The 72,089-nt window shown below is 43.4% G+C and overlaps 3 protein-coding genes and 1 pseudogene across 4 annotated transcripts; 1 reads left to right on the forward strand and 3 right to left on the reverse strand.

Moving 5' to 3' along the window:
- Window positions 1–15,375: 15,375 nt before the first annotated feature.
- Window positions 15,376–18,589, reverse strand: LOC136500396 (14-3-3-like protein GF14-C). Its single transcript, XM_066495737.1, has 6 exons — window positions 18,531–18,589; window positions 17,017–17,429; window positions 16,834–16,912; window positions 16,569–16,691; window positions 15,794–15,910; window positions 15,376–15,703 (listed from the first exon to the last, which is right to left on the reverse strand). Exons 2-6 carry the CDS (start codon window positions 17,406–17,408, stop codon window positions 15,644–15,646), a joined length of 771 nt encoding a protein of 256 aa, XP_066351834.1. The 5' UTR covers window positions 17,409–17,429; window positions 18,531–18,589; the 3' UTR covers window positions 15,376–15,643.
- Window positions 18,590–20,200: 1,611 nt separating this feature from the next.
- On the reverse strand, window positions 20,201–23,924 carry LOC136501611 (protein CURVATURE THYLAKOID 1A, chloroplastic-like). 2 transcript variants are annotated; one of them, XM_066497128.1, is made up of 5 exons: window positions 23,612–23,924; window positions 21,463–21,566; window positions 21,276–21,383; window positions 21,078–21,149; window positions 20,201–20,663 (listed from the first exon to the last, which is right to left on the reverse strand). In XM_066497128.1, the coding sequence occupies exons 1-5, from the start codon at window positions 23,733–23,735 to the stop codon at window positions 20,595–20,597; spliced, it is 477 nt and encodes a 158-aa protein (XP_066353225.1). In that variant the 5' UTR covers window positions 23,736–23,924; the 3' UTR covers window positions 20,201–20,594. The 2 variants fall into 2 exon arrangements, with proteins under 2 accessions (XP_066353225.1, XP_066353226.1); XM_066497129.1 differs by having other exon boundaries at window positions 21,463–21,563; window positions 23,612–23,922.
- A 13,214-nt stretch (window positions 23,925–37,138) lies between these two features.
- On the reverse strand, window positions 37,139–38,842 carry LOC136499903 (tyrosine N-monooxygenase-like; annotated as a pseudogene).
- Window positions 38,843–61,056: 22,214 nt separating this feature from the next.
- Window positions 61,057–62,563, forward strand: LOC136499904 (uncharacterized). The gene is made up of 2 exons (XM_066495397.1): window positions 61,057–61,083; window positions 62,186–62,563. Exons 1-2 carry the CDS (start codon window positions 61,057–61,059, stop codon window positions 62,561–62,563), a joined length of 405 nt encoding a protein of 134 aa, XP_066351494.1.
- Window positions 62,564–72,089: the final 9,526 nt, after the last annotated feature.

Here is a 72,089-nt window from a genome sequence, read left to right on the forward strand (position 1 = left end):
TCTCGGGACGAGATTCTTTTTAAGGGGGGTTGGTTGTAACACCCCTGGTGTTACGAGTTTATTTAGCACCGCGATTTAGGCCTAAGAAAAATTTTCAAAACAAGTTTTTCGGGTTTTTAATTTAAAACGTACTTACTGCGATAAGTGAATCCCGTGTGACTTAGTTTCGTGAACTCAAATCAACGCTCAAGTTAAATCACGCCGGGCGTATAAATATTTAGGAATGTCGAATGACAATTCTGGCCAATCGATAGCAAACGGCTCGTTCTATTAGATTAAGCATGAAAGACAACTTTTATAAATAAAATAAAATCTATTAATAAATATAATGATATATATATATATATATAGCTTTTGAATTAAATTCGAGCTTGCTAAAATTTTCATGTGCCTAGACGTTGCAGATTGACTAAAGTAGTAAACCGTTATATATATATATATATATATATATATATATATATATATATATATATATATATATATATATATATATATATATATATATATATGTATGTATGTATGTATGTATGTATGCATATATATTGGAATCGAAGCCAATCCAGGCGTGGAGTGCAACCAATACTATGTTATGGATTGAAACATATACATCTATCTAATCAGAATTCGAATACGTACATACATGAACGCACATGCAGTCACGGTCAGTCAGTGCATGCATCTTCCTCCCTGGAAGGCTAGAACGTCCAGCCGATCTTCTCTTGTGCTTGTACTGCTATAGCCCTCTTGTGCAGGTCATGTGCACGGTGAACCACGACTAGGGCCACGGCCCTACTGGCCCCAGGCCTGGGTCCGCCAATGGTCATGTCACCTCTGTAGTTAAGACCTGCCCTTCGGACACTCCACTTCTCAGGCACCCTTTCCTCACGGCAGACTGAAGCAGTGAAGATTTTCCTCACGTCAGAATTGGAGCAGTGAAGATTTTCCATACGTCGACACTGTAGCAGGACAGGAAACAATGTTCGCGTGTGGAAAGCACTGTTCCTGCATGGAAAACACTGTAGCTCGCAGAAAACACTGTTCATCCGCATCATCATGTCGTTCCCGCGGCGTTTTTTTTTACCTTTAAGCAAGCTAGTTTAGCCACTAACCTTACGACGCGTCGCTGTCGCTGTCGCTGTCGCTGTCGCGTCTTTGCTTCTCTATTCCTGCGTCTCCTATCGTTAAAAGGATACGCCGAGCTATTTCGCTCCGCTGCTCACTTGCTTCTCTCAAATCAAGTTTCTCTGTTCTTGTCCGTGAAAGTTGCGTCTATCGATTTCTCCCGAGCTGCAATAATCAGCTGAGGTAGCTAATCTGCAATTGATCTTCTCATTCTCTAATGTTTCCTTGACCTATGTTCTCCTTCCCCATTAATTCCTTGACCTGCATGAATGAATCAGCACCTCACCACCAAGCACGTTTAGCCCAAAGCACACTCTAGTCCTGATGTGCTCGTCAAGTCCAAAGACCACTCAAAGTCTATCATTTGAATTAATGCACTCATGACCAAAGACCCACTCCAAGTTCATCACGTGAAATCCAATTCACATGACTAGCTAGCCAGATGCCAGCTCCACCTCCAGCCCCGCATCTCCTGCCTATAAAGGACACGCCAAGCCTGCCAAGCCATCCCACTCCACCGCTCACCATCTTACTCTCTAAATCGAGTTTCTCTGTTTTTGCCTGGGAAGGCTATGCTCTGTTGATCTTCTTCCTCGAGCTACAATAGACCAAGGTAGATAGTCCCCATACATCCCCTACCTCCCTTCTACCTCCCCATGCCCTTAGATTTGGAAGTCATGGCCAGAATCGCCATCAGGCGAAAGTCCAGCAGCTGTCCATGGTGGTGGACGAGCTGAGGAGCACAAACGCTCGGTGCTCTCTGTATCTCTCTCGAAGAATCCTAGCCGTATACCCACTCTGCTCTTTGTTTAAGTCCACAGCAGCAGCTTGTCCTATGCCATGTGCTAGTAGCAAAGCCGTGAACCAACTCAGCTCCTATACACGTAAAGTCAAGAGTCATGAGCCATTAATCCACTCCACCAATTTCTTTATTCCTTTTCCCTTTCTAATAACCAGCGGCAGCTCGTGGCCACTAATCACGTTTCGTTTTCTCTCCTCGTGATTAATTAGCGGCCACCTTGCACAATTAATATCTCCACTATGCTAACTCCGATTCCATCACTTCTTCTTCCTAAATTCATCAAATCGAACCCCACCTATCCATAAAGTTTCATAATTTTTGGAACGCAGTTGAATTTATGTGAATATTTAATTGTGTCTGTTTACCGAGTACTGCGAGTTCGACGCCGATGGAGGGACGTCGATGGATCGTGGAGTCATCAGGAGTTGCTGGAGAAATGGTACTTTTGGAAGCGTGGTTGGATTTCTAAGAATTTTGGCTGCCATTGATTATTTACAACTATGCATTTGCATCAATACATATCATAATAGGAACGACGGTGGATCGATGACATCAACTGGAGTAGCTGAAAGATGATGCTATGGTGATCATATCATGAAGATGGAATGCTAACTTTTGGTTATATTTTACCAAGGCAAGCCCCGGTGCATAACCCCTACTTTCTGCAGTTTAAATTATATTTGTGCATTAAGTTTCAAGGAGTTGAATGAAACCCACTTGCATATATATCTTTATTCCTATGAGTTTTACTAGTATGATAGGATCATGTAGATTGCTATGCTACAGGACTCCGGTAGAAGTCGAGTGATTGTTTGTCACTCGCGAGAGATAGGAAATATATTACCAAATTATTATCACTTGGAAAATATAAAATGGTGGAAAGGAAAAATGGTGACCGGGCAGGGATATGGTTTGGGTATTGGTGGGTGTAAGAAGTTGTGTCGCCGTGGAGGCGGGTCATAGCTTGGTTACACCATTTTTCCCTGTCTGGTCGGTTAAGGACCGATCGTTGCATATGACTCTAGGCAGGTCACAGACTTATTATCCCGAGCACATACTTGTGTATGGGCGCTTGGAAGACTTGTTGCTCTCTTGTCGCGGATCCGGCTCTTTCCGGACCGACTGTTAGGGTTTTATTTTGGTGGAGGAGGTCCTTGCACCGCACTGCGTCCGGGACTCAGGGGCGGGGGCTTGGAGTCCCAGTTTGGACGGGGACCTGGACACCCGGGATAGGAGAGTGATGGGTTGGTCCTGCTTGTGCCTTGGGTACAAGCGGGGTGTGTGTTTTCGGGGTACCCAGCTGGGGGCATTGATTCGCGAATCGCCGGGCTATCCGGTACGACTTGTCTGCGGTTTAGCATCGTAGTAAGAACTGAAGATGAAAGATGAAAGATGGAAAAGGAAATCTGATTGCTTACCACCTGCTTGAAAATAGCACAGGTACTTACATAGAATGGTTAGTTAATAAACCAATGCGGCTATTAATAAAAATCAAATATAAGGACGCACGCTTAGTAATGCTTCATGCAAATGCAATAAACCCACAAGCCAGATAGCCTTGCATATCCTTGGAGTCTTTTCTTTTTCCCCTGTCGGGTAAGTCTTGCTGAGTACAATTGAGTACTCAGGGTTTATTCCCCCTGTTGCAGGTGACAGGTGGATGTTTGAGCTGACTCTTATGTGTGGATTCCTCCTGGTGGGCTCAGCGAGGATTCCTTTACGCTGCGATAGTAGTCTTTATTTACAACTCTCACCAAATGCTTTTAGAAATGAAAGTTTCATAATATGTTGTCATAGTTTATATATCAATACTTTATCATATCGTGATTAGCTATTTATTTCCGCTGTAATTCTGATCACATGTTTATATTCCGCTGTTATATTAAATTGTTCATAACTCTGATAAGATAATTACATTCCGCTGTTATAATAATAAATGTTATACTTTGATGTACATGTAAAGTGATGTAAGAAATGGTTAAGAATGATGTAAGCTTTATTCTCTCATTTGTGATCCTGGTGGCAAAAAGGTGGATTTTCGGGTTCTCCCTTGAGGTGTATCCGACGGAACCGAGTAATTTGGTGTTCTCCCTTGGGTGCTTAGTGTCTAATGGAAGACGAGCACTCCTGTGAGGCATTAGATTAGGCGGTTCTGCCACAAGGGCAGACCATGGAGGGTCTGGTGAAATTGGAAGCACTCGAGAGAGTAGACAGAAATAGAGCATGGCTGAATTGTTGAGTTGTTCTCGCCAGAGTCAGATGGGCATTTTATGACCGACCTAGGAAGGTAAATCCAAAGGCCCATGAGGCTTCATAAAAGTTTTTGAAGCATGGGATCATGAGCTGACATAGGCGGCGACAGACAGTAGACCCCTGATCAAAGATTCTTTACCCGTGATGGCGGGCCTATTGGAAACACAGGCATGGTAATTTTGGAATAAAATTTCTTTTATCCCAAAATTGGGGAGCATGTGTTTACACTGAAATTTGGAATGAAGGTCGTGGTGATTCAAGTTCCCAAGATCATATCATCAAGAAATCAATTACATGCAGATCAGAACTAGCCGATTCGGATGCAAGAATTATAATCGGCTTTCTTCAAATAGCGCCAGCAGATAAGGACAAAGGCTACAATCAGCGCCAAGACAGAATGTGATGGACTCTAAAAAAAGGGAAATATTAGAGTCCAAGTTATCTTAAATTAGGAATGTTTTCATTATACCAAAGATTGTATTGAGTCGTACTCGGGTAAGGTTCGTTTTAGGCTTTGGGTATAAATACCAAACCCCGGCTATTATAAAGGACAACCAATCAATCAAATATAAGTCAATTACTTTTTTCGGCTTCGACCACCCCTTAGGAGTAGGAGTAGAATAGATCTCGGCGAGTTCTTTGGCAAGTACAGCTGCATCGATCCGGTCGACCTCCACTGCTTGTTGTAAGTACCGTCATGGTTTATACCTCTGTTCGTATGGCTGCATCGATCCGGTTGACCCCCACTGCAGCTCTGGTATAAGCTAGTTATCGACTCTTGCCTAATTCAAGTATGGCCTATGTGATTCTACCTCACACCCCACTGCTTGAATTAGATCAAGGTCAAGTTATCAGACAATATAACTCCTAGTCAACGGGAGGAGCTCGTGGCTTAGAAGACTTCACCGGAGGCATTGGAGCTTAGTGCCCGTAACACCGAGCTGGCGAAGGAACAAACACCACCATTATCTAGGCCCTAGTGGCTACTATGCCAAGGAAGAGCAGTTTAGGAAGATGGACGAAGAGGCCACAGCTTCGGGAAATATCGATGTGAAGAATTTGAATGTACGCTCAAGGAATTGGATATATGTGAGGAGTACATAATCATTCGGTGGTAATCTTAAGTTTGATAAGCTGAAGACCCAAGAGGCAGTATCAGGGATACTAAAATATGCTAAATACAAGGAGAAGGGCTCATTTAATCCTTCCAAAGAGAGGGATGAGGTTAGCCTTGGCTTGGGGAACAACGAGCACATAGGCCGCACCAGGGGGCTAGGAAAAAGGATAACCTAGAAGCATGGACTCAAAGAGGATAAGCACATGTACAAGAAACTTGGCATAGACTAGGAGGCTAATCTTGAGCTCCAAGTGAAGGCTCTAGTTGTGAAGGCGCTGGAGGAGCAAGGACAGTCTATGGAGCCACGGACATTAATGACATTGTCGGAAGAACTGGCATTAGTTGGCAGCCCTTCGAAAGTTCCTAGCAGCCAAGGTTCTACTGCATCCACAACCCCTATCTATCGCATACGAGAACCAACTAGTTGCACCTTGGTGTTTCTCAGCGACCTACAGAACATTGTGATGGAGGTGGCAACGGGTGTGGCACATCCTCCCGGTGGCTTACACCACAATAATAAGATACCATCGAACTACACTAGGGTCGAGGTGCATACCGTGAAGCCCAAGTTCATGCAGTGGAGGATAGACTATGCAACTCCCGAGGGGCTGGTGTTACTCGAAGATGTAATGGGGCAGTTCATCCTCTGGCACAAATGGGACACTATATTGACTGCTTCTTCGCTGCCTCCCCCTCTCTCAAATTTGGAGTGAGTTATTGAGGACGGGCAGATATTTTCACCGTCTCATGACCACTACATTCCTAAGATGCCACATTCTTCCCCGCCTCCTAGCGAGCATGTGCCTGATAAGCCACAACCTTCTCCAGCTCATACCGAGCAAGTGCATGATGAGATGTCACAGTCTTCTCAACAAGCGCAACCGATACATGAACAACGAGTGCCTCCTGAAGAAGGTGATGCACAAGAAGATGAGGACGTGCCTGAATGGGAACTTTGAAAGAAGCATCCAATCACCATAAGACCAATTTATGTTCCAATGAAAGATGTCTCGTCGGTGCACAAGTGGTATGCCCATGACCAGTTCAAGCCTGAGAACCAAGTTAAAAAAAGTCCCATTACGGGCTTCTAAGGAGGCCATCACTAGCAAACTCCACCAAACAGCAAAGCAGTATCCAAATGTTGATGCCATCAAATGGTCAAAGGATTGCCCAAAAACATATGAAAGAGGCAAGCCCTTCCTACCAAACTAGGACATCCAGCGCCTACCACTTAGAATGAGAAGGTTCCATGATTGGTACTTGCGTGTTCTCCTAACGAGCATAGACCTCGTACAAGCATGCTTCCCCACCGACACATTTAGAAGCCTAGCTAAGAAAATTATATTTGACTTCAATGACATGCAGACATGCTTTTACCTCGGAGCAATAGAAATGTATCTAATTTGCACGTGGTGCCTATAAGTCCTTGTCCTCCTGATATGATATGAATATAATCTTTAGATTTTGTTGTAACTAACCCACGCCGTGATTTGTAGAATGCAAGTGCACATTGTAAAAACAAATGCCAAGTGTGAAAGCCAGGTATATAGACCCTCATGCTATAGCACAAATAAATTTTATTTACCCTAGACAGTGGAAACTGGATGACAAAGAGCTAACTACTGGAAAGACCCTTGGAGAGAAAAAGGACATCCGTGCGAAAAAACTAAGGCAAGAGTCCCTTAAGGTTTTGGCATACATTGCCGTGGCTTTTAAAAATCTCCAATAGCACTCTACTATATTGCTACTATACAACTTCGAGTAAGTTCAACTCTATACTTAAAGCTTTGTTCGATATATTTTATTCGATGTAAAAGAGCTTATCTATTTCTATGATTAAATTCATGCAGCAATCACTGGATTTGTATAGGCGTCGATGTCGGGAGGAGCATGGCATGGGTCTTTGATTCAATAGATAGGGACCCAGTGACATACAAAGACTTTATATCGATCCTCAAGACGTATACATATCGACAATCATCAATAGCTTATATGTTTGTATACATACATGTAACGTTCATGTTTAGATACTAACAAATTGTATTTGCTAAAATAATTCGAACAGGGCATTTATGTTCTATGTCAATAAACATCACGGAAGACATGATCCAGTAAGGAAGAAAAAGCTGGCTATAAAAATACTATGTGCAGTAAGTGTAACTTACTTTAGTACTCCATTACATGGTTGTCAAAAGCATTACTTAACATTTTCATATGCAAAACACATAGTGCCCTAAGCAGAAGCCTGGGAGTGAACATTGTGGATACTATGTATGTTCTATGATGAGTAACACCGGTGCCTATAGGAGACACCCTTTAAGGGTAAGTTTGAACCTCTTCACCCGTATTATAAAAACTTCGCACATAATATGAAATATTAAACCAAAACTTGTTCTCTTGTAGTGGAAAGAAGAGAAAGAAATAAAAAGAGACCCACACAAGGATGACCAACTCTTAGACCTCGTCGGCGACCTTTGTAACTTTATATTAGACCAGATTATACACGTCAAAGACACCTTCTATGACTGAGATTCTGACTTAGATAGAAATTCTCAGTACCAACACCTTCGTGAGACTAAAAGGTTAGCTCTAGGCCGTTGATAACAATGTATATGGAATTTGACATTGATCTTACCTTCGTGAGAGCTACTGTGCCACTGTCGCCCTGTTCACCCAGTGCACCATGTGCCAGAGAGAGGAGGGAGAAGTAGAACGACTTAGACTTATGAATTATATCTATTTAATGATGGATTTTATATATTCTTGTGAATTGAACTTGTAACTGTAGTTTATATAATACTTTTGTGCTTAGGGTCAGATTTGAATTATATATATATATATATATATATATATATATATATATATATATATATATATATGTTCTGGTCGAATTTGAATTGTAATTTGAATTTTTTTTATGAAAAAATATACTGTAGGGGCGGTTCTAGACTGAACCGCCTCTACAAACAGGTATTATAGAGGTGGCTGGTACTACAGCCGTCCCTACAAATCGATTTATAGGGACGGCTTTATAGGGATGGTCTAGGAACCGCTCCTACAAATCGACGATTTGTAGTCACGCTTTAGTAGGGACGGCTGACCAAACCGCCTCTATAAGTACCCATGAGCCGCTCCTACAAAGCCTATCTGTTGTAGTGTCGAGAGCTGCATCTGAACGTCTTAAGTCCGGACGCAACCATGTCCACCAAGAGGATCCTTGTTGACATCTTCCTCCGACGATCTGAAGAGTGCAAATTGAACAAACCACAGTGTCATTTTAAAAAGGAGTTCCCACGTGAAACATGCGCGCGAATTGTGCGGCCCAATTACACTTCAATGTTAGGAATACAGTGGTGCGATCTAATGATATTTTTTGGGCCAGCGAGTGAATTTTTAGTTTACTTCTCCATCCACTTAAGAATACATCTCTCTAAACTACTTATTACATAGGCCCAAAACTATTCAGCCCACATCGTCCCAGGGTATCGGGTGTTGATCTTTCACAACCGGATAATATTTTCTGCTCAAAAAAACTACCAGATAATTTAATATCAATGGTGGTCAACATTTTTCTTGAGGAGGGAAATTGAACCCCTAAAATATATCACTACCTTGGGTATTGTAGGAAATCTCCAAGGAAATGTATTACCTAAAGTGCGAGTCAAAACTGCCAAGGTAATTCTATATTTCCTTGAATGTTATATATTACAAACCACCAAGGTCATCCCTATTTTCTTGGGTGCTATTCCTCACCGCCAAGAAAAATGCATACTTTTCCTCTAACCGCCAAGAAAAAAAATGTTCATTATTCCTCTTAACCACCAATATAATAGACTTTTGCAGGACTGTTAGTTAGACATCGCATTTTATAGACATAAATGCTCCGTCAACATGTTTGCGGAATGAAATATAGTTTTTCCTTGGTACATTAATTCAACGAAGGGTACAATTTTGAGTTGCTATGGACTAGGGAATGCATGTTAGCGCTTAAATTGAGATGTCTAGTTAGTTTTAAAGCTAGCATGCAACCTATAAATATTGGATGAAGACAAAGTTTATATCAAAGTTGTAAAGCTTAAAGTGATATAACTTTATAGTGATATCTTTTTCATTTGAAATTATTTAGAGTCAAAAAATTATGTTTTAAGTTTTCAGGTTTTGAAACTTAAATTTTCTGATTTTTTCAAAAACCTCGGATAGTGTAACACCCAAAAATTTGCACTTTTGAAATAGTGCTAAAATAATTTAATTTTGAATTTATGTAATCATGAAATATAGGAAACATAATATTTTTCATTATATTAAAAATAAACATAAGGCTTAGCAATATTTTTGTGCATTCATGCCATTGCATTTTGTTTATTGTGATGAGTGGTTTGATCCAAATTCAAATTTATTTAAAATGTTTTTGAAAATGGATTTAAAAATAGAATTTAGAAAATGAAAAGAAAACTATCTCCTCTCCTTCACTGGCTTCGGCCCACTTGGCCTGCTCCAGCCCGGTCTCTCTCCTTTCCCTTAGCTCCTTCCTGCACACGCCCAGTGGCTCGGCCCTGCTTAGCCCGCAGTCCACGCGGGCGCGCGCCTCCTCTCTCTTTTGTCTGCCTGACGTCCTGGACCTGCTCCCTCTCGCGCCGACAGGTGGACCCGACCTATCAGTTGTTTCCCCTACCTTCGCTATATGTAGCCCGGACTCCACTCCTTGGCCGTGTCCGTCTCCGCTACGAGCTCTCTCGGTGGCGTGCGCCTCACGCCGCCAGGCCTCTTAAATATCGAGCCCCCGGCACCGCTCCTCCCTTACCTAACCCTAATCGAACCGCAGCGCCATCCTATGCCCTAGCGCCGTAGTCCAAATGTCGCCGAGAAGAAGCCGTTGTCACCATGTTGCCTTGCTGCTCCATCGTGCTAGTAAGTACCACGTAGAGCTCCACATCGAGTTCTCGAACACATAGAGCTCCTTATCTCTCTTTGTCTCGCTCTGTGTTGCTTTAACCATGACGCCGTCGCTCCACCGCCACCTTTGCTCGTAGCCAGTTACCTCTATCTGCTCATAGCCGCTGTAGATAACTGTAATAGGTTCGTTGTTTTCCCCTTTAGCTTCCAGTACGGATCCCGTGCTGAATAGTGGCCTCTAGCCCTTTACCCGTTTTCTCCGGCGAAGAATCGTCATCATCGGCGAAGACGCCACCGCGTCATCCCTGTTCTCGGCCGGTGTTATCCTATTCCCCTTCTCTGATCTAATCCGGTTCGTTCAACTCTGGTCCAACAGCCGATAGAACCCGATACCTCTTCGCCATGGGACTTTTGCATAAGAGCCCCTCTCCTTTTTAATTTAGAACCCGCCGTCCCTGTAGTTTTACTAAAGAGACCCTGTGTTTTGTCAATTTAGAACCTGCGGTCCCTAATCCTGATTTAAAAATCTGTTTTTATTTATTTTAATTCAAAAATCAAGATCCAGCTATTTACAAAATTGCCATAACTTCTCTGTTTTACCGCCGATTTGACTCGTCCAAGTTGCGTTAGATTCCTAACGACGTTATCTACGCATTAGTAAAAATATTTATCATATCACTAACTCTAGAATTTTATGGTTTAAACTCTAACTTGAATAATAATTATGCAACTAGATTTTATAAATAAAATATGATTTATTTTACTTTAGTCTTATAATTCAAATCTAAATTTGACTTAATTCAATTTATATTGTTTATAAAATATCTTATATATATGATTTTATATAGTTAAAATAAATGAAGCCTATAGTTTTCTTCTTATATAAAAGCAAATGTATCGGTAGATGTATCCTTTTCACCGTAGCTCCGATTAGCGTGCTTTTCACGTCTGTGTGATCGTAGCAACGCGTAGATTTGATTTCAAATTCTTTTTTACTGATTGGTGTATTGTTCTAATATAGTTATGTTTGAATGCTATGCATGTTTGTTCGGATGCTTGTGTGGTGCTTAATGATCTTGTCCAGTCGATGAGCTATACGTGGTGAATCAAGAAGCCGATCTTTGAAGGTTTAGACTTGAAGAAGGATATGAGTTTAAGGTAAGTATAGCGTGGGATCTTCCTTATTGTCCTATTCACCTTAATATCATTTTAATCATATGCATGTGTCTACCTTAGCAACCATAGTAATTTTTCTAGCTATTTGATATCCTGAATTCCTTGTCACCTACGGGTGATTATGCATTGGGTAGTATTATGCTAGTGCTCAAGATGAATAACCATGATCTTGTAACTTGACTAATGTAATATGCAATAAACATTAAAATATGCTTTTTAGCAACATGGAATAAGGGGGGCTAGAGCATTGGGTTGTTTTTATGGTGCTCTAAATTCCTCTCCCTAAGGACTTATCTGTAAGTGATCATCCGGGACTTACAGTACAGCTGTGAGGGCTATATGACTATGGCTTTAGCTCAATATGAGGATATTTTCTAGCTTATTAGTGGTTACCTTTATTGGCGTAAGAATAGCTTGCCGAATCAGGTATATTGCGGCCTCTGTTCCCTTATGTATAGGTTGCGCGTCATTGTGCCATCGGGAAGGGGGGCTCTACATCTGTTTGTCGAGTGAATCTAATGGCCCTAACTTGTTAGACGAACCTTTGAAAGGCTTTATAGTGAACCCTGTCGACCTTCCTTGGTAGTGGGTCAAGAGGCGGATTACCTCAGACGAAAGGGTAAATCACGACTCACAGTGAAAGTGTACAACCTCTGTAGAGTGTAAAACTGGTATATCAGTCGTGCTCACGGTCACGAGCAGCCTTGAAACATTTATGGAATAGATGATGAACACAGATGATACTAATGATGAAGATGCTCACTAATGATTACTATTTATGCTATTCATTATTCATGTTTACTTGATCATGTGTTTATATGGGCTTGTGATAAACTTGTGCTACTCCTATGCTAAAATTGTGACCATTAAAAGCTAATCGCAGTTAACCAATGTCAGCCTTTTGAGCCTCATGAACCACATGTTATATTTGTTGAGTACGACATGTACTTATGCTTGCTTTACTTTTTAAATCTTTGAAAAAATTCCGGATGGGTACCAGATTGCTAGAGTTTGGAGGAATTAGGCTTGTGATCAACAGGTCAGTTGTCCTTGTGGAATTGGAGTCTTCACCCGAAGATCGGAGTTGTCTTTCCGCTGTTTGCTATCTAAAGTTATGTCCGTTGTACTAAGTATGTTACATATTAAGCATTGTCTATCGATATTACCTTTATTTGTAGCTATATGTGATATTTAACTTCTAGGCTCATATATGGTGTGTATCTAATTTTATCCTTAAAACCGGGTGCTACAGATAGAGATACGACCTAAACTAAAGTTGCAGGGTACTCGATGAGATATAGAACTTTTCTTTCAAACTTTTTTCATTTTAACTGTTTAGGGTCATAAATATTCACTAAAGCTAATAAAAAAGAAAGAACCATTCAATTAGTTATTACAAGTGACGGTGCAGCGTAGTGGTAGCTGATTTTCATAGGACTTTGATTATTCCTGGTTATTTCATGCGCATGAAAATTATGTGACTCTCCTGAGATACTTTTTTTCTATATATGTCCTTTGGATCGTCAGCCTGGTGGTTGTCATATTTCTTTGACACCATGAAAACTTGACTGTCTTTGTTTCTTTGGAGGCTAAATCCCAAGAAAATCATTCGTGACGGTCAGCCTATAAGATAATTGTATTTCTCTTACTCTCTACTAGATAATTGTATTTCTCTTACTCTCTACTTTTAAGGGTCCTTTCTTAAGGATTGGCCGTCAGGAATGATTTCTTTTATGGTTTTAATGGCTTGCTTGAGGATTTTTTTCCCAGTAATGTTTGAAACTCTTTTGGACCGCTATGTTGAAGCCTGATCGCCTTCGCTCTATGACGCCTCCTCATCGCTCTTAGGTGCACAATATTTTTTTAATAATTGATCACGCTCTAGTTTTTCTAAATGTGAGCTCCAAACCACTCAAAGGGGAAAGAAAATGCGAGCTCCACATTGAGAGATGTAGGTAACCTTGACACCATGAGTGAGCATGTTTGATAGATCTCGATCGGTGAAGAAGACTGACAGGTCATTAGAAGCAATAGGCAACATTATTTGAAACCGATAGAACGATGCTTTTTTGTTTGGAGCTAAAGTCATGTTGGTGGCTTGTCTGTTCTGACAATTGATCGATGATATCTCAAATTGAATGGACACGATCCATGACAGTGAAGTGCCGATAGGGATGTTCTTAAAGGGGTCCCTTTCTTCAAAAAACGTGCTGATTTGGGTTATATTTGCTTGTGCACATGTTTCACATTGAGAAATTATATAGTTTTTCATAAAGGAATCTTTATTTCAACATGAAAATATTGTTCCTGCATCTGATTTAACACATCGCCGATACGAAGAAGACAAAAAAAAAAGATGAGACGGCCTCTTTGGCACGGCTTATGCCGGCTTCGGCTTCATCTTTTTTACGCAAATCAAGGTACTGTAGCGTGAAGCCGTTTTGTAAGCCGAGGTTAAAATGAACTAGAAGCCGAGAAAAGCCAGTTTTTCTGGCTTCACCGGCTTTAGCTTCACCGGTGAAGCCGTTTTGAATGAGCCGTGCCAAAGGGAGCTTCAGTGTACTCTAACCAACCGACTACTCAACATACAGTTCTTCAGGCCATCAAACCTAAAAATCAACTATAGAGAATGCTTAACACGCACTGGTACAGAACTGACTTTCACTATTGGTCCAACCGGTAGTGATAATCCTTCACTGCCGATTCTTAAGTTGAAAATTTAAAAATAATTGGGGGACCTAAAGCACTAACAGTGAAGGTCTTTATCACTGTCGGCTTAAGCCACGAACCGGCAGTGGCATATCACTGTCAGTTTAAGCCATGAGGCGACAGTGATACTTAGACTAAGACTGTCAGTTGGTGGCTCAAATTGGCAGTGTTATGTCATTGACGGTTCGTGACTTGAGCGGACAGTGATGTTGAGCCCATCATTGCAAGTTTTCTTTCTTACCTGACAGTATTCTTTTTGAGATCCACCAAATGTTGGCAGCATTGATTGAAGGTCTCCACCGTTGCTCCCACCTACCACCGCTACTCCCACCAACCACTGCTGCTCCTGCTGATAAAATCAGCGTCCAGATGCCTCTCCACGACCAAGCCAAGGCTCATCAGCCTGTTCGCTTACTCGTAAACGATCGTAAATTTCTAGCCGGGAACAGTGTTTTTCTCTCACACCAAACCAGCCAACAGTAAATAATCCACGATACGATACGGCCTCCCGAACAGGCTGCATATTGTGAAGGACCCAACTAGGCGACCGAAGGGTTTGAATGAAAGTCGATTTCAATTTTCTTTCAAATGCGGCCGTTATCCCAAAATCTACCCCAAAGCAAAAAAGATACTCAGAAGTTCACTCTAGCCAACTAGTAACTAATTGAACTTAGAGTAACACTCAGAACACAGCAAAGCAGAAGGGAAAAGAAACTAGTCACACCGGACTTGTCCGAGCGCTGCACCAGACCTGTCTAGTATCACCGCAGAGGACTAGCGAAAATTACCGGACATGTCCAGTTTGAACAGGACAGCACTTGGGAGAAAAATAAAAAACCCTATCTAACAATATCAAAAAATTATGAAATTGTCTTTGGGAGTAAAATTAATTGTCTAATCCTATCCACTAATCTTATAGTGGACAGATGAGACTATTCCCAAAGGACATACCCTTTAGAAATAAAACTAGGAGGCTCGTTGATGAGATCAACGAAAGGGTTAATGTTGTGAGACACCGTTTCATAACAATTGGTACACAGCTCCGGTGAGGAACTCTGGCTGCCAAGAGCCCAGACGCTACGATGTTTCCGCTTTCCGAAGATCCAAAAGCACAACACGTTAAACCGCAGATTCAAACAGCCGTCCGCATATCTAGCCAATCACCATGTTCGCTTGTTGGTTTCAGCCAGGCTTATTCAAGCGGCCAACAATGTTTTCCTCTCACAACAAACCAGCACCAGCCAGCCCAAACCAGCCCAAAAACCAACCAGCGAACACGCCAAATAACTGATTGCAACCGAAATGAATGCGATAACTTCGAAGCTCAATAAAACGCTAGAGCGACCACAGACATGCTTGTCAAATCCAGGGGAACAATACCAGTCCACACGGACCTAGTGCCAACTAGCGGCAACACAAAGCAATGGAAACTAATTCGACCACTACCACCCTACTAATATAAGGAAAAAGAAGTGAGGGGAGAGCAAATCAGCTACAATAATGGCACGGCACAGCTTCGACAGCATAGATCATCTAAACAATGGGCTGGAACAACATGACCTCTTCGAAGATTACTGTCCCTCACCAGCATCGCCTTTCGAGGCTTCTTTGCCCTCATCAGCACCATCCTCCTGCACATACCAGATACAAATTTTTAGCACCGGATAAGAGTAGACAGGCAACAGAATAAAGGTTAGGTTTATTTTGGGAGAAGAAAATACCGTGAGGTCAGAGGTCCAAAGGGTCAAGTTGTCCCTTAGGAGCTGCATGATCAGAGTGCTATCTTTGTATGACTCCTCCCCAAGGGTGTCTAACTCAGAGATAGCTTCATCAAACGCCTGCAAAGATTACCCAATCATTATCAATTATCAAAGTTCCAATGGCATGAGGACTAAGGCACAATATAAAAGTTAAATGATCAGGCAACCAACTCGAATGCCTCCCAGTTACCACAAATTAATTTTAGATACTCAAACCGTAAAACACATGGCATCATTATCGCCTTGATAATGTAGGTGCCAGATTTACAAGTATCACCACAATCCAATAGAACATGAAGAATCCTTTTAACGAGGTTCTTAAGAACAAGCAAGAGTCTAGCAATAACAGGGCAGAATGGCACAAAACTACTAGAAGCAAGCCTGTATAGATATGTGCAAACATGGAGAATCAGCAGCTCATCATATCAGTGGTAGCATTACTAATCATAAACCATCATCATATCAGAGGTAATCAGAAACTATCTGATCTCATACACAGGGATCAAGATATCTAGTAATCAAATAGCAATGTGAACCTATAAGGGCAAAAGTTCGTATGAGAAGCAATAAAAGCTCCTGATATACTGAACAATTTAGGACAAGGATCCTGTATTTTACAGTTAAAAGGCACTAGATATTCTTTTTCTGCCCAAGCTCAAATGCGCAAACAACCCTCACCCTCATAAACACACTATAAAATGAATGTATGTAGTAGAAAAGTAGATGTGATTCCAACCTGCTTTGCAAGGTTGCAAGCTTTGTCTGGGGAGTTCAGAATCTCATAATAGAACACTGAGAAGTTAAGAGCAAGCCCAAGCCTTATCGGATGGGTAGGTGCCAGCTCAGCCAGAGCAATGTCCTACACAATACATAGCAGAATAAAATTTCATAAGAAAACAGTGTAAAGACTAACAGTAAGCATTCAAAGAAATGAACTTGTCATCTATATGATATGAATATTGACAGTTGTCATATTATCAGAGCAGAAAAAATGAACAAACCTGAGCAGCCTTGTAGGCTACCATTGTGCTCTCAGCAGATTCCTTCCTCTCAGCACCAGTCTTAAATTCCGCAAGATACCTGCCATAGTTAAGAAGAACAGGAAGGTTAATAAATCTGATTGGTTTCTTCAGCTTATACAGATATGATTGCACATCGTAATATTGCATTGCACCCTTCCCAACCTGTGATAGTCACCCTTCATCTTGAGGTAGAAGACCTTTGATTCGGCAGCAGTAGAAGAAGGAACTAGGTGGGAGTCAAGCAGCTTCAGGATGCCATCACAGATGTTGCTCAGTTCAGCCTCAATCTTCCCACGGTATTCCTTGATAAGGTTCACATGCTCTTCGTTCTTACGGGACTCCTCCTTCTGTTCAATGGAAGAGACAATGCGCCATGAAGCACGGCGAGCCCCAATGACATTCTTGTATGCAACAGACAGGAGGTTACGCTCCTCAACAGTGAGCTCTTCAACATCTACAGTCTTGGCCACCTTCTCCATATACTCAACCATCTCCTCGTACCTTTCGGCCTGCTCAGCCAGCTTGGCCATGTAAACATTCTCCTCCCTCGACATGTTGATAAAAGAACAAACTTACTGCAACAAAAGGGAACTGATAAGCCATTGCCTAAAAAGGTACAAAATGTCAACTAAAATGATTACATGGGAAAGGTAATGGCTGGCCACTAAACTCAACTTAAGCCATTAAACCCCCTCATGTTTGCTAAGAACAAGCTTATTAACAACATTTCTGAGAAATACGAAAGGGTCATAAAAACCCCCGAAACAGTAATGCAGCCACAACAAGAAGCACCATCTAATCGAACACTAGCTTACAGCACCCACGTTCAGGTTCAAAAATTGAAACAGCAGACCCCACACAATGCAGCTAATATGATATGTTCATTCTGTAGTGATCCCCAAATCCATCAAATTAAGAAATCAGATAGAACTAACCTATTTAAACTACTGCCTAGCAGATCACTGAAAAGGACCAACCGGATCTATCCTTGACAAGGTTATCTTATTTAATTCAACAGCAACTCATCATCATTCAAAACCCCAGATCAACAGGTTACCCAACCATAAATCCTTAAACAGGTGAAACATGACCCAAAATCCGACACACCTAACAGTACACAAATCGAGAAATAACATCCAACGCCTAGCAACAAGAGAACGAACTACCCTTTAATACACTAACCGTGAAGGCACGCGTACATCCGGATCCAATATCTGAACACGCTACTTCACTCCAGGAATTCCACATTCAACCATCCGTGTCCCCGCTCCAAAGCCTCCAACAGATAACAGGCACGGTTGCTAACCCCAAAAGGGGAACGGAAACCCAAAAGGTGCTCAGCAGTCAGCCCTCGCACCAAACTACTCCCAAATCAGGCGGATCCACGCGCCCCGTGCGCTCGAAGCCTCAGATCTCGCGGATCGAGCTCGAAGAAAGCCACACAGCGGCACCCCGAGACAAAGCGGATCTAGATGCGTCGCAGACCACCACCCGGGAAAAAAAAATCGGAAGAACAAAAAGGGCTGAGGAAACTCGCACCGCTCCCGCATCTCCCGTACCACGAACCATGCAACACGCAACTAGATCAAGCAGGACAGCAGCACTCTTGACAGCACGCAAGATTAATTTCTCTAATCAAAAAAATAAAAGAAGCTGGGTAAATCGGGAACCCTAACCTCCTGGCGCGGGGCTGGCTCCTGTGTGCGGCGGAACGGTTGTGGTGGGCGGACAGGGCGAAGCAGCGTGGGACCTTTTATAGCGGGACGCGAGCGCGAGGCTACGGTCAGCGAGCCAATGGCGCGGCGCCACGGCGACTGCGGGGAGCCCACACCGACAACCCTCGCGCATGGCATGGGTGGGCTGCGAGTGCCTCTGACACGCGGGCGCGGCGCGCTAGTAGGACCCTTATGTCATTAGGAGCGGGAAAGATGATCCGGTGTGGTGGGCTCGGTGTACGTGGTCGGTGCGAGTATCCCCATGCGAACCTCTCCCTCGGGCTCCGCGAGTTGGCAAAAAGTCGAGCCCGTGGGTATGACATGTGGGTCCGGCCTTGTTGCGAACGATAGGTCATTTTTCTAACCTAAGGAAATGTCCGGTTTAGGAAGTGGAAACATAGTGTATTGTTGAAAATTAGTTTATGCTAATGCTTATGCAGATACGTTGGTAGTTTCGAATAAGTTCAAGCGAATATATAGGTGTTCGCTTATTGGTTTCAGTCAGAGCTTATCAGCTAGTATTTTTCTCTCACAACAAACCAGCACCAGCCGAACTTATCAGCCCAGCAAACAGGCTCACATTATGTTTTGCAGAAAAGGCTTGTGATTCATCGGGTAATCAAATGATTATTAGTTCCTGATCCGACGGGGCATCTCAGCACTTGAGCAACATGCACAGCTGGATCAGCTTCACCTGCACATGGTGCTGCACAGGAAAAGTTGTTCCAACTACTTAGGCCCCGTTTAGATACAAGCTAAAAACCAAAAATTTTCAAGATTTCTCGTCACATCAAATTTTGCGGCACATGCATGGAGTACTAAATGTAGATGAAAAAAAAACTAATTACACAGTTAGCCGAGAAATTGTGAGACGAATCTTTTAAGCCTAAATAGTCCATAATTGGACAATTTTTGCCAAATAAAAACGAAAGTGCTACAGTAGCCCAAAGCCAAAACTTTTCGGAACTAAACGGAGGCTTATTGTATATATATAACCCTTATTTCTATTTCAAAGGAAAAGGCCGGAGATCATGCAGATAGCAATCCTTTTTTTTCTTTTAAAAGTACAATTATGTTTTCGGTTGCGGGAAGCCTGAATTTGGACATCGGAAAACAGACAGCCTCCCAATTTAGACGCTCCCAAATAAACGGAAAACGAAATCGTCTCTGATAATAATAGAATAATAAAAAGGATGGCGCCGTACAAGTTTTTGTCAAAGAAACAACGCGCTTCCCGCTGGCAAGTTGCAGCAGCCCACCATCCACCAGCCAACGCTGGTTCCATCTCGGGCGCACAAAGGGATGGCATCTCGCCGAAGCAATCCGGAGAGTGATGGATGCAAATCCAGATGTGGCACGTCTTTGACAGCGTTCGTACGGCAAAGATACGGGATCAGCCGGTGCATGCCACCATACATATCATACAGTATCATTACAGCATTGATTCGTGCGATAATTCGAGCATGCAGCTAGAGCTGGTTGGTGTCCAGTGTCAACACTCAAAACAGCCTGCCGGCAAACTCAGAGCAACATGGAAAGCAAAGAAGCTGTACATACCGTGCTGGTAATAAATTGATAATGACTCGATATATAGCAATATAAGGTGCATCATCTTTGACCAAGTGCGGAAGAAAGTGCATCGGGTTTTGTTTCAGATAATTGTATGTTCTGACGGCTAACTTTTGGCTAGGAAAGCACAAGGAATTTGTGAGAGGAACCACAGCGGCGTATATGGAGAATACAAGAATTTTTCTAGACCATGCTAAACTGCAGGTACATCTTGGTGTGGAAGACCATACCTCAGAAGTTGAATATACGGAGAGAATACAAGATTTTTTCTAGACCATGCTGAATAAGAAGATTCAGCAAATAACATGCTCAACTGCAGACGGCACAGGAGGTGTGTAAGGCCATACCTCATAGCTCTGAATAATTCCAGGACGTTTCTAAATCGACTGGCATTAATTTAAGAATAGAGGCCTACAAGGTTCCATCAGAGAAATTGAATTACAAACCAGGAAACAGCTAATCATCATTGCCAATAATCCTTCTCTTTATATCATCGATAAGCTCGGTCAATTCTTTCCGATTTTCCTGCCAGAAAAAAAAAGTCAGAACCAAAACCTGGATATTATCTTCTAAATGTACAAAATCAGTATTTCTCTGTGTTACAGATCATTGCGCCAGGGCATATTCAACGTAAATTATTTGTATTTTAAATGCTCTGTGAATTTCCTTCAGATTAAACAAAATGCAAAGGACACTGCATCTAACTCTGACAAAGCACACTAGCCAGCTGTTTGAGTATCTGCTAGGCTTGTCAGGCCTTGACAGTGGACAACTTGATCTGTGCAAGCTCTTAATATCAAGCTGCGCATCTTCCACGGTTCTGCCAACAGCCTTTTAGGTGTGCAAAGCAAAGGGACGACTTGAACTTGAGAAACTCGTGTTGAATAGTGGAAAAGAAGTCTCACAGCCAACCTACATGGTTTTAACTTTTAAGATTACCTGAAAAAGCAGGTATCGGTACACAAACCATCCAGAGTAGCTGAGCCCCACTAGCTCCAGTAAGCCTGGGAGCTACATATCATGGCAGGGGAACAAAAAAATAATAAAATAAGTAAATGACAATATGAATAGCATCATGGTCTTAGAGAACAAACAAACACAAGTAAGTGGAAGTAGCAAGATAAGCTAGCTATATACCAATGGGACAGAGTCGAGAGATTTGACTACAACCAAGGATATCCAGACAGTGAGGATTGCTCCAGCACCATACAAGGCAAGAGAGGACTTATTCTCCGTTGCATCCCACTGTAGTAGGCATCATAGTAAGTTTTTGTACCAAGAGTCTAAGACTATTAGCATATAGGTATATAACTTCATAAGTAACCTTATCTCTGAGTTCAGAAAGGAGCTCGTCATCCTCATCAAAATTATTCTCTTTTGAAAATCGTGTAGCTGTTAATTGGAGTTGAGAAATCTTCATGGAATCTGCTGACAAAGAATGACATTTTGTTAGACTGGTTTTACTAACAACCAAATTCTGTTTAGATAACTTTGCCAGTTACATAGCAGACATTGAAGCCATGTATTTCTTTGGAGGGGCTAAACGATTGGAACCTTTTTCTTCAAACAAAAGAAAAAGATGCCCCTGGCTTCCTAAAGAAACTTTTTTTTCAACGTTTGCTAACAATAACAGGTATACTTTACCAAATCGCAATTATGAATTATAACAGGCTGCACAAACTCAAGAAGTTAGCTATGGTTATCTTGTCCCAAGAATATGCCAGTTTTTAATGAAAAGGGAAAATAGACAGATCTTGTCAGGCAGTGGCAAATCCATTGTCTTGGAACCTGTCCCCTTTACAGGTAATAATGATTTATGAAGATCCTAAGCAAGAAAATTGGTGACAAACCACCTTTTTGCACAAACAAAAAATATCAACCAAAAACTTGGAGTTTGGATTGTATTTTGTGTGGAACTTGTAGAGCAGAAAAAAGAATAACTGTTTAGGGAAACTTGTTAGCCAACTCAATGACCTGGTGAGTGAAAAAAAACAAATGCTTGTAGCTCTTGTTTGGAAGCCGAAATCGAATTTCTTTTTTATGTTTATAAAAAAAAATCCCTTTTACCAAATCCAGTCCAGGTGACGTCTTCAATATCTACCTCTTCTAATAGCATTCTCCTTAATCAGATGTACTTTGCCCACATCCTCCATGATGCAGAACTAGGGTTTGTAATGACTAGCTAGGTTTACTTGTTGATAGTTGCTTTGTGGCAGCTAGGAGGATTCACACAACACATAGGCCTTGCCAGCCAGTGGCAACCTAGCCATGCCATTTCTTCGCTGCAGCAGCTAGGTACCAGGCTTGCACAATGCACCAGCTTGATGGACAAGGTTGTGAATGCTTTTATTAAATTAATTTTAAAGAATGCCACTGTTTCACAAACTGATGAATGAGGAAGAAGTGCTCTGCTAGTTGGTCTTGCCAGCTGTGTGTCTAGAACTTGCCAAATAGTTCCAGCTGCTACTGCCAGTATGGTAGCTCCCTTGATTGAGGAGAAAGGTCAGTTGAGATTTGTTGCTGAGGAACATAAATGGATGGCAATTAACAAGTCTGTTGTTTGAACTCTTGTTTCTTCAAGTTTTTTTCACAAATGATGCTGTGACAAGCGCATCTCCATTTGATAACTGGCTAGGGGTTCAAGTTCACTTTGAACAACATCTTCTTTAACCTGCAGTGTAGAGTTCATGTAATTGTGTAGTTTCTATCTCAATCCACAAGTACGCTTCACAGCAGCAGCAGCTACTACTACTAGCTATCACTCAGAAAAATAGGGAGTATGCACACAACATGCTGAAAAAAAAACTGAGAAAACTGGCATGTTCTTGGACCAAATGAGCTTCCCAGGCCTCATTTATACTCACCAATTGGAAAGCCTAGCAACCTGACTGTAAAAATAACCAGGAAACCAGTGGCCTTTAAAGCCCTGCCCCTAGATTACTCTAAAGCCATGTTTGGTTCCCAGGAATTAAGAGGAATTGGAAAGTAATCTAATAATGATGGGGAGCATTTTCTAGAAATTGGTTTCAATTCATGGGATCCAAACAGGCCCTAAGGGCTTATTTGGCTGCACATCAATCCAACCCAATCCACTTGGGTTGGGAGGGATTGGGGTGGATTGGTGTGCAGCCAAACAAGCTCTAAATGTCATGATAAACCATGTTAGCATTGTCTGTGGCTCCGCACACACCAAAATACAGCGTGCGAAAGGCTAGAAATGAACCAACATCACAATTAATAACCTTTTTTATCACTATATATGATAGAATTTTGGAGGTTGAGTCTTATGTCACGGAATTTTGCCTAGCTCCAACCAATCATTTTGAATACTCGCTCATAAGCTAGAAGATGCCATGTACATTTTGCTGAGTACCACAACCAAAATAGCGTTGGAGAAACTGCCGATCCCATATCGAAATTTGAAGCATATGAGCGTTTCAGAGGAACATCAAAAGAGAAGAGCTACTCAGTACCTATGCGGCTGGGGAAGGGTGCGGCGACGCGGGAGGTGGTCAGGCCGCAGGGCACAGGAGCGCGGAGGAGAGCGCCGAGGCGGCGGAGGGACACCGGCCGCACCGCCGCAGCAGCGGCTACCATCTCGGCGCCTGTGCGGTCAGCCACCCAAGCAGGCGCACGGGATCAAGCTCGCTAACCCTAGGAGAGGAACTGAGGAAGAGGGGAACAGATCCAGCAAATGCTTTCATTGTATTTGTAAGAAAACAAAAAAAACCGTATCGGCGTCATGGAAAACGAACGCAGGAGCTGCTCCTTGCCGAGAGATGATGGACTTCCTTGATTTCCAGGCCCACGTGGCCATACGGACGGGGAGCCCAGGTTCTACCCACGCGGCCATAAGGACGCCAGCGGAAATTCGGAAAGTTAGGGTACAGTCTTAGAACGTGCAGTTCTTCATCGCCGACGTCTGGACTTTCTATTGATCTACTGGTATCATAGATTAGAGTCTCGCCTGCTGGCCATCGTCTCGAGGCTTGAATCTTCGCGGCGTCGACTACCGAGTACGTGACATGGAGGATCACCCTGATACACGTGCACGATTAACGTGCATATATAGTCCGAGTGCCTAAGCCACTAAGGTGAGAATCAATCTCTTTTTTAACTATACGTCTTTCTATAGAAAGATCATGTTTATATCCATGGCTAATATTATCCGGTCATCAATAATATGTAGTGAGGTCGGAGATTTACTCAACATCAGAGACAACCGAAATTGATCAACAATTTAGTATCATGTGAGTGTTTGTGTCATCACATATGAGGATTGAGGATTCAATCCGTGCATTTGCAATTTGTTTAATTATTTGGTATTGTGTTTTTAATAATTGTGTAGTTATTAAGAGAGATGGAGATATTGCATCCATTTTTAATAATTGGCTGGAAGAAGGTGATATCATCAACGCATTCATGTTCCATAGAAAGTGTCGGCTAAAAAAATCAGATAAGTAGTATTGTAAGTCTCTTACTCTCTTTTATGCATATATTTGGATCTATCATTATGATGCATGAACTAATCATATTGTAATGTTGTGGATGTTTTTCAACTTAATCTTCAAATTTAAAACTTATTGTGTTATTTAGTGTATATATGCCGAATTACATTGCAAATTTCATAATTGTTACCGAATTGTCAAATGATTTTACCAAATTATATATGAAATTTTTTTGAAGGCATTCCCTGATCTAAAATCCTAGATTCGCCACTGGACCCCGGTGGGTGGACTGCAGTGGAGTGTGGATACTAGGTAAGGTAGGTGCAGCACGTGGTGTCAGAAGTCGTGTGACAGTCTGAAGCGGCAGCAGCGTCGCCACCCGCCGGCGAGGCAGCTCCGGTAAGGAGGAGGAGGCGCCATCGGCTAATGCCTGCCATTCGGTCAAGTTTAAAACGGGGCCGATCGAGGCCGGTCAGAGGTCAAGTGGCTGGAAAAATAATTCAAATTCAAATTCAAATGCTAGTGATTTTTCATCAGGGCGTTTGTCCACCCGGACGCTCAAGTTCATGGTCGCGACACAAGCTCAAACAATCCTCTCCTATCGGCTCGTCCAGCGACACAACGATCCTCTCCCGCTCGTCCAACTCTCTAGTTTCTCAAAAAAACGTAGCTGAGCTCGGCCAGCGCACAACTCGCAGCGCTCCACCCGCGCAGCTCGCGGCGACCGGCCAGGGCGGAGGCTGCCCGCGCATTTCTCATGCTCCGCCTGCCCAGCTCGCCGTGGGCGGGGGTGGAGCTCGCCCGCGTGTAGCTCATAGCAGCCCGAGCAGAGCCCGCCCACGGACATCTCGCGCTCCGCTTGCCCAGTTCACCGTGGCCTAGGGGGATCTCGCCCACGCGCAGCTCACAACAGCTGGGATGTAACTCGCCCACGCACAACTCGTGCTCCACCCGCAGAGTGTGGAGACCCACCGCGGCATTCTCCACCGGACCTGCCGTGACCTTCTCCACCAGAGCGGCCTTCTCCATCAAACAGTGATCTCCGCGCCACCAGTGAGCTCTATGCCGGTGAGCTCCACACGCCGACGAGCCTCCATTCTCCTAAGCAGTAAGGAGATAAGTTAAAAAACAGCAAGTAGATGTTGCGCTAAAACCGCATGTTGCAAGAGTCTGTTTCAAGTGATTCAAATGTTTCATTGCTATGTTGCAGGTGTTTTATATCGATGTTGCAAAAGTCAATCGGGATTTGCATATGTTGCAATAGTGTTTCAAGTGTATATTCCAAATGTTTCATCTGTTTTAGACGTATGTTGCAAGTGTTTTATCTGCATGTTGCAAAAGTAGATATGGATGTTGTATATGCATGCATGTTGCAAGCGTATGTTCAAGTGTTTCATGCATATGTTGCAAGTGTTTCATTTGGATGTTGCATATATTTTGCAATAGCTACACACGTGTTTTCCTTGTATTTTAGACATATGTTACAAGTGTTTCAACGGGTTTCGGACGTATATTGCATCTAGATGTTGCAATAGGAGATCTGGTGTTGCACATCTTGCATTATGGCCCACCTGCCGTAGAACGCCTGCTACAGCTGCTGGCCCCGCGTGCATGCGTGTGGGAGCGGAGGGGGCGCGAGTGACAGGGGAAGGAAACGGAACAGGCGTAGATCGAGACGCGACCCCACGTGGGCGTACGCAGACATGGGAAACGGAGCGGCGTGGCCCCCACGTAAAGCAGGCGCAACAACATGCATACACTTCGGTGGCTGCAGGTGCGGCACGGGTGTCCGGACGTGAGCGTCATTTCGGACGTCAAGATGCTAACCTAACTGATAAACAAATAAATCAATAAATCATTCACCTTTGTTGTTGACAACTTATTGATTCTTCCTACTGCAATCTTCCAACGACATTGGTTTAGATCTTCTATCTACTCCATCCATCCATAATTATAAGTCATTCAAACTCTCCTGAGAGTGAAAACATCTCAAATTTGACTGAATTTATATAATAAATAATAACATTTATGATACCAAATAAGTATCATTAGATCCTTCATTAATTATATTTTCATAGTACACATATTTGATGTCATAAATCTTTATAAATCTCTTTATAATTTTTGTTAAATTTAAGATGCTTTGACTCTCCAAGAAAGTTAGAATGACTCATAATTTGGAACGGATGGAGTATCTATCTATTCTATCTCTTATCTTCGTCCACGGGCGCTCCTCGCTGATAGAATCCTAATGGCTAGAGGAGGATGAATAGCCTATAAATTTTTTCCTTCAAAGCACTAGAGCAATTTATTAGACAATAAGATGTCACTTATGCAAACTAATGCTCTAACTCTATTTCACTCTTAGCAAGCCTCCTACACAAACTAGTTGCTAAGATCTCTAAGTTGATTCACACAATCAAGCAAGGTTAGCAACACTAACCACGATTCCGCTAGAGTACCTTTTTGTGAATCTCCCGCTAGGACTATGGTCAAGAACCCCTCACAAGAACTCGATCAGAACCGACAACAATCACCAAAGCCGCTCAACGGTCCTCCACTGCTCCAAGCCGTCAAGGTGGTGGCAACCACCAAGAGTAACAAAAAATCCCGTAGCGAATCCGATCACTAGTGCCACTAGATGCCTCAACTCAATGCAAATGCACTAGAAATCACTCCTAACTCACTTGGGATCAACACATGAAAGAGATGAGTGGGAGAGGCTTGGTTATGCTCACAAGGTGTATCAATATCTCAGAGTGCCAAGAGAGGTCAGCCAAGACCGACCAACACATATTTATAGCCCCAACTTGAGCCACTAGTTGATGCCCCTTCATTGGGCAGGTCACGTGGGCATCGGACACAACAGTGCCACCATCGGACAAAGTCCGCCAGCGTCCGATGCCATAGATGAATGACACGTGTCACTAGCCGTTTGAAAGTTACCGTTGGCGCCCAACATTCTTCTCTACACGTTATCTTCCGATGCACATCAGATCAGTTGCTGGTCGTCGTTCAATGTCTTCTGAAGAGCTCCCAAACTCATTGGACACATCCGATGCTTGAGGGCGCTGACACATCCGTGCTGGCTTGAGGGGCGGCTTTTCCAGCCTCATCCGTGCTGGGGTGACGAGGGCGCCGCCTCTGGCTTCGTTCGTGCTGAGGTGAGGGCAACCCTGCTGGCCTCCTCCGTGCTGGGTTGAGGGTGCCTCTTCTGGCCTCCTCCATGCCAGGGTGAGGTCGCCACCTCCGACCTCCTTCCTGCCAAGGTGAGGGCATCCCGTCAGCATCCTCCACACTGGGCTAACGGCGCCGCTTCCAGCCTCCTCCGTGACTTGGTAAGGGCCGCCTCCGGCCTCTCCTCCATGCCGTAGTGAGGGCGACTGCTAGGCTAGGCCGGTGCCGCAAGCCTCTAGGGTGGGTGCACAGGTAGTTGCGATGATCTAGCGTGGCACGTGGCCACATGGGGGTGGCAATTGGAGAGAAGGGAGACGATCGGCTAGGTAGTTTAGGTCTAAGGGTCATTTATATATGCTTGCGATTTTTGGGCCTGGGCTAGATATTCACGATGGTTTCATATACTGCTAGCGAATGGTGCATATTGGTAGTGACAGTTTCTAAAACCGTCATAGAGAATCCGTCATGGATTACAAGGTCACCATGGCTAGACATTATTAGTCCTGGCCACGTGCCTGCAGGATGCCATGGAGTTTGGTGTCTATAAAGGATGCTGTTGCAAAAGGAAGATGAAAGGCCCTGAAGTTGTAACACCCGGTTTCAAGGACAAAGTCGAATGCACACCATATGTGAGTCCTGGAAATCAAATCTCACATATAGCTACAAATGAAGGGGCAGTATCAATTCATAATGCTTAATATATAGCGAACTTAGCAAAAGAGATAACCTTAGAAAGCAATCAACTGATAGACAACTCTGATCTCCGGGTGCAGACTTCACTCCACTAGATCCAACTGACTGATTGATCACAAGCCTAAACTCTTCCTGAGGTGGGGAAATAGCAAGAGTGAGTCCATGTCGAACTCAACAAATATAGCCAGGGGTTTATGAGGCTCAATAAGCTGACACTGGTTTACTGCGGTTAGCAATTAATTGATCATCCAATTTAGCATTTATTAGCATCAAGGTAGTAGCAAAACCCATTTACACATGATCAATGAACATGAATAATCAATATCTTAAACAAACATAAATGATCATCTTAACAAGTAAAAGCCATTATCCCTTAATGTAAGTGTTCTAAGGTCACTCGTATCCGTGAGCACGGCTAGTATACCAGTTTGTTAACTCTGCGCAGAGGTGTACACTTTCACTGTGAGTCATGATTCTCGTATGCCCGGGTTAGCTAGGCCCAAAGCACAGAGAACCATATAAAGCCACCCAAGAGCTCGTCTAACCAGCCAGGGTCATAGGGTCATCAGATATAGGAACCCCCTTCCAAAAATAAAGTAAAAGGCCGCTTCCAAAGCTAGGCTCAACAGGACAGAGGCTGTCCTATACCCAACTCGCAGACCTCTAACCGCTAAAAAAGGGTTTCTCAAGCGACTAGAGCCAGAGCCATATAGCCCTCACAGCTGTACGTTAAATCCCGAATAATCAGTTACAAGACAAGACCTTATGTTGCTAAAAAGTCATCTTGTTTATGTTTATAGTATATTCATTAATCAAGTTTCAAGATCATGATTGTTGCACTAGCAATGGAACTACCCAATACAAACCTCCCAAGGTGACAAGGTAATTGAGTATTCAAAATCTAGGAAATCCTACCATAGGTAGCAAGGAAGACACATGCATATGTATTTTAGTGAGCATTATGAATAGGACAACAAGGAAGGTCCTTAGCTATACTTGCCTTTAACTTGCTTTACACCCAAAGCAACTTGCTCAGAGAAGCCCCAGCTTTATCTTCCATTCTACAACTTCTGCAGCTTCGGGCACTCAACTTCTGATCTCCAGCGTTCGCAAACGGTTCTTGTTCTACTCGAAGCAAACACCACGCAAAGGCAAACATACAAGAAACAAAGTAGACTAAGACAACACACCACATAAGAGAAAACATCGTACTAAACGTTACTACGACCGCGAGAGCGTAGGAAACGACTATAAGGAGCTTTTATATATATTATAAGACTAACGACTATTGATTTATTTTAACTAATTCAAACCAAGTGAAGAACAATAATTGAAACTGGTCAAAACATTTTTATTTTTGAAAAATCGAGTTTAACCATATTTTATATTTATAGACATGCATGTGTTATTTAATCAAAATAAATTTTAACTTTTCAGAATAAAAGAACAATGTGAGCACATCTACTACAACTGAACGTGACGTGGGTTCAGCTACACAAATTCTAATCAAAACATATTTAATTTAAAAGTTGAGTTAGAATTAGTCATATTCTATTAAGAATTATGACCATGTAATTTAAGTCAAATTAAACATTAAACATGGAAAAACACGTAAGAATATATGTTCAAATCATATATATGCGATGCATGACTGAGCTAAGCAAAGCTATAATTAAAAAAACATTTTTGGTTAATAGTTAACAATATTATTAACATTCGTTTAAGAAAGACCTTGGTGTGGAACCTATGTTTATTATTATTTTTATTCAGAAAACTGATATAGCATGCACACTAATCAAATTAATATTTAATTTATAAAATACAGAAACATTCAAGAGAGTATCCAAACAAGCTATATACGATGTGTGTCTAAGCTAAGAAAACTAATACCTGATGAAGATCATGTTAATATTAGCAAACTAATACTGCTTTCAAATTAGAAAACTAGTGGTATGCACGTTAATCCACTTTGGGTAATTCAGAGCTGAAACGAACAAACGTTGATGGATAATCTTTGACGAGAATAGCTACATATGGATATCAAGAGTTAGCAACGGATAAAGAGGATTAAAAGAAAGATAGATACGTACTGTGCTTGGTCATATAAGGCTGCTATTTCTTCCTTGGCCGGACACGTACTTGCATGGATGTGAGTTCTATTTTCTTCCAGAACACAACGGTCAGAGCTAGATGACAGCTGGTTTCGGTTTTGATCGATTGCTGCAGACAGCAACCAGGGAAGCACGCCAAACCGGCAGGAGAAGGCAGTAAGAGTCTTGACTTGCTTTGTTTCCTTCTGGTTGCTGGCATGACAGCAGCTGGCAAGGACGCAGGTGCCCAGAACGTACTGGAACGCCGGCGTGCAGTGTGAACTAGCAAAGACGACAAGTAGAAACCGAGCAGGGCGGCTAAGCTCAGTGGTGGTGCTCAGCGGCAGGATGAGAGAAACGACCGGATGCAGCTATGCGTTTGATGTAGCGATGACGACCACCAGAGTTCTGACGGGCAGCCGGCTGAACCAAGAGATCGATGGGTGCTGGGACAGCAGAACTTTGGCGGCGGCGGCGACTCCGGAAAAGGATTTCAGATCCTCAATAAGATCAAAGAGAGAAACGTGCATGTATTTATATGCGCTAGGTTAAAACCAAGATGGAAAAGGACTAGATTTTATTATTTCGGAATTAATGTGTTTTATGACTAAAACCAATTCTAGAAAGTCTAGAATTATTATTTGAGCCACGAAAAATACTCCGAAGATTCTGAAGATTTGGGAAAAATTCTCAGAGACATTTTGGAACATGAGGAACCTAACCAAAGTATTTGAAGCTCAATAAAATATATTTTGGAGCATATGTAAATTAGATTATGCTAGCAAAAATGTGAGAACGAATTCTAGAAAAAGCTGAAAAAAAATCACAAGAAGTTTTTAGGGATATTTTGATGGATGAGAAACTCAAATGAGTGATTCGGAGTAGAACGAAAAGAGTTTGGGAAGCTCCAACGAAAGAATTAAGCTAGAAAACAAGGAATTTTAATTATTAGAAAAGACAAGCACGGGCTGGAGAAAGATAAACGACTTACTAAACGTGTGTTGAAAATTTTACTCACTCATAACACCAAGTCAAGCAACAAGCAAACATCACATCAAGAAAAGAAGCCCGTCATATTAATATGAAAAGTTTGAAAACACAATTTGAAACTTACTTAATCTTGAAAAATTTTATACAAATATTGAAATCATTTTTTTATTTAGTGTTTCCTATTCACAACCCAAAATAGGAATTTTAGGGTGTGACAAATTGTATGTGACATCCGGCCTAGTTTAGAATTTGGCCCATAGTGGTCCATTTGCAAGTTAATGAGATATTGTGGAGAGTTTAGTCCTATCTTGGTTGTTAAAGGTGGGATAGACCAACATATAAGGCTTCTAGAGTTCATTCCACCATCCCTGGGTTAATCATTTTACGCGAAGCGGGGATGAAAGCGTAAGTGGGATGGTGGTAGGTGTGGTTCGCTCAGCGTGTAGAGTGGATCTGAGCCGTTTGGACTCTAGGGCGTTACAAATGGTATCAGAGCCGACCTTCTGGACACGGGCGCGTGCGGGTCAGGTGTGCGGACATGGGGGTTCATTGCGCATGTAGACCCTGCGGGGCGCATGGCATGGCACATGTGCCGGCACTGGGCGCACGGTTGCGTGTACTAAGAGGGAACATTCCTGGTCATCGTTTGCCCAGTTGTGGGTGTGTTGGGCCGACGAGGACGTCGGTTCCTTTGAGGGGGGTGTATGTGACATCCGGCCTAGTTTAGAATTTGGCCCATAGTGGTCCATATGCAAGTTAATAAGATATTGTGGAGAGTTTAGTCCCATCTTAGTTATTAAAGGTGGGATAGACCAACATATAAGGCTTCTAGAGTCCATCCCACCATCCCCGGGTTAATCCTTTTACGCGAAGCGAGGACGAAAGCGTAAGTGGGATGGTGGTAGGTGTGGTTCGCTCAGCGTGTAGAGTGGATCTGAGCCGTTTGGACTCTAGGGCGTTACAGAAGTCTTTTAGGGTGTCGTGCGCTTGAGACGACAACAACGGAGATTTTCGCTTCATATGGATGGCTATTTAGCAATAGGCCCCCTTTGTTTTGAGAATAGAACTATGGATTTCTTGAACTTGTGTTTTGCCGGTTTCCGGTACTTGTTCGGATTTAATCGTGGTTGTAATAATGAACAACTATATGTATCGATCGATACAGAGGCTAGAGAATTAATACATATTTCCTTTTCTAAAAAATGAAGCCGTCGGAGCCCACAAGCTCCACGCGCCGAAGCAGCTGATCTTCGGATCTGAACGGAGAGATAGAGCTTGTTGTAGTGACTGTTCGCACTAAGGAGCGGTTGTAAAACGCAGCTGTATACAGGAACATAGAAACGGAGGATAGCGCTATACATTGTCATACACAACTGGTGATAAATTTGGAAGACAAATGTTATGTATATTGGATTATTGGCACTTCCATGACCTTCGAAATGAAACTCTTGTTGTTTGTTGACGCCTGCGACAACATGCAGGATCTTTGGATGACTACTCCCCGATTCACCATCTCGAGAGAAAAACCAGATATATTTATTGGATCCACGACTCGAAGGTGTTCGTTTCAGCTAGAAGCAGCAGCCGCAGCAGCAGCTCTGGGCGGCAGAGGCCGTCGTATCATTGCTGGATCGGACGGAGCAGCAACAATCTCAAGGCGGGCATTGTGTCTCACGGTAGCATTTAGCGGGGAAGCCGTCACACGCGCCGCCAATATTGTCTGGGCTTTCGTCGATGCACTGAATCACGCAATCAGCGTCCCAGAAGCACACTCCGGTAAACGCACCGCTCAGGTGGCTACAACGGGCACGGCCTACCCCACGCAGGGACATATCTGCAGGCATGAAAAAGCCGGCCGGCCGGCTGGCCAAGAAGGTCGTTGATTAGCCGGATACAAGAAAATATGCTCAACCACTTCGGTTTGTCACATTCGTTCTGTTCGCTTGGCTTATAAGCTGTACTTTTTCAGCTAATGAATAGTATTTTTCTCTCACAACAAATCAGCTAATAGTACTTTTAGCCAAAACTTATCAGCCAAACGAACATAGCAATTGTTGTTACACCCACATATCCCAAGTTACCGGCCATTTTGGCATTTCCTGGCTATATAACAAAAACTATATATCTAGCACAAAAACTAAAGCGGCCTACAATTTAGGATGGACAGAGGCTACGTACCGGTGACCACGATGACGAGTAGAAGGACGATGGCAGGGGTTGGAGAGAGAGTCCTCCGTGAAGGTGCCATTACTACTATTGCTAGCGAGCAGAGATGGCCGACGAGTGATCAGGAAGAAGCTTGACAGGCAATATATAGAAATCACATGACGAAGAGGCGGACAAATTTGCATTGGCTGCGATTGGTTGCTATCCAAAACTATATCACTACCAGACGGACGGACGGGCATGCAGATCGATCATATCGGACATGCCTAGAATGCTCCACCGGAGAGAGCAAGTCTATCTAAGCTAGCTCAAACGTACGTAAGTACGGGATTCCTCAACAATCTTCTATATATCGGTGACAGGCCGGGCATCTATCTAGAGTACGTATTCGATCGGTGAATTGAAGCACGGGATTCCCTAGCGTTTTCCGCCGCAGATAGAGGAATCACAAAGACAAAGTCATCGGTCTTGTAGCAATCATCATGCATATCGCTGCCATAGACAGATCTCACGTAGTACGCATGCATGCATCCAGCCATATACAGGTTTAGTCAAGGGGGGCATATACTCTAGATCTTGTACCACTCGCCTTGATTTGTCTGAGAAAGGCTAAACACAACTATATTCTTCTGAGAGTATTCAGAGAGAGAGAGAGAGAGAGAGAGAGAGAGAGAGAGAGAGAGAGAGGGGAATAAAATATTACATACAACGGTGACTCGGTGAGTATATATGTGCTGCCTTCCACCATGGTTGAATTGACTATACTAGTCCCTATATATATTTCAAGTGTGCATATACTTGCTTACGATCGATAGCAAGTAGCCAAGTATGGTATTTTTATGTCAAACGAGCATGAGTATATACCAACAACTATATGCACACACTTTTTACACGGGAGTATATATGTGTACAATTTTTTTTTTTTGCACTAGATTATGTCTCCATTTTATTTTGAGAGGCGAGGGTAAGATTTGCCACTAACACCCTTCCTCAGACTCCGCACAGAGCGGGAGCTCTCTGTACTGGGTACGCTCTTTTTAGGGAGAACAACATAAGTACATAGTTTATTGACAAGGGAGTATACCCACAGCGCATATAACCATCCAGTTGCTACAAGCAATAGAAAGCAACTCTCTAATGTTTATTAGAAAAAAAAACACGCGAGAACTTACTTGATGCTGCAGGTTTATCGAATGCTATAGGGCAGGGCTTTGCTGCTGGCTTCACAGAGCAGTAAATCATAAATTCTTTTGGGAACAGGCAAAGGTACTCAGCTGGCATTAAGCTTCTGTCTCTTCATCCTCTCACTTGAGCTCGGAACATTGTGGATCCAAATTTGTTCTCGCCAAAAGATACAACCGTAATCCTTTGCGGCATGTGGTCGCTGTGGATGGCAAGAAATAGAAGTCGACATGGGGAGGAGGCGCTGCCGGTGCATAAGGCCGTGCAGTGGGCAAAGGATACTGCCTTCGATCTGTGGCAGCTGCTACACCCGGCGAAGGCAGAGGTCAGTTCACCGCGCAGGTTGCAGTCCTGGCAACGTCCGGCTCCTGGATGGATCAAAGGTAATGTGGATGCCGCGTTCTATCCCAGGGATCGGTCAGCGTCGTCGGTGTCGTGCTCCATGATCATGAAGGAAAGGCATGTGGAGGCAGGGCAAAGTTATGAGTATTGTCTGAATCCACTTGCAGCTGAAGCATTAGCCTGCTGTGACGATGGCCTGCAGCTCGCACGGGAACATGGTGTGCGGCAACTGCAGCTTAGCGATCCGGTCAAATGTCAGAGATTGATCCCTTTCTGCAGCTGATGGATGAGCTTAGCCGGAGCTTCGAAGGTTTCAAGTGTTTTTTGTTAACAGAAATTGTAATCTGGTAGCTCATGAGTGTGCTCGCTTGGTATCCAATAATTCTCAGGTGGAGAAGTGGCTTATAACCCCACCAGGATTACGGGATATCATAATCAATGATTGTAATCCTGGAATTCTGGTCATGGTTAATATATGAAGCTCCGGTTTCCTAAAAAAAAGGACCTTCGAAATGAAACTCAACTCTTGTTGTTTGTTGACGCCTGCGGCAACATGCGGGATCTTTGGATGACTACTACTCGATTCAGCATCTCAAGAAGAAGAAAAAACAAATATATATATATATATATATATATATATATATATATATATATATATATATATATATATATATATATATATATATATATATTGAATCCACGAGTCCAACAACTTTATTTGTGGCAACACAGCTACACAAGCAAGCTACCCGTATCATATAGGAGTAGTAGTACAAGTAGTGTTTCATTACATGTAGGGACGGCAGGGATCGTCGTATCATTGTTGGATCGGACGGAGCAGCACCAATCTCAAGGCGGGCATTGTGTCTCACAATAGCATTTACCGGGGAAGCCGTCACACGCGCCGTCAATATTGTCTGAGCTCTCCCAGGTGCATATCATCGCGCAATCAGAGTCAAAGATGCACACCCCGTGAAATTGGGCACTCAGGTGGCTGCAACGGGCACGGCCTGCCCCAACCGGCGACATCTCTGCAGGCATGAAAAATCCGACCGGTTGGCCGGCCAAGAAGGTCGTCCGGATAAAAGAAAATATGATCAAACCACTTGGCTTGCCACATTGTTTTACACACACATGTCCCAAGTTATTGGTGATTTTGGCTTTTTCTAGATATCTAGAAAAACTAAAGCGATCTACAATTTAGGATGGATAGAGTACTACGTACCGGTGACCACGATCACGAGTAGAAGGACGATGGCAGCGGTTGTAGAAAGAGTCCTCCGTGAATAAGGTGCCATTACTATTGCTAGCGAGCAGATGAATGTGGTAGCGAACAGATGGTAGTAGACGATCGAGTGATCAGGAACAAGTTTGGCAGGGAATGTATAGAAATATCACATGACGAAGAGGCGGACAAATTTGCATTGTCTGTGATTAATTGGTTACTCCAAAACTATCACTACCAGACGGATGGACGGACGGGCGGATCGATCATTATTGGACTTGCCTAGAATGCTCCACCGGAGAGAGAGCAAGTCTAGCTAGCTTATATCGGTGACGACAGGGCATCTAGAGTACGTACATACGCATTATTACACGGGAATTGAAGCACGGGATTCCCGAACGTTTTCCGCCGCATGCAGGTAGAAGCACAAGTCATCGGTCTTCCATTAATAATTTGCCTAAGAATTACTCCCTCCATGTATCCATTATATTACGGCCTGTTTGGATGAGTTTGGGGTTCATCTCCGAGAGTTTCCTACTTTTTTCTCCTAAAAACTTGTAGTTTGGCAATTCCTAAAAAAAATTAGGAAAAAAAAGAAGGTCATCTCTAAAAGTTTCTAATAAATGGCATCTAAAAAATTAAATTTGGGGCCACATGAATTATGTTGTGGCTTTTTTTTCTTTTCCATCACAGGGGAAAACACGCGGGAGGCGAAGGAAACCGAGCGGCGTCGTCGAGCGAGGCGAGGACGTCCAGGAAGTCGGCGACGCGTCGCGTCGCTCGCCGGCCTTCCGCAGCAGACGCCACTCCTCGACCCTCTCCTCGACGATGGGGTCGTGCAGGTGGTTCAGCGTCCTCATCACCCGCCTGACACCCCGCTCGTGCCTGTCGAGGGCGAGGCCGACGGGCGCCGGGAAGTAGTCGGAGACGCAGAAGGCGTCGAGGTAGTTGAGGGTGGCCAAGAGCGCGTCCACGTGCTCCGCTTCATCGCGCCCGGGACCGCCAGCCAGCTGGGGGCTCGCGGCGAAGTGGCGCCGCCCCAGGGTGAGCCTCCGGATGACGTTGCCGCAGAAGTGCCTGGCAACGTGGCGCACGTCGACGGCGCCGGCGGGGCCGCGGCAGCACAGCACGCGGACGTAGCGGACGAGGTGGTCGGCCTCCCCCTCCCTTGTGGCGCGGAGGCGGCGCTCGATCGCCGGCGCGAGGACCTCGGCAGTGAGCACGCGCCGCATCTTCCTTCACTGGTCCCCGGCGGGGGCGATGCTGGCGCTGCAGTAGCCTTTGCTGAACGCGGCGGCGGCGAACGTGGCGGGGCGGTCCGCGAAGACGGCGTCGTTCCTGCGCAGCACCTCGCGGGCCATCGCGGGGCATGACACGGCCACCACGTGGACGGGACCGAGGCTGACACACACGATGTCTCCGCCGCCGGACTCGGCCAGCAGACACCGCGCCACGAGGGAAAACGCGCGGGAGGCGAAGGAAACCGAGCGGGAGTCGAAGGAAACTGAGAGGGAGTCGAAGGATACACGCGAGGCTGCGGCGCGTAAAGTTACGCGGATGAGGGAATTTTTTCCAACTCCTAAAATATTAGGAGTTGTTGGAGATGGATTTTTTGTGGATCTTTCTAAAAACTTAGGATTAGGAGGAGGTTTAGCGAACTCTTGGAGATGCTCTTAAAACCAGTTTTTCCTCTAGTTTCTAAAATCTGGATTCTGTGAAAAAACTAGCGAGGATGTTTGGATCCCCTATTTTTTAAGAATCTGTCTTCTTTTATTACTTTATAGGTCACAGGGAACGGGCAAAAACTGGATATCAATAGTTTCCTGGTTTTTAAGAATCTGACAAAAACTGATAGCAAAAACTGGTCTGTTTGGATCCCACCCACTACGTCTAGACTCCTGAATTATTTATCCTCAACTAATACAGCTACTTTAATTTTGAGTTTTCAGACCTAATTGATGAACCTGTAAACGGATATTATAAATATAAATATACTAGATAAATACCCGTGCTTTGCATCGGAACTATAAGTTCTTGTCCACACTTATGGCGACACATGTGACTTGCCGCAGGGTCGTTCTGAAAGAGCAGCGTGGTTAGCTCAGGCTCCACGGCGCCGTTGACCTCCGAGCAGGTGAGCTCTAGGATCTTGTGACGGCACGGCCACCTAGCTCTTGAGCCGTTGAGCGCGAGTGGCCATGATGGGGCTGCGGCGGCGCTGGTCTTGCGAGCGCGAGGTACCAGCGACTCAGCGAGGATGCACGTGAGGCGACCTCTCGTGCGTGTATACGCGCGAGGTACAGTGGCGCCAGCGAGGATGCGCGTGAGGCAAGCTCTCGTGCCGTCGTGCGTGTGTACGTGCGCACGGAAATGCAGCCGGCGACGAGGCATGGTCGCCGATATACGGATACCTGTGGAGGTGTGGCTGCGTGCGCTGAGGAGACGCGAACGCCCCACGATTCTTCCGGTCGCCGGACCAAGCCGTGCGCCGAACGGCTCCCGCGCGACGCGCTTGCACGAGGCCCACGCGCAGCCCACATGCATGCACGAGCGAGCGTTCGGCATGGGATTCCCGGCAGCGTCAGGTAGGTACGTACGTATGTTTTCTTTTTTTTATTTCCTTTCCTTTTCTTTTCTTTTCCCTTTTTATTTTTTTTCGTGCTTTATTTTTATTACATTTATTTTTTTGTTTTATGTGATTTTTATTATTCTTTTTCATTTTTTTCGGTTTCTTTTATTTCCTTTTTCTTTTCTTTTATTTCCTTTTCTTTGCTTTCATGTCCTTATTAATTTTTATTTATTTCTTCAATTATTTTTTATTTTTACTTTTTTATGTGATTTTTCTTTTTTTTTATTTCTATTTTTCTATTTTACCTTACTTAATTATTTTTTATGTTTAATTTTTTTATTTTTCTATATTTCATGAGATGCTATGTTCATATAATATAGATGTGATGTTCACGTGGTATATAATGTTATGTTCTGCAATGTTTTTTGATGTTTATGTAGTATACATGTGGTGTTCTATGATATTTTTTTGTAATGTTCACGTGTTATAAATGTGATGTTCTATGATGTTTTTTATATGTTTACGTGGTATCGTTGTGATGTTTTAGGATGTATTTTATGATGTTCGCGTAGTATACATGTGATGTTCACGTAGTATATAATGATGTTCTATGATGTATTCTGCGATTTTCATGTTGTATACATGTGTTGTTCTATTATGTTTTTTTTATGTTCTATGGTGTATTTAGTGATGTTTACTTAGTATACATGTGATGTTCGATAGTATATTTTTTACGATGTTTGAAAAGTACCCATGTGATATTCTTTTAAATTTTTCTCTATTACGTATTTTTTACTTGTGCTTTGTTCTAGATTTCATTATTATTTATTTATGTTATGTATTTATTTTATTTTGTTTTATTTTATGTATATTATAACACCAATTTCATTAACCTAAACTGAGAACATTTTCTTACAAAGACGGAACATTGTTCTTTAAACCTAGAACATCGTCTCTACTCAATAATAGAAAATGTTCTATCTTCATAGGACAAATGTTTGTTAAAAAAAATTTATCTAAAAATATCCATGTGGGATCTTATTTTGAAGGATTTATTATAAAAAAACCTGATGAAGTAATCAAAATTTAATTTAGATGGTTGATTTAGGAGTTATAACCTTTTTTTTAGTTTGTTGAAAGTCTTTGCATGTGACATGGGTTAACCTACGCGCTATCTGTGTCTGAAAATTATTCCCACGCGTTCCTTGGGCGGGAATTCATTGGGCAGGAACCATAGGACAGAGGCTGCTGTCCGCCCAATCAAACGCTAGCACCTCCCCAAACGCCCCCGCGGAGGTGCGTCTGGCGGCAATGCGAGCTCGCGTGCGAGGAGATGTGGCCCAGCGGCGAGGCATGCTCGCATGCGGACGCCAGCCATTTTCACTTGACCGTATCAGCCATGCTTATTAATCATGATATAGTGTTTTTCTCTCATAACAAAACAACATCAGCCGGCTTATAAGCCACAAAAACGATCAAGCGAACAGGGCGAGAAGTTACAATGAATTAGTTATTTTTGGAATTAAATAATTTGACGAGGCTGTGATAGTTTCCGACGCGAACTTGTCGGACGCGTGCTCCGTATACATGGCGGAGGGAGGTGGGATTTTTTTTTCTGTCTGTTCATTTGAATTTATGAGCCTTGCTTATCAACTATGATATAGTGTTTTCTCTCATAACAAATCAGCGACCAGTACTTTTCAGCCTGGCTTGTAGCGAAATGAAGAGGACCACCTGCTGCGAACAAGCTAGTTGTCCCTGTATAAGTGTATCACTGCATACTTACTTACGATAGCAAGCTAAGTATGGTATTTTTATGTCAAACGAGCATGCGTATATATACCAACAACTATATGCACACACTTTTTATAAGGGAGTATATATGTGTGTACAATTTTTTTTGGCACTAGATTATGTCTCCATTGTATTTTGAGAGTGAGAATAACAATATAAGTACAAAGTTAATTTATTGACAAGGGAGTATACCCACAGCGTATAACCATCCAGTTGCTACAAGCAATAGAAAGCAACTCCCAAAGTTTATATTAGGAACAATAAAAAACCACGCGAACTTACTTGATGCAGGTTTATCGAATGCTATAGGGCAGGGCTTTGCTGCTGGCTTCACAGAGCAGCAAATCATAACTTCCCTTTGCCTCTCAAGCTTAATATAGTTAATATATATTGTCATATGCCAGTGATGATAAATCTGGGAGATCCATCATTGATGCATGCTCAGAGGATTTTGCGCATGCATGCCTGAATGAACGGAACTAAATAGGAATCGAACATGAGAAATTGTGATAAATAAACCTGCCAAGAGGGGGAACAAAGGCACCAACGACGACCGCCACGCACGCTGGCCAACGCCAGCGTCCGGCGACCGCGCTGATACCGTGTCTCCGACCATGGCCAGGGTTTTCAATTTCGGTATTGCAAAAATTTCAGCCACCACCGAAACTACTGAATTTCGCGAAATTCGGCCGAAATTTCGGCGAATTTTTTTAGAGACTAGCACATGAAGTATGTTTTTTCTAAAAAAAACATTTAAATCTAAACAAATATTAGTATGATTTATGACTACACATATATTGAATACAAAAATAAGCAATATAAACAATAAAAAATTGAGTCTAAAGTTATATAACACATGTGTTAGTGTATTATAAAATTTCGGATTTTTCTTTTGGCCACCACCGAAATTACCGAATTTTGCGAAATTTCGCCGAAATTTTGAACCCTGACCGTGACGACATCTCCTCTCCGTTTGTCACAGATGATCAGGAACTCCGGCCAACGGAGAAGTCGACAAGGCGGGCTGGTGACAGAATAGAATGGGGGAGGAGAAGGTGGATTCCGCTCAGGGCGTCACCCATATACGCACCGGTCAGCAGTCCAAGCTGACTCGGCGCACCGGTCCACGCTGGGCGCCACACGTGCAGCCAAGTCAGCTACCGGGTCGTGTTCAGACCCGTTTGTATGTCTGGTGAGACCCAAACAAACTCTAGGGACTCGGATTTAGCAAAATCGGACTTTGGGGACCCATCTGATACTACAACACAAGTTCAGAGACTTGAGTGAATTTAACTAAAAAATGATACATAACCTGTACCAGTTGACATAGCGACAGTTAAATTTGAACAACTCATTGTACAATATGTAAAGATCAAAACAGGCCGTAAATAACGTGGCAGCTGGAATCAGGCAGAAGGAAAAATGTAGGGGTACAACATAGAAGTACGACACGCTTGGTAATTGGGAAAATATAATACCTAACACAATGGATGATTAATGGAACCCAAAGAAAACTACGATCTGCCATGTGATCGAGCTCTCACTACGCCGGATTTGCACATTACTGCTGGATTTATGAGAACTGGCAGTGATGTGCCTTCACTGTCGGTTATGACCTTGAAAATAAAAAAATGATTGGGGCTGGGCTAAAACCGGCAGTGAAGGACCACATCACTGCCGGTTTGTGGCTTGAACCGGCAGTGGTTTGGCGGCCACTCATCACTGCCGGTTTAAGCCAAGAGCCGACCGTGATTGGGCTCTATCACTGTCGGTTCTAGCCAAGAACTGACGGTGATAAGCCTACAACACAAAAAGGCTGCAGCCGTCTTCTCCTTCCTCCTCTCTTCCATCCTGAGAACAGAGATGCGCGTTTGGACCCTTCCCTCCATTGTTGCGTCTGCTCTTCACCATGAAGCTAATGCTTGGATTTTGAAGAATGGCTTGATCTTTTTGCTTTAAGGTTAGTAACAAATATCCACTCCTTTGATTTTGTTGCTTAATTAGCTTTGTTTTGATGGCTACATTGTTTGATTCTCATTCTAGTTCTTTCTCTATTCTAGAGAGCACTTTTCCAATTGGACATTTGTGCAAGGCTCAAATTATGGTAAATCCATCATCCAAACGGTTGGTGTCTATGAACACATTTAAATTCTTAGCTAATTATTCTATGGTGGTCAAGATCATCATTGTTAGTATGTGATACTATAATTAGTTCTTAGAAGTAGAGTAGAATAGATGTTCTTTATTATTGCGCAATAATTGTTTTTTACTACGATTTTGAATTTACAGGGCCAGGGCTACCAATTTCAATTTTTCAATAATTAGTGTGCAATAATGTTTTTCAAAAATGGTACTTTCGAGCTACAATTGTTGTTCATAAAGCTTGATTTCTTATTAATTCTTTGTAATTACTGTCTCAGTATTTTTTTGTGCAGAGATGGATCGAGAATGGATGCATCTATCCCGAACGGACAAGCGGTACATGCATGACGTCAACCAGTTTATCACCGATGCCAAAGCCCATGCTGGGAATGAGAACCCTGTCTTCTGCCCTTGCAAAGATTGCAAGAATCATAGGAACTTTCGTCAAATTGAGTCTATATGATTGCACTTGATTACCAAGGGGTTCATGCCAAACTATACGATATGGACTATGCATGGTGAGGTTGGTGTGAATGTTCTACAGGAAAATGATGATGATGTGGACATGCCTGACGTAGCCATCCATGATGCTGACGAGGAACCCAGTGTTAATACGGAACCTATGGCCACAGTTAATAATGTGTTTAGGAACACACTAACTGACAACACCGAAGATAACGATGGCAATTCTCAGCTACTACGTAATGTAGAGATCGGATGTCTTAGTGAAAGACAGCTGAGAAAGCTAGAGAAAATGAGACAAGATGGCAAAACACCATTGTATAGGAATTGTCCAATGAGCAAACTGGAAGCCGACATCATGCTGTTAGAGTTTAAATCGACAAACGGGTTGAGCGATAAAGGCTTCGATCAGTTGTTAGGTATAATAAGGAAAATGCTCCCAGAAAAAATGAGTTGCTAGAAAAAACATACTTGGCCAAGCAAATGATCTGCCCCATCGGCCTCGAGGTTGAAAAAATCTACGCGTGTTCCAATGATTGCATATTGTACCGTGGAGAAAAACACAAAGACTTGGACAAGTGCCCCAAGTATGAAGCTCCACGATACAAGGAAGGGCCGTCAGATGAGGGTACTAAGACCAGAGGAGGTCCCGTAAAAGTCGTTTGGTATTTCCTTATAGCTCCCCGGATGCATAGGATGTTTGCATGTGCAAAGTCAGCCAAGCTGTTGCGCTAGCATGGCGAAGAGCGTAAGAAAGATACAATGATGAGGCACCCCGCCGATGGGCATGACTAGAGGACTATCAATACTATGTTTTATAAGGACATCGGTGGAGAGGTAAGGCACCTTTGGTTTGCTTGGAGCATAGATGGGATGAATCCTTTCGACCAGGTTAGAAGCAATCATAGCACCTGGCCAGTGACGCTTTGTATATACAACCTTCCACCTTGGGTCTGTATGAAGCGGTCATACATCTAGATGCCACTACTGATCCAAGGGCCAAGACAACCTGGGAATGACATCGATGTGTTTCTGGAACCAGTGATCGATGAACTAGTGGAGATGCTTGAAAAGAGTGTGCCGGATGTTTGGGACGAGTACAAAACGGAACATGTCACGATCAAGGGAGTACTTATCGCTACAATCACCGACCTGCCAGGTCGAGGTTCGTTGTTCGAAGAGAAGACAAAAGTTTATACTGGATGTGTCGAGTGCTTGGACGACACCGATACGGTAAATCTGCTAAATAACTCAAAGATAGTTTATATAGGACACCGTAGGTTCCTACCTAAGGATCATCCTTACCGCAGAAACAGAAAAGATTTCAACAGTCCTATTGAGAAACGCTTAGCTCCAAAATATCGAGACGGGCATGCGATACTTCGAGAACTCAACAAACTGGAGGTTGTCCTTGGGAAGGGGGACAATGCAGTAGCAGTGCCTGATGGGAGCGTTTGGAAGAAAAAGTTGGTTTTTTGGAAACTCTTACTGGCCATTTCTGAGTGTACGCCACTGTCTTGATCCCATGCACATCACTAAAAACGTGTGCGCTAACACTCTTAACACCTTGATGGACACCGGAGGGACATCGAAGGATTCACTAGCCACACGCCTAGACATGCAACACTTCAGAATTAGGAAGGAGCTACATCCCATGGAGCTAGAGAATGGCCAGTTCGAACTTCCGGTTGCGTCATGGACATTAAAGAAGGAAGAAAAGCGTGCGCTTATTTCTTTCTTCAATGAACTCAAAGTCCCAACGGGCTACTATACGAACCCGAAGAGGCTAGTGAATATGAGAGAACTCAAGTTCAACTATGGCACTATGAAGGCCCATGACTATCATGTCATTATGACTCAGCTGCTCCATGTTGCCCTACGTGGTATCCTCCCCCCAATGGTCTGCGCCCCAATCATAAAGTTTTGCTCATTCTTCAACGCGATCTCAAAAAAGGTCATTGATATGTCCACGCTAGAGCAGCTGCAGCGGGACATAGCTGAAACTCTCGTTAGGCTTGAGATGCATTTCCCGCTGACTTACTTTGATATCTCATTGCATATGCTCATTCATCTTGTTGACCAAATTAGAGCCCTTGGCCCAATGTACCTGCATCAGATGTTCCCTTTCGAAAGATTGCTGAAAATTTTTAGGAGGTATGTTAGGAACAGATTCAGGCCAGAAGGGGGCATGGTTGAAGGATGGTCAACGAAGGAGGCCATTGAGTTCTACACATATTATCTAGACATCAAAAGGGTCGGAGTTCCATAATCTCATCACGAGGGAAGACTACGTGGCAAAGGAACGATTAGGGAGAAATCTGTTACAGTAGACGACCCTGTTTCTTTCAGACAGGCATAGTTTGCTATTCTCCAGCAAGCCGAGGGTGTGATGCCATACATTAACGAGTACAGGCAATCACTGTAAACTCTGTATTCGAGCATGTCATAGGCTTGGCTGGATAAAAAACATAAGGAGAAATTTGTCAACTGGTTGCGACGTTGCTTGCTTGGAATAAAGTTGGGTAATCAACTGGATGCCTTAGCCAAGGGACCTTTGAGTACATATCTTAAGTACCAAGGGTATGAGATTAATGGATTCACATTTTACACAAAAAAGCAAGATGGAAAGAGGACATACCAAAATTGTGGTGTTCGTTTTGATGCTCACGACGAAAACGGCAACGTGTAGGCGACATACTATGGTTTCATAGAGGAGATATGGGAGCTAGCCTATGATCTGTTGAAGGCAGCTCTTTTTCGCTGCCAGTGGGTCCGGCTCGAGGAAATCAACACTGACAGCGAAGGGTTCACTACCGTTGATCTCACTAAGACCGCATACAGAGACACCCCCTTCGTCCTTGCAAGAGATGTTATGCAAGTCTTCTATGCAAGGGACAACAAGACAAAAGGAAGGCTAAAAGTAGTCCTAGAAGGGAAAAGGAAGATTGTCGGTGTCGATAGAGTGACGAATGAAGAAGACTACAGGGGCTATCAGGAAATGCCTCCATTCGGGGCGAACATACCCCTACCTATCCTTCAAGAGGGTGACAAACCTGCTTATGTATGGCTTGATCACAATGAGGCCCTCATTGTTGATGCACGTAAAGATAGTTAGATTATTGTTAACTATGTAATCATTATGCACATAACCATGAAGGATGTTTGATCCTGATGAAACTCTCATCTCCTCTCTCCTCCTCGTTAATACTCTACCAATTCAGCAAATATACCGACATATCATAACAATTAATGAGAATGAAAGTTATTTAAAACTACCATTGAGACTGACCTTATTACTATTCAAACACTCGATTAGACACCGGATGTAACATTTCTAAACTTTACTCTATGAATTTAAACACCAGCTAAATATAAATATAAATATATATGTCTAGACTTCCGATAGAAGGACATTGGGGCAGCCATTCTCTTCCGAGCTACTACTAGTAGTGAGGGATCTACAGCTCCTCGGCGCCACTGGTCCCCAACCAGTTTGTAGTCCCTGCTCACAATACTCGAAGGAGCCCAACCCACAGTCGGCATTGAGCAAAGGTGTAGTAGCTCCATTCCTCCTCCAGCCTTCATTGACCATTGATGTATGTGCTTCTGGAGATGTGAATGGGAATGCCTGTGGCTTGTGTGTTGACTGTTGAGTGATCCATTTACTTGATGCGTGTACTGTTCTAGTCTCCAGATCAGGCCGAGATGAAGAGGAACGCTAAGAAGGCCACGGAAAGAGAAGGTGCACAGAGAAAATTCATTTAATAAATTATAAAATACAACAAAAAATTTTGGGCCGCCTGGGACTCGAACACGGGTCTCGGGGGCTAAGTTGAGGGGTCTTAACCGTTGCGCCAGTAGGAGGAGTTCGAAAGAAATCTAAAAGTTATCCTACTTAACACCTAACTGCTACACCACATCACTGCTGGTTTGGGGAATGACCCGGCAGTGATGTACCCTATCACTGTCGGTTTATAATCAAAACCAGCAGTGATGAGCTATTTCTGAAATAAAATAATAATTTATTAAATAGAACAAAATTTTTTTGCCACCTGGGACTCGAACACGGGTCTCGGGGGCTAAGTTGAGGGTTCTTAACCGTTGCGCCAGTAGGAGTTCGAAACAAAACGAAAAGTTATCCTACTTAACACCTAACTGCTACACCACATCACTGCCGGTTTGGGGAATGAACCGGCAGTGATGTACGCCATTACTGTCGGTTTACAAGCAAAACTGACAGTGATGTACCCCATTCACTGTCAGTTTTTAAACTAAAACCGATAGTGATGTGTAGATGCTCCTCATATGCCAATAGTACTCCCACTGTCCACAACAGTTGGAACACTGCTCCCACCTACCCCAACAACTTTAGTTCAGAAATAAAAATATACCACGACTGCTAGCCCCTATAAAATGGCCTCTCCATGCATGTTGGTTTCAGCCAGGCCTTATCAGCCATGATACAATATTTTCCTCTCACAACAAACCACAAATATTGTTATGCGTCGTAGTCCACCAAAATGGTGCACACAAGAGGTACTAGAAGAATGCTACTGAAGATAGAGCAACGCTGAAGATTGGAGATGCCATGAGGTTCACAGAGCCATCTGCTACGGTGCGCATCTGGAAAAAGGCCATGTACAGATAAGACAGATTCATTGATGCCACCTTGTCATCTCCATCCGGTATAGCTCGTAGACCACTTCGGTGCTGCTGTTTGCCCCTAGTTGGTGCTAGAAGAATGCTACTGAGGTGGTTACATTATAATGTGTTGATACACATTGATTGTAACATTGACCTGTATGCAAATAGGTCTTTGTTATCGTATATCGAATTTTAGTGTAAGGTCTTTGTTATCGTATATGTAATTTATTTCTAATATTTTTGTTATTTTTTGATGTATTTTATTACTATCTAAATAAATATATCATTGTTATTAAAACTTTCCCACTATACTATCTAAATAAATATATCCTTTATATATATGCACCTTCACTATCGGTTCTACTTACAAACCGACAGTGATATTAACTTTCACTGTCGGTTCTACTTAAAAACCGGCAGTGATGTCCATGCCCCCTTTATAAAACAAACTGCCGGCCACATACATCGATCCCACTCACCCACGAACTCTCATAGTCTCATTTCTCACGTTTCACTCTCACTTCTCAAGAAATCCACTCTCTCTACGTGATTTGGTCATGGCTCCTGCATTTTTCAATGGTATTGATATGTTGTCTTCTCCAATATTCTATCTATATTCATTTGATCTATATTTATATTCATGTTTCTTTGCATTCTACATTTATATATATTCTTATTCCTTGCATTCGATCTATATTTAATTATGTTGCCATATTTTACTTGGAAGAATTTTTGTGCATATATTTTATGTTCATATTTTTGGCATTTTATCGATCAGGTGGTATGAACAACGGACCTCCCCCACCATAAGAACCAAGTTTCTACCCTGGCGATGAGCCATTCGCTCCTAATGTGGCCATTCCACGGTTCCCTATTCCAGCTATTGTATAAAATATTTTTTAACATCTTTTATTTTTTAATGCTAACAAATAAGTGTAATTAGTTTAATATTATTGTTGCATACATATATGTCGCATACTATATCCCTAATAGATTGGTTGTGAACAGTACTTAGCTGGTTCTTTATCTCGGACATCGTCGAGAACATGACATCTAATGCAAGTGGTCGGCTATGGACATGTGAACTCAGTTTTTTCATCCCTTTGAGGGGTGCAAATCATCGGAACCATATCCACAAGACGGGAAGACAGAGCCCGGACGTGATAAGCGCCTAATTTAGTGTCGTGCGCATCTGTTTAGAGGCACTTCGATATGTTTGCTATGATGTGCTTGATTTCTCGCACTTCAAGGCACTTGATTTGAATGCTGGTGATATCCTCATCCCGCAAGCAAGCGAATGGTTTGCGAGCTACAACCGTGCGGATGTGGTAAAATGGTCACTTATACCTGAGTCGTGGTTATTTGTTGTTTATTATTATAATAACATTCTCTAATTTTTTTTCTTTTTCTCCACATACAGATTGCGCTCCAAGACCTTACCTATGCTGCAAGTGGCTTGTGGGCCGTTCTAAACCAAGCTATGAAGAAACTCGGGTACGATTGAGACTTCTGTAATGGTAACCTCAGCCAGCTCACTGTAGAAGGATGCCAGTACTGTATAAGGATTACTAACAGGGGCAGTGGTCGTTTAGTAGGTTACATCTATGGCCGACCATTCTTTCGGTATTGTGAGGCACGAGAGAGTGCACTCATACGGGCATTGAACTTCATCGATACAAGCGGATACATAATCCGTGACATCAATTACCATAGATGGCTACAAAGGCATTTTAGTGTGCGTCGCCTGATCGAACCCGGCAGTGATTCCGATAGTAATTAATGTTTATTAGGTTATTTTCAAGGTTGTAGTTTAATTGGGTTCTAATTTTAATTTGTACGGCTTTGTGTGTTTAATTATTGTCATGCATGTACTTCGTGTAACATTTGTTGGGCAACTAGAAATATACATTCCGGTGTCGTATTCATCTCAAACTTTTTCTTAGGCTTCCACGTGCCACGTGTGAAGGAAACACCTAGTTTGGGATTTTCTGGAGATGGTTTGCTATTTTCTGAGGTTTAATTGAATTTTCGTGCAACGACACCGTTTAATTACATGTTGAACTGAGTCTACCCACGAAAAGATCTGAAATGGTGCTAAACTTTTACACAGGCTCTAATATGCCATAGGGATAAGAAATTTGTGAAGGTGGATGACAAAATCTATTGGGTCCAAAATGAAATTCACCCACTTTTGTCTCATTCGGCATAGAGAAAAATAAAATAAATAAAAAAACTAATCAGAAAAACCTTAGATCCTGTGTGGGGTCTTAATTTGGGTGTATATGCTTGTTAAAAATAATTTAAGTCATTTCGACATAGACGGAGTATACATGCTTCACAGAGGTACATGTGCCCTTTCATCGAACCATGACTATACACATAGGTTATCAAGGTTTCTGTGGTTCATAGGCATTCTGGTATCGTATTGGTCTCAAACTTTTTCTTAGGCTTGCACGTGCCACGTGTGAAGGAAACATCAAGTTTAGGATTTTTCAGAGATGGTTTGCTACTTTCTGAGGTTTAATTGAATTTCCGTGCGACGAGATCGTTTAATTATAGGTTAAACTGAGTCTACCCACGAAAAGATCCGGAATGATGCCAAACTTTTACACAGGCTCTAATATGCCGTAGGGATAAGAATTTTGTGGAGGTGGATGACAAAATCTATTGGGTCCAAGATAAAATTCACCTTCTTTTGTCTCATTCGACACAGAGAAAAATATAATAAATAAAAAAACTAATCCAAAAAACCTCAGATCCTGTGTGGGGTCTTAATTTGGATGTACATGCTTGCCAAAAAAATTTAAGCCATTTCGACATAGGCGGAGTATACATGCTTCACACAGAGGTACATGTGCCTTTTCATCGAACCATGACTATACACATAGGTTGTTAAGGTATATTTGGTTCATACGCATTCCGGTGTCATATTGGTCTCAACTTTTTCTTAGGCTTGCACGTGCCATGTGTGAAGGAAACACCAAGTTTGAGATTTCCGAAGATGGTTTGCTACTTTCTGAGGTTTAATTGAATTTCTACGCGATGAGACCGTTTAATTATAGGTTGAACTGAGTCTGTCCATGAAAAGATCTAGAATGGTGCTAAACTTTTACACAGGCCTCTAATGTGCCCTAGGGATAATAATTTTGTGGAGGTGGATGACAAAATCTATTGGGTCCAGATGAAATTCACCCTCTTTTATCTCATTCACACACAGAAAAATATAATAAATAAAAACTAATCAGAAAAACCTAAGATCCTGTGTGGGGTCTTAATTTGGGTGTACAAGCTTGCCAAAAAAATTTCAAGCCATTTCGACATAGGAATACATATGCTTTTATTTATTCAGTATATAAAAAAAATTTTTAATATATATAAACATTATTGTCGGTTTCAAAAAACCGGCATTGATGAGAATAAATCGACAGTGATTAAGGTTATCACTGTCGGTTTATTTAAAAAACCGACAGTGATATTTAAAAAATTAAAAAAAAATTGTGTCAGCCCTCGGGTTCGAGCTCGAGTCTCAGGCTACAGAGTTCAGAGACTTAACCGCTGCACTAGTATAGGATGTGTGCTTAGGGTTATTTACTTTATCCTTTTGACCTTGAGGCCGCTTAATAAATTATAAATAGAACAAAAAAATTTGGGCCGCTTGGAACTCGAACACGGGTCTCAGGGGCTAAGTTGAGGGGTGTTAACCGCTGCGCCAGTAGGAATTCGAAATAAAATAAAAAGTTATCCTACTTAACACATAACTGCTACACACACACTCTATCGGTTTGGGGAATGACCCGGCAGTGATGTACCCCATCACTGTCGGTTTACAATCAAAACCGACAGTGATGAGCTGTTTCCCGAAGTAAATTAATAATTTATAAAAACAAAAAAAATTGGGCTGCCTGGGACTTGAACACGGGTCTCGGGCGCTTGGTTGAAGGGTCTTAACCGTTGAGACAGTCGGAGGAGTTCGAAACAAAACAAAAGTTATCCTACTTAAGACCTAACTGCTAAACCACATCACTGCCGGTTTTGGAGAATGACCCGGCAGTGAGGTACACCATCACTATCGTTTGAGGAGTGACCCGGCAGTGATGTACCGCCCATCGCTGTCGTTTCGACTTATAACCAGACCAGTGATTAGATACTAGTATAAAAGAGGCCACGGGTTGAAATTATCCAAATTCATTTCAACCCCCACACAACCCCCTCCCCCCCGCGCCAACCGGAGCACCACCCCGCGGTGGGAGTACCGCCCCACACTAATCCACCACCCTAGGGGCAACCGCCCTACGCCGGAGCACCGCCCCAACGCCATCCACACCGCCCCAAACCAGAGCACCACGTCGTCCTTGCCCTTGTTCGTCGTCCCCAACGCTGGCCATGCCCCTCCTCCTTCCCGGTGAGTGCGTTCAGGAGCACTCCCACCGCCGAGGCCTTTAGGAGTGCGCGGACAGCTGCTTTCCCTCCCCCACGTTGAGTGCAATGGCTCACTGCCCACTGTGTGTTTGATGAAATTCCCCATGGTGTTAGCGCCTCATAGTAGCGCTTCTTTCCCTCTTGGGTTCCTACCGTTCCAACCACCTATGGCTAGTAACATTGCTGATTTTTTTGTATCACCCCACAGTCACACCTATAATCATGTCATCCTCACTCCATCTTTTCGTGAGTATTAGTGGTCTCCTTAGACACGTAGCTCAGATCCGGGTAAGGAAAAAAGCACGGATGAGTAAAGTGACCGAGTCACAAGATGGCATAACATGGAGTGATTGGGACAAGAAGAAAGTGACAAATATTACACTATGTTAGGAAAAAATTAGTTCTATACATCCACTCCTATGTGTATTATAGTTTTTTTAAGACAGTTGATAGTGTATGCCCACTTGGTGATGCTGTTTAGGTAAGTTTGTTTGTTCAGGCAAGAATCCCCAGGCATCCGTTTTTAAATGTCTGGACACAAAATAAAGAACTACCTTGTGCCTCAGAGAGCATTTTGCTGGTTTTTATGAGCTTTCTAGCATCCTTACTAGATAGTCTTTTCTAGCAGATTTAGATGATTACTGATGATGATGTATTGTGTGATCTTGATACAACACTGTAGCTACATATTTGATGTCAAGTACCAAATTGTGTGCTCTCGCCTCTCTGTCAGTCAGGAGAAGAAATGATACATTTCAATTGCACAGACATGCACCAGCATCCCAAAAGTGCATCTAGTTGATTTTTTTAATTTCCTAGAAGATGTGGTTTTCTATTATTTGTTCATCAACCCTTTTACAACAAAAGCCCCATTGACATACCTACAAATATTGTTCATTAGAGCAGTGGTATCCATAGCCTCATGTTTCATATAGATTTCGATATAACAGTGTGTGGATTACCAATGCATCAATGAGAGGTTTTTTAGATACTAATGGCAATGTAAAACATGACATAGATAGGTGACACGTGAATAAGTGGATTTTATTAAGATATGACTATATAAGTCAATTTCAGCTTCCTCTAAAATCATAAACCAATCGGTATAATATGACTATTGGGAGCAATGAAGAATTTGGTTATTCATCTTGCACATGAGCAATACTAACAATGTATTGCCGAACAATGTTCTTACTCTTAAGCTTCCCTAGTTCAGTGAGTTACTATTACCACTTACCACATGCCTAATTTACTTAAATGTATAGGCAACCATGGCATGGTATGTAGTGCATGTTGGTCACATGCCTAGGATTTATCGAACCTAGAAAGATTGTTATGCTCAAGTTAATCGCTACCTTGGTAATTTGCACAAAAAGTACAACACAGAAGCTGAAGCTTTGAGGGCCTACTATAGTCATTCGGCCTACCTTGCAAACCATGGGCAACCGGCCTACTATGGTCCAATGAATGCAAACCATGGCCATCCACTGGCACTAGAGATTGAAGAGAAGCCACCCATTGGAGATGTGAAGATTAGGAGAATTGCTCCTTGGTCTTGGAAAGATGTCATGCTTTTATTTATGGCTATGGTCATTACTTTTCTTATTTGGAAGTTGATGTAGGCTTAGTTTGTAGAACAGTAGGTGGACTTTGTTGTATGTGGTCAATCAAACAATGAATTTGTTCTAGGTGAACATATGCTATTATTTGACTTTGTTGTATGTGGACTTATTATTAGACTTTGTATTAAACATATTATATATATATATATATATAGATATATATATATATATATATGAACATATTCTATTAGTAGTTGTCCACATCCAAAACTAACCACGATCGTGTCACACAGCCATGACTCATCGTCGCCTGTTACCCCGTCGCCGAAGAACAGATCGGCAACAAGAAGCAGCTGATATTGCTGGGATGGGAGAGCCACATGATCCGACAAACGGTGACGGGGTCAATCAGGATGGTGAGAATGAGCAGCCCATGGACCCCGTCCGGCATACTCGATCTAGGTTAAAATGACCAAAAGTGGCCAGGTAACTTTGGTATCATGTGACTATGTAGCCACACATGCTAATCAATTGAGAGGGTCATAGCTTACTTGGTGTCTCTAGCAGGAGCCTTCGCCAGTCGAGGAGCTAGAGGGTTCGGGTAGCAGAAAGGCCAGATCTAAACGAGGCGTGTCAAAGATTCCTATTGGTAGGAATGCACACTGGCGCATTACTGAGTTCGACGAATTCAGGGATCCACTCTCACCGCCTATAGCTTTGACCAAATACAAGACTATCCTCGAGTTACTTGTTAGGGACTTCATCCCAATTAGGTATAGGAAGTGGATTGGGAAAGATGATGACCCGTGGAGGGTTCCTGAAAGTGAGAAGGATTACATATTGGATGTTAAGATCCCAGAGTATTTCACTTTCCCAACGGAGTATGACAGGGAGTTAGTCAAGAAAAAAGCAAAAGAAATCATGGGGACATGCTTCAAGAATTTCAAGGGAACATTGTACAAGAATTTTGTCCTCTAAAATAAAGAGCCAGATTTTGATGGTGGACAGTTTAGCAAACAGAAGGACTTCTAGTAGGATTTCAAGGAATACAGGTTATCCAAGGAGTACTTAGAACAGAGCATGAAGAATAAGGAGAACTCACAGAAAGCGACGAATCCTCATCATGTTGGCTCTCGTGGCTATGCCAAAAAGATGCCAGAATTTGAAGCAGAAACTTCAAAAGATGGATCGCCTTGCTGAGGAAGGTGTTCAGGTTGAGACCATCAATTAGGAGCCCTAATCGATAATATACTGTATAGGGAGGAATATACGACACACCGAGGACGGGAGCTTTAGCTCCACAAATGAACCCATGAGCGAACTCATCCAGAGGATCTCCTAAGTAACTGAGGAGGTGAGGCAAGGGACCCACACTTCTAATAGGGAGAAAGGCGTGCTCACCCAAGCACTCGGAACCAAGGAACACGCTGGTCGCACTAGAGGAACCGGTGTTGTTCCTTAGAAACTAGCATTCCCCTAAGAATCTAACACTTACCGAAGCCGCTCAAGGGGTAGAGCGGAACAGGAGGTAGAGTATTTGAGGCGACTAAAAGAGATGGAAGACAGAATGGAAGCACGGATTGAGGCGACTGTTGAAGCACAAGTCAAGCAAATTTTACTATCCAAGGGCTCAAGAGTACCACAAAACCCTACTCCTACTACCTTTAGCCCACAGTTTAGGGGTCACAGCAGCTGCGGATCGACCCCGCTCAATGAAGAAGAGACGAATGTGCCTCATCCGGTGGACGGCATCATTGAACCCATCAATGTCAAGTTGTACATCCGTCAGGAATGGACAAAGGACAAGGTGGCGCTTGGCCAGGCTTGGCCTATGGGAGACAGGACAATTAATGGCCACCCAATTCCACAGGGGTACGCTCGCGTCACCATTGATATAATACTTGATAAGAAGTATAACATGATACCCATTGAGTACCCCATAGCGGAAGACAGGCCGAAACTTGGTCAAAACAAGGGCTCTCAAGTGGTCTGGCGCAAGTGCTTCATTAAGCTTGACCATCAATTGTCCTCTGATGATGAGGACGATTGCGAGTCTTCACCCACCCGCGATGACCACTCACCATCTCCCAACAGAGATCACTCCACTCCTCATCTGGAGCCATCACCCTCGAGAAGACAGAGGTCTCCTTCTATTCCTCCTCGTCCGACTCCATCTTCATCAGCCCCGAGAAAAGAGACTCCTCCTCCTCCTCCTCCTCCTCCTCCATCTTCATCAGCGCCAAAAAAATAGAATTCTTGTCGTCATCATCCTCCTCCTCCTCCTCCACCTCAGCCCAAAACAAGATCAAGGACATTCTCGTAGTCGCAGAAAAGGTTCTTGGATTCGGTCGCTAATGCTCCCAAAGTGGACCAACAAAAAAGAAAAAGGCCGTTCAGTGGCAGCTTACCACCTTGATGAAAGAAAAATTTACAGCACACATCTCGAAGGAAGATTGTGTTAGTTTCTTCAACCTCTGTGCCTCACTGCCTTCGTTTTTTTGAAGTTTGAATTCGAAAGGCAAACACAGAATAAATACGCTACAATAAGAGACAAAGAAATACACAATAAAGATTTAAGGAACATACAGAAGTACATCGAAGACAACCTAGGATTAACCATGAAAGAGACCACGAACATCTATTATGATGTACAAGGGACGGGAACACCGACAATAAAGTATAAAAGAGGCAATCTTTTGGTACCCAATCATGAGTATAAAAATCTGACAACATATATGCGCCAGTTACATGAATATTATATGGCTCAAGCAACATTGATGGATGACTTTAGTTTTGAGGTTATTATCCATTCGCCACATGTTTTCCATTATCCTGAAGAAGAGAAGTTCAATGTCGAGTAGGAGTGCTTGTTCCAGCTATACCAGAAATGCTCTCTCGATGTTTAAATGTTGACGCTGTGGACTATATAAATACCCTACACGCATGATATTACAATTAACTACTCTCTCGAGACACAAATTATTAACTTTTGAGCACTTCCCATGATTTTATGTAGGTGTATAGCAAAATTTTGCATTCTAAAAAGCAAATGGGATTACATAGGCTTCTTGGACCCCTTGCGAGTCAATGAGAGGACAAGTCTAGGCCTCCATGGATGTGATGTGGAAGACCTGAAATAGAGATTGATTGCTGTTTTCGATGAATTCACGATGAAGAACAAAACCCACATACTTCTAGCCTACAACTGCGAGTATATGTTTCTCGGCTTTTAATTTTATGCTTCTTTTTTTGTTAAGATTATTAGACAATTATGATTCTGTGATTGCAGCAACCATTTCATCTTCATTTGTGTCAATCTTGCTAAAATCTGATCGAGGTGTGGGACTCGAAGAAAAAACCATTTCATCATCTGGATGCACTGGTGGTAGTGCTGAATTAGTAAGTGATCCTAATAACATATTATTTTCTAATCACCACATACCGCTTTCTAATGTTTCTCCCTTGAATGTTGCTCAGTGTCCAAAGAAGACATATCGGTGGGATGCAGGTCCCATTCAATGTTGCCGAAATAGAGGGGAAGTACCTATCACAGCCGGCGAGAAACAATGAATGCGGGTTTTATGTAATGTGGGTAATGCTTCGCTACATCGGCGGGAAATCAGAAGAAGCCGATAAGTTGGTGTGTATAATCCCCATTTCATTTATGTCGGTTAATAATTCAACAAAATGATTTACTATTCCTCTTTGGATATCATCTTTTTTGAACGACAGCGCAAGAAATATAACCACGAAAGGCTGTTAGATATGGAGATCGTCGCACTGCAATCGGAGATGATAAAATTCATCTTAGCCGAGGTATTGGAAAAAGATGGAGTATTTTCCGTTGCACAATCCGTGAAGTACAAGGACCAGTAAGGCCCAGAGCGGCTCGCCAGATTATTGTAAGAAGTCCAAAAAGCATTGCATAATCTGTGAAGTCCGAGAACATTTCTTTTTTATTTTGTGGGATCGAGATCTGAATAAGAACATTTGAATTATAACCATAACATTTGTAATGTTTAATATTGATGGACATGTCGTCTATGTAGCGTATATAAAGCGAACCCGATTTCACGAAAAAATATAAATTAAAATCAATTATAAAACAATAAAATGCGAACGTGACATCACTGCCGGTTATCAACCAAACCGGCAGTGATGGCACTGCCGGCTCAAGCCACAAATCGGCAGTGTTAGCTTAGTCATCACTGCCGGTTCTTGTCATAAACCGACAGTGATTCTTACTATAACACTGCCAGTTGAAACACAAACCGACAGTGTTGTTGGAACTGAACTCTACCGGGTAGTCTTATGAACCAGCAGTGTTGGTGGAAATGAACACTGCCGGTTGTGTAAAGAACCGGCAGTGAAGTTGAAGAACACTGCCGGTTTGTAGGAACCGACAGTGATAGCTTACCCTCATCACTGCCGGTATGGTTGTGCCGGTTCAAAATCTGGCAGTGATGAGGTATTTTGGACCGACAGTGAAGTGCTATTCTAACGTAGTGTCTGTAGCACATGGAAGAAAAGACCATGAGCAACGGCGGATAAAAAAGAAAGTTCTGGTTCATAGGGCTATGTACCCATAGGGCCACAGCCACAGGCACCAAGGCATCCAATCCTTGCTAGTGTCATAGCTACACAACTGGTTTAAATGGTCCAACAGTTCTGACAATCAAGCCAAGAAAAAATAACTTTCTGCAATATCTAAATTTGATAACTTGAAGATGGCCCTGGTTTTGGGTATTCAGAGGAAATAATGCATCTCTGGTAAATATTCTTCCTGAAAATGAACAGAAATGTATCAAATGATGCCACTCTGGCAACTAAATGATGCCACGCGGCCAAATTATTGCCAACTAACGATCTCCTCAAAGATACATTCAAAGGATTTGATCTAAAAACCACCTTAACTGAAGCACTTTTCTTTCTAACAATATTATAAAGACTAGGGTATTGATCTTTAAAGGCTAAATCACCAAACCAGACATCCTTCCAGAATCTTATCTGAGATCCATTACCCAGTTTGAATTTGCCCATTCCCAAAAAGTATTGTTTTACTTTCATAAGTCCAGACCAAAATTGAGAATCTCCCCTCCCTCCATCCTGAAATATAGTGCATTCTGGTATTTGAAATTTGTCCTCAAATATAGTGTATTCAGAGAACAAGAAGATAATGCTTACTTAAATAAAAATACGTGATTATTTTGTATAACGAAAGTAACTCATGTACTTGCCATATTTTGTATAAGGAGACTAAAAGTTCACCTTTTAATCATACGGAATAGAATCAGATTTCAATACATTAGGAAGGTATGTGAGGGGTATATGTGTCTATTGTACTCTCCCATATTTTACCTTATAATGGCCAGAATCCACCATATTTCACGACAAACGGAGTATATTGAACTTGAGTAATTGTCTTATACCTCAGATATTTCCTCCTAAGATTGCCAGACCCTGTCTTCCTTTATTAGTTTAAACAACCACTTGCTAAGTAAACACTTATTTTGAAGAGCCAAATTAAGGATTCATAAACCTCCCTGATCTTTCAGTGAACAAAGAATGCTCCATTCTGTCAATATGTATTTCTTTTTATGCTCATCGCTTTGCCAAAGGAATATTGACCTGTAGTAATCCAGTTTCTTTGAGTACCTCTTTAGGTACTTCAAAGAAAGACAACATAAAAATAGACAAATTACTGAGGACAGAGTTAATTAGCACTAATCTACCTCCCACCGAAAGCATCTCTCATTTCCAGCAGCTTAGTTTCTTTTAAAATCTTTCTTCTACTTCCTTACAATCTAAATTTCTAAGCTTTCTATGATGAGTAGGAATGCCCAAGTGTCGAAAAGGATATGAACCTCTCTGACATCCAAAAATTAGTATTCCATTTCTCGATCCTTTGCCTCCCCATAACAAAGAAACTTACTTTTTATGGAAATTGATCTTGAGACCAGATAATTGCTCAAAAGCACCAAGCAAGAGCTTCACATTCTTGGCCTGATCAAGATCATCTTCCATGAAAAGAATAATGCCATCTGCATATTGTAAAATAGAAAGCCCATCATCTACGAGATATGGAATGACCCCTGTAACTTGTCCACATTCTTTGGCTCTAGCTATTAGAACAGCTAGCATATCACTACTATATCGAAATGAATTGGTGAGAGTGGGTCCCTTTGTCTCACTCCTTTCCTAGTTTGAAAGTAGTGGCCTAAATCATCATTAACTTTTACCCAACTGCCCCTTTAGAGACCACCTGATCTATCCAAGCACACCACTTTGGTGCAAATCCTTTAATTCTCAATACTTGTTGAAGAAAGGGCCATTTCATCTTATCATATGCTTTTTTTGAAGTCTAGTTTTAACACTAGACCACTTTTCTTCTTTTTATGCATTTCATGCAATTTCATGTAAAATAACCACACCTTCCATTATGTATCTACCTGGAAGAAAGGCAGACTGAGAAGGCCTAATTACCTTATGCGCGATCAAAGTAATCCTATTGGTGAGGACCTTAGTGAAGATCTTGAAACTAACATTAAGGAGGCAAATAAGCCTGAATTTTGATGGCTTGGGTCTTTTTTGGTAAAAGAGTGATGACACCAAAATTACGTCTGTGTAGAGGTAAAGTTCCATTTTGGAGTTTCAAAGAAAAAAGTTCCATTTTGGAAATCATTAAAAAGCTCCATCAGATCCGATTCGATGATGTCCCAAAAAAAACTGATAGAACTCAGCTGGGAATTCATCTGGACAAGGGGCCTTATTATGTTCCATTTGAAAAATCACCTCTTTTATCTCTTTTTCAGTGAAGGGTTCCATAAGCAACTCATTTTCAATGTCAGAGACTTGAGGAATGTCCTCTCTGTTCTCTTCATCTAGTGAAAAATGATGGTTTTCCGGAGCCCCCAAAAGACCTTTCTAATATTCTGTGATATAGCTTTTTAGATTTTCATCACCTGCTATTTAACTCCCTCTTCTTGCTCTAGTTGGAAAATTCTAGTCTTACGATGCCGACCATTAGCCACATGTTGGAAGTACTTAGTGTTGTCATAACCTTGTAATAACCTAGTTGCTTTAGATCTTTGGAGACAATATAGCTCCACCTCTCTAAGCAACTTGGTTAACTCGGCTGTCAAACAATGTTTGTGTTCCAACTCTTGAGCCGAGAGTAAAACGAGCTCTGCTTTTCTATCTAGATTATCAAGCTGTTCTAAAAGACGCTTTTTCTTCTTCCTATTTCCCCGTACCTGATTTTTCGCCCAGCCTTTCAAAAAACTACGAACAGCTCTGATCTTATTTTGCTAGCGACACATGGGAGACCTGCCACGGTTTTCAATACACCAAACGTTTACCACCAAATCATAAAAGCCCTCTTTAGTAAGCCACCCTAATTCAAACTTGAAAAGAGCATTATTGCCTCTGTGAGCTGTTTGACGGGTATCTAGCAAAAGTGGTGTGTGGTCTGAAATTTCTCGTGTGAGAGCAACCACCATTGACAGAGGATATTTTTGTTCCCCGCTGGTACTGAAGCACTCTATCTAACTTCTCAAAAGTTGAGACATCAGCTGTATTAGCCCAAGTAAACCTTCTCCCAGAAAGTTCTAGCTCCCTTAAATTAAGCGATTCTATGCAAGCATTAAGCAAAGTAGGCCACCTACTATCATACCTTTCATTATTCTTCTCTGTGCAGTAGTGTACTCCCGGTTGGGAATCCCTTCAGTCCCGGTTTTTCAACCGGGAGCACGAATCCGGGACTAAAGGGCCCCTCCTTTAGTCCCGGTTTCTCGCCCTCCACCTTTAGTACCAACCGGGGCTAAAGAGGCATCCCGGCCTGGCCACGTGGGCTGGCCCTTTAGTCCCGGTTGGTATTACCAACCGGGACTAAAGGTTTTCTTTTTTTTTCTTTTTTTTGTTTCTATTTTCAATTGATGATTCGTTTTAGTTTTCGAATAGGTTTTCGAATACGCATTCTACGCTGCTAATAATATACGTATTCTACACGCTTATAATGCTCGAACATTTTGTACAAACTAAAGCCAAATTTCAAAGTGGATCAAAAGTTATTTCTCTACTGTGATTAACGGAGGCGGTTGTTTTGCCCTCCTCCGTAAATCGATTAAAATAAACAAAAAAAAGAAAAAAACCCACACGGGCCTGGATCTGGGCTGCACGGATCTGGGCCTCGCACCGCCGCTGTCGATCCGCCGCCCTAGCTCCAGCCGCCTCCCCAGCGCCGTCGGGAAAGAGGAGGGGGCCGGATCTACCGCCGCCAAGGAGGAGGGGGCCGGATCCGCCGCCACCGAGGAGGAGAAGGCCGGAGCTGCCGCCATCGAGGAGGAGAAGGCTGGAACCGCTGCCACCGAGGAGGACAAGGCCGGATCCGCCGCCACCAAGGAGGGGGCCGGATCCGCCGCCACCGAGGAGGGGGCCGGATCCGCCGCCACCGAGGAGGAGAAGGCAGGATCCGCCGCCATCGAGGAGGAGAAGGCGGGATTTGCCGCTACCGAGGAGTAGAGGGGTAGATTCGCCGCCGCCAAGGATGTGGGGGCCGCCAGCCGCCACCGAGGAGGGGCGCCACCGCCATGTGCTGCCAGGAGGAGTGGAAGAGAGACGGAGAGAAGGGGTGCGCCGCCAGGGGAGGAGAGGGGTGCACCGCTAGGGGAGGGAGCTAGCGTGGGGGAGAAGAGAGTGGAGCTAGCGTGGGGAGGAAGAGAGAGAGAGCTAAGGGCGCTGCTGGAGTGGGGAGATGAGGGCGCTATTGGCGGCTGAGAAGAGAGGAAGCGATGAAGGCGCTGGTGGCCTTCCAACCGGGACTAAAGGTTCCTTTCTAGTCCCGGACGGAGCCTCCAGCCGGGAGTAGACTTTTACTCCCGGTTGGAGGGACCAACCGGGAGTAAAAGTTAACCTTTAGTCCCGGTTGGTAGCTCCAACCGGGCCTAAAGGTCCCCTGCAACAAAAGTCTGCCACAGTAGCCGTTGGGCAGGGACCTTTAGTCCCGGTTGGAGCTACCAACCGGGACTAAAGGTTTCTCTAGTCCCGGGCGCAAAAAATACCGGGACTAAAGCTAAATTTCGAAGTGTATCAAAAGTCGTTTCTCTACTTGAAAGCCATTGCAAGCATATGTAACATCCAAATAAAACACTTGCAACATATATGTGAACCATATGCAACATCTAGATAAAACGCATGCAACATAGTCTAAGAAATAGATAAAACATTTGGAATAGACGTTTGCAACATGCGTCTATAACCATTACAACATATACAATATCCTAATCTACTTTTACAACATCCATGCGAAAACACTTACAACATACCTCTGAAACATCTAAAATAATTAAAACATATTCGCGCAACATCTCCTTGCTGCTTGCCGCACGGAGGGAGCACAACTACACGTGCGGCCCCGCTGCGCCAAGCCACCATGCCGCTGCCGTCCAAGATCATCCACGAGTAGGCCAGCCATCAACACGAGCGACGCGAAAGACATCTATGCAAGGAGGAGGCGGAGGCACATCATGGCAGCCGACACAACACGACGCCATAATAAACAGGAGGGCCGCGCGGCTATGTACGCATGTGGCAGAGGAGTTCATCTACTACGCACCGCCGGTGGAGGGTTTTGCCATGGGGTGGCGTAGGAAGCGGCCGGAGAGGCAGCCACATCTAGCACCAGAGCAAGACGAGGACGACGCAAGGGCCAGGAGGAAGACAGGCAACCGCGGTGGGCAGGAGGCGCGATGGAGAGGGAGGAAGGTGGGCGGCCGCGCTGGGGCGTGGTGGAGATGTCGGCCGGCGAGTGCCCGGATGCTGGATGCGGCGCAACGAAGCACGGTCACGACGGTATGGTGATTTCTGCATGGTTCTGGAGAGATGAGTGGACAAGCAGATATGATAGCATGAAGAAACGAGTGGACGAGCAGATATGATAGGATATGATAGGGGGTTCGTTGGGCTCGTGACCCACCAACAAGAGTGTCCGGATGAACGAACGTCCTATAGGAAGTATTACCGTTTCAATAGACAACAACTGTAAAATTAACCCCAAGTAAAATGCCAACAGATGTACGCTAGGAGGAACCCCAAAAAAAATTCTTTCCACCACAGCGAAGGTATTTAAATTGTCATCCGAAAAATTCCTCCTATAAGTTTCTAGTATGGAAATGAAATCTAAACTCTTTTCAACAGATAAATCATTTAGAAATCTAAACTTTGCCAAATCTCTAAAGACTCTCTGCTATTCCAAAAGATTCCTTTCATTTAAAAACAAGTTTGGTTTTGACTTTCCGCCTTCTACGAGACGCACTACCCTTGTTCTTCCTTAGACTAGGCGAGATGTGATGATCGTCTTCAAACTGATTACTCCAATCAACGCCGTCGTGCTATGTACCTCAAAGAGCCTTCTCTAAAAGCGGACCAAGAGACTGTGAAGGTTCTGCCGGCGCGATTGAGACCTCCACCGCGCGTTGGCCATTTTCAGCGCCCTCTGCAGTTTCCACCGCCGGATAAGCTATCTCCTCCATCCCGAGCACACTGCACACCTCCTGTTATGTCAACCGAAACCTCCCGAGCTGTAGAAGCCACCTGTGGACATGTCGCATCCCATGGTGATGGTAAGGTGACCTCAGCCATCTCCATCTGAAGATCATTAGTTGAACGCCTGCCCATGTCCTCCATAAGCTGTCCACGTACTGGTATCACCGGAAGTGCTCCCCACATTTTTATGTTTCTTGTCAGCTTTGTCTTCCATCACCTCATCTTCGTTAGCCTCGTCGTTATTCCCATCAATATCGTTCACTGCTGCTAGTGCTCCTGCTCGTGAGCTTTCAGCAGGTTGTGGCTGCTCAACGATGAACTTGAGCTCGAAGTAACGTTTTTCAATCACTACATCCATCTGGTTGGGAACTAAAGATGGGTTGAGCACACCTACTAGAAAACGCCCAAATCTGTTCTTCCTTGTGGTAACCATGCATGTCCACTTTCTGAGTCGCCCCAAACATAGAACCGATTGCCCACAGCACTTCGTAGTATTTCCTCAACACCCTTGGTAAGTTGGTTATTCGCATCCATACAGTTGGCAGCTCGTGACCAAAGTTCTCTTCTTCATACTCCTCAAAATTCAGAGACATACCATCTTTAGGTCAGCTGTACCGTCCGTATATAATTAACAGATCGCTGTAACTCTACTTTAGATGGGAAAGGTGCTGTCCAAGTATCAGGTGTAATATTACCATCTTGTGATTTCTATGCTCTGAAATAATAGACTAATAATCTTTTGTTAAGTGAACCATTTCTGTACATGATATATAACCCAAGGCAACGCTAGAAAAAAAGGCAACTTGTTGATGCTCTTGGGCAAGGTCGACCATGGTGGCTGCGCAACTTGTTGCAGCTCTGGGGAGATTTCAGGCAACGCGGTGGCAGCTGAGAGTTCAGGCAAGTTTTCCCTAACGTCATGCCTCCCCAGCTGTAGCTGTTGTCTATGCTTGATTGGTAAACTCCATATTGTAGTATCCGTGGGTGTAGAATTTTGTCTCGATTTCACTACATTAGTTTAGACCTTGTCCTTGCAGACTGCTCAAAATTGAATCTGAAGTACTTAGATGCTAGGCCATAATTCTGTTTTGATCGAATACAACATGCTAGTGATTTTTAATCTGGGACAAGTTATAACAGTGTTTTTTTTTTTTTTTTGACTGGCTGATTCTTATGTTCAAAGACTTGTATTCTCTGTACCTATTGCTAAGTGATCAATTTTAGTATGGTAGTGTTGTCCAAGCATGTCACCTGGAGTCTACTGCTATATTCTGTTTAAGTAGCCTTCTCATGCTTGGTAAGTGTGATACAACTGTATTTGCTCTTTACCTTTGTCTCTAATTTAAGTTCATTTAGTAACATTTCATACTTTTTTGTTGACGTATCAAGGTCCTATATAGTGACCTATCAAGGTACCAAAGGAAGATTAGCATGTCACCTGGAGAATAAAAAAGTATTCTCTGTACCAAAGGAAGATTAGTATTTTATAGATACACTAGATCAGATAGTTTTTACTAGATGGAGAATCACTCAAATAGCACTCAGTTCAGTCAAAGCAGTTACAGAGAACAATTCCATAAGCAATGCTCCAGAATGAGTAGGCCACCCTTTTAATCTGTAGAAATTTTAAAGTCCAACTGATATTTACATAGTACTATTTGTTTTCAGCTACCCACTAGTTCCATCTCATGTTGATGAGGACACCCATGGTGACGACATGGACAGCGAGGACATATGGATGACGAGGACTTATCTTTTGAACAGCTTATGTGTTGGCTGTCTTTTGTCTTTTGAACATGTATTGGGTTGAGCTTAGATAACTTAGTACAATGTTAGATGGTCTTAGCTAAAAGCAGGACGTGGCCTGTAACATGGCTGTACATGAATAACTTAGGAAGCATGTGCAGATGGTAGGATGTTGGTAGTAGAATTTTAGATGGACTTGTAATTTGTGAGGTCTTATTTTGCCCTTTAGTGTAATGGTTGGACACTTTGGATGAAGTTGGAATATATTAGGATTGGAAACAGATGCATATATCCATGTATTATAATTTATTGTATTTGTGTTCTGGATTGACATTTGGACCATATGTGTGCATTTGGAATTTGGATTGAGATGCCCATGTTGGGTAAATTTAATGGTGGTTTATACTCTCACGAAATAACTTGTTTTCGTGGTGGTGTTATCTCACGAAATACTATATTCTCTGTGTGTTTGTGATACTCTCACGAAATCAATTTCATGAGGGTGACTATCACGAAATCCATTACCTGACGGTGACTCTCATGAAATACCTGACTCTTACGAAATTATTTCATGAGGGTGATCTCTCACGAAATAGCACAAAAAACCGTCATGAAAACACCAATGCAAATCTGGTGGCCATGTTATTTTCATGAGGGTGGCCTTCACGGACTCCCGCCACGAAAACAATCCGTGATTGTGAACTCTCATGAAAATGGTATTTTCGTGTGTCTATTATCCTGAGAGGTGATGCGTGATGGTGTACCCTCACGCATTATTTTCGTGAGAGTAAAATCATATTTCGTGACCTGTTTTGCACTCTCACAAAATCTCTGGATTCTGGTAGTGAATCATTTATTGGACATCCCAATCAAAATTCGTTGGTACCAATCTTTGGAGATGGCCCACTAGTTGTTCCTCTATCAGGTGTCCTCCTTTCACCTTAACGAAAGCTGTAGTACTATCCTTCTTCGACATCGGGATTGGACAATGAGGTATATAGAAGAAACCTAGGTCATCATGTGCATACCCAACCTACGCCATCAGTCTCAGATTTTTCTTGGTGGCACATTTCGCAGCCACATTATCCTCACCTTTGCAAATCTGACACAAAATCTCCTTGGTGCAACGGAAATGCTATAACCCAGACGACAGACGTCCGATCCGAAGCATTGCGTTGGACGACGGTTCCCTAGCTGATAATGATCGATTGATTCATGTCACACGATGTGCACATGCCATCCTTCCAATGTATGGCCAACACCCTCACTCCCATCTCGCGGTGCCACTAGACATTAGCGATACAAGGAGTGAGAGAGAGATTATGCAAGCAGCTACAACATGGAAATACAAACGTTGCAATTTATATTTATCTCTTATAAAGCATACGGGAATGCTTAGACGTGGGCATCTGGATGGACAGACGCCTCATCCCAAGATGTGCGCCATCCACTCCTTTGCGTGCTGCCACCGCTACCTCCATCCACACTTTGCGTCATCACTGACGCCCCACCCCGCCCAACCCCACCCTCTATGCCACCGCTGTTGTCCCCACCCGCCATCTATGTAGTTGCTGCCGCCGTGCCCACACCCACCCTCTACACCATTGTTACCACGCCCACCCGCCTCTGCGTCGTCATAGCCGCCCGTGCTGCCCCCACTCCGACCTCTGTGCGCCATCGCCCAACTCCACGTTGTCGGCGAGCTCTACACCGGTAACCTCCACGCGCCGACGAGCCTCCATTCGCCGGAGCAGCAAGGAGATGTTACGTTGAAAGTGCATGTTGTAAACATATATTTTCGGTGTTTCAGAGGTATATTGCAAGTGTTTTATATCGATGTTGCAAAAGTAGATCAGGATATTGCATATGTTGCAATGGCTATACACGTATGTTTTCAAGTGTATATTCCAAATGTTTCATCTGCTTTAGACGTATGTTGCCAGTGTTTCATCTACATGTTGCAAAAAGCAGATTTGAATGTTGCATATGTGTGTAATGGCTGTACGCGTATTTGCAGTATCGAAGCTAGAGCAAATTAGAGGGTGATGCAGCTCTCTGGCAGATGTGAAAATTTAAGTTGACGTCATGGTGAAAAATTATTCCTAATAATACTTTTTTCAAAAAAATTTGGGTGCATCTGCACCCATGAGGATGAACGTAGCTTCACCACTGGTATGTTGCAAGTGTATGCTCCAAATGTTTCATCTGTTCCGTATGTAAGTTGCAAGTGTTTCATCTGTATGTTGGAATAGTATATCTGGATGTTGCATATGTGTGTAATGGCTATATACATATACTCAAGGAGGTAATTAGCGCTGAGTTAATTCATCTCGATTTCTCCCTCATCCGATTAATGTTGCCCCTCCGTCGCTCTACCTGCCTCGCATGGCTTCCTTGCATGCAAATCAGTTGGGTCTGCAGAACAACTTGCATGTGGATTCAATTATCTGAAGGATTTGAGACCTACATACACTGCCCTTTAACCACCGCGCGAAACAAAGCCGTGGTGCACGGTTATTGGTGCGAGCTACGTCCGGACGGATGCCCGCATCCGAACACCCGACGCTAGCTGTACCGTTGGAGCAATCAGCCAACATGTGCCCCTTCGTACATCATCTGCATCTTCGCTTTTTACTGTGCTCGGGTTGGACTCCACTGCACGGCCGATCTTTGGGCGTGCCACCGTGGTTAAACCCTAAACCTAGTCCCCTCCACACGGCTCCCATCCCCAATCCAATCTGCAACTCCAAACTCACCAGCAAAACCCTAATCCCCAAATCAAATCGATCTCCTCTCCTGATCCACAAGCCGATCTCGAGACCTATCCATGACCTCGTACGTGACTACAGCTGAGTACATCGACAACGACACTGACCTCCACCGTGAGAACGTAACTACAGCTAAGGCCTAGATGTGCTCATGTCGAGGCGATGGCGTCAGTGTTCCCCAAATCAAACCGATCTCCTCCCCCGATCGAGAGGCTGACACCCTGCCTGGATTCTCTTGGACCTAGTGTTGCACATCGACGATGATGGGGATCTTGACTAATGTGACTACAACTAATTAAGGCCCAGACAACCTCGTGGCAAGGCGATGGCGTCAAGGTCTCCTTCACCACCAACCCACCGTGCCCCTCACACTTCAGCATCCATGTCCATATTCTGATGAAGAAGCCGTATCTACTATGCGGGAGGTCGCGCATCCTCTACTCGATTTGCAACCTTCTCTCCTAAGAGTCACCTTCGACGGCTACAGGAGCGAGATTGAGTACTACCTCTACAGGGTGGTCAGGCATGGGGGAGGCCATCACTTGTGCATCTCGACTACATCAGCCATCAGCTCAAGGGAGTGATCCATGTGGTCTAGGCCGGCGTTCTGCCTAGAGACAGAGATGGTGATGGCGGCTTGATTTTGGCCGCTCTCACTCTTCAACAGGCTAAGGGGGAACAATACGGTGTGTGTGTCTTCTAGTCTGAGTGGGGAACATGGACTAGCAAAGTGCATGTACTGGAGCACCACCAGATTGGTAATATGGAGCTATACAATGTAGAGAAGGTGATTGCACTTGTAGATGGTGAGCTGGGATTCGTTTATCTCTAGATTGGGATTCAGGGGAATCTTATTCCTTAATATATCCCATTGCCAAGTTACTCCCCGGCAACCACTCCAACGACCTGCTAGGCTTGTAGTTGACGCAGTCATAGTAGCCATAGTAGCAGAAGTAGATGTTGAGACCGAAGTTGTCGTTGAGCCGCTCGAGCTGAAGTGATCGAGGATGGTGAAGTAGACCTCAGTGCCGAATGAGTTGATGTAGCCCATCGAACTTGGCGATGAAGGCAAGTCATCATAAATGTTAATGCAAAGTTGTTGATAAAGGCTCTTGAGCCGTTGTAGTGGCCAAAGATGATAGCGAAGCCTCTTCTACTGATGTGTTGGCAAAGACGAGTCGTCGCAGTCGCCAAACATGATGTTGGTGAAGCCCCCTCATGCTGAAGTGTTGGTACTTGGTAGAGGCGAGTCGTTGTAAACTCCAAAGATGTTGGTGAAGGCCCTCATGCCGAAGGTGTTGACCAAGGCATTGTTGGTGTAGATGCTGAAGATGTAAGCGAAGCCGCCCCTCGTGCCAAAGTATTGATGAACCCGTTGTTGTAGTCACCGAAGATATTGACGAAGATACGTTGTTGGTGTTGATGTCGAAGATGTCAAAGATGTCGAAGAGGCCCCTCTAGTAGTTGGCGTCAAATGTTTGTAACACCCTAAAATTTACAGTTTTGAAAATGGAATTAAAATACTTTAATTATGAATTTTTGGTGCTCACGAAACATAGGAAAATAATATTGTTTCATTAAATTAAAATTCATCACAGGGTAGCAACAAGGTTGTGCATTCATGCTGTTGCATAGTATTTCTTTTGTATTGTGTGGTTTGAAACTAAACTTCAAATTGTCAGGGACCGAATACTGGGGTACCCAAAGAGGAGGAGCTAATAACCATCAAACGTTGATGCTTCCGAACAGACAAGAATGTGACTACACTTCTTGCCCAACGACCAAAGGTTGGCTATGCCTCGCCTGACCCCCGAGGACTGGCTCCATCTTGCCCGACGTCTGAGCCTCGAGGGCAGACTCTGCCTCGCCCGACGACTAGGGGCAGACTCCGCCTCGCCCGATGTCCGGGGATAGGCACTGCCTCGCCCGACGTATGAGCCCCGAGGGTAGACTCCGCCTCGCCCGACGACGGGGGGCAGTCTCCGCCTCGCCTGACATCCAGGGGCTGGGCTCCGCCTCGCCCAACGTCCGGGGGCAGGCTTCGCCTCGCCCGACATCTGAGCTCCGAGGGCAGACTTCGGCTCGCCCAACGTCTATGTGCTACTCCATCATAACTACGCATGTGGATAAGGCAGGGCACTTAAGTCAACCGCGATACCGAGGAACCATACCCTGCATGTCTGCAGGGAAAGTACTGTTAGGATATGATAAGACGAGCGCTTTGAGCCCTGCTAGGCATGATAGAGCCCGAACAGTGTTGTAGGCGCCGACTTTTGGTCTTACAGTGTTGTAGGCGCCGCCGTTTGCCCCCTGGCGCAGGTCATGATGGAAGCATATGACAACCACTATGGTCTAGGAAACTCGCACCGTCTGCGGTGACGGACGAGCGGTCACTACGCCGTCTGTTCCCCGTATGGTCATAGGTCAGCACCCTGGTCCGTCGCGTCGCCCGTCGAGGCGAGATGGGACGTGACCACTTGCTGACGACGCCTGGTACGACCCTATCAGGATCAGCGAACAGGCGCCCAGTGTGGGACTGCCCCTGCCACCACCTGCCATGACAGCAGGGCCCGCATAGAGGAAAAGGAAGACCTGGCGTCCCCGGCGGACTTTCCTGGCCTCTGGTTTTTCTCCCTTCTCCCGTTTGTAATCACTGCTTCCCCTTCGTCTATAAAAGGGAAGGCAGGGCACCCCACTAGAGGGGATTCGATTCAACACTCAACATGTCACACATAGCTGAGCAGCATCGAGGCTCTCAGTACCCATTCGACCTTTCCATCTGAGACTTGGGACCTATCCCTCTCTCGACCATTTGTACCCCCTACTACGAACCTTTTAGTGCTAATAACAAGAGCAGCAACAGCAAACTAGGCGTAGGGACTTTCTGCCCAAACCAGTATAAACCTTGTGTCTTTTAGCACACCATCTGGACCTAACAAGCAACAAATACAAATTTACTAGTTGGTGCTTATTCGAAACCCCGACAGTTG

This window comes from Miscanthus floridulus, chromosome 13 (genome assembly GCF_019320115.1).
Source record: "Miscanthus floridulus cultivar M001 chromosome 13, ASM1932011v1, whole genome shotgun sequence".
NCBI classification, from domain to species: Eukaryota; Viridiplantae; Streptophyta; class Magnoliopsida; order Poales; family Poaceae; genus Miscanthus; species Miscanthus floridulus.

Coding starts and splice junctions, on each gene's coding strand:
- LOC136499904 (XM_066495397.1), top strand. CDS start 61,057: ATGCCGACCATTAGCCACATGTTGGAA. Junction 61,084..62,185: donor CCATTAGCCACATGTTGGAA/GTACTTAGTGTT, acceptor AACAAAAAAAAG/AAAAAAACCCACACGGGCCT.
- LOC136500396 (XM_066495737.1), bottom strand. CDS start 17,408: ATGTCGAGGGAGGAGAATGTTTACATGGCCAAGCTGGCTGAGCAGGCC. Junction 16,692..16,833: donor TAGCCTACAAGGCTGCTCAG/GTTTGTTCATTT, acceptor TGTATTGTGTAG/GACATTGCTCTGGCTGAGCT. Junction 15,704..15,793: donor TTTGGACCTCTGACCTCACG/GTATTTTCTTCT, acceptor TGGTATGTGCAG/GAGGATGGTGCTGATGAGGG.
- LOC136501611 (XM_066497128.1), bottom strand. CDS start 23,735: ATGGTAGCCGCTGCTGCGGCGGTGCGGCCGGTGTCCCTCCGCCGCCTC. Junction 21,567..23,611: donor ACCCTTCCCCAGCCGCATAG/GTACTGAGTAGC, acceptor ATTCTTTGTCAG/CAGATTCCATGAAGATTTCT. Junction 21,384..21,462: donor TTTCTGAACTCAGAGATAAG/GTTACTTATGAA, acceptor TGCCTACTACAG/TGGGATGCAACGGAGAATAA.